This window comes from Chiloscyllium punctatum, chromosome 39 (genome assembly GCF_047496795.1).
Source record: "Chiloscyllium punctatum isolate Juve2018m chromosome 39, sChiPun1.3, whole genome shotgun sequence".
Lineage (NCBI taxonomy): Eukaryota > Metazoa > Chordata > Chondrichthyes > Orectolobiformes > Hemiscylliidae > Chiloscyllium > Chiloscyllium punctatum.
The window spans coordinates 58,012,088-58,084,176 of record NC_092777.1 but is presented as its reverse complement, the minus strand read 5'-3'; the positions used below and the strand labels follow the sequence as shown (position 1 = coordinate 58,084,176).

Here is a 72,089-nt window from a genome sequence, read left to right as displayed (position 1 = left end):
CACAAAAGAAGTTGCATCAAGACACTATTCAAAAAGGCCACAACACACTGCAGCACACCAGAACTGCAAAAAGAGGAAGAAGAACACCTCTGCAATGTATTCGCCAAAAACCAATACCCCCACAATTTCATCAACAGATGCCGAAGGGAAAGACAACGGAATGAGGACATGCCACAACCCAAAGGACTAGCCACGTTACCATACATCAAGAACATTTCTGAACTGACAGCCAGACTACTACGACCACTAGGACTCATAACAACACACTAACCAACAGCCACTCTCAGACAACAACTCACCAGGACAAAGGACCCAATACCCAGCATGAGCAAAACCAACGTAGTGTACAAAATCCCATGCAAGGACTGCACAAAACACTACATAGACAAACAAGAAGACAGCTAACGATCCGTATCCATGAACACCAACTAGCCATGAAACGACACGACCAGCTATCCTTAGTAGCCACACACACAGATGACAAGCAACATGAGTTTGACTGGGACAACACTACTATTATAGGACAAGCCAAACAGAGAATAGCCAGGGAATTCCTAGAGGCATGGCACTCATCCACAGATTCTATCAACAAACACATTGACCTGGATCCAATATACCGGCCACTGCAGCGGACAGCTGGAACTGACAACCAGAAGCGGCAGAGACAAACCACTATAAATGCCAGAGGAAACATCACAGATGCACTTCACAGGAGGCTCCCAAGTACTGAGGATGTCACCTAGACAGGGGACAAAACGTCTACAACACAAATTCCCAGCTCGGCGAACACAACCACAACAACGAGCACCCGAGCTACAAATCTTCTCACAAACTTTAAACTCTAAATTATTTATTTACTGGTTTTCCAAAACAATCAGAATTTGATTCATATTGGACAGTTTCTGCATCAAAATAAGTGAATGGGAGGAGATCACAACTGCAGATTCTGTCAGGTTTGTGTCAGCAGAGATAAAAGTTTCTCTGAAGTGACTGATAATGATGCCTCAGCCGTGACTCACAGGGTAGCACTGTGTCCCTGAGCTGAAAGGTGGGGAGTTCAAGTCCCGTTCCAGAGATTTGAGTATCTAACCCAGGCTGCCACTTCAGTGTTTACAGAAAGGTACGATAACAATGCGAGTCTTTTTTTGTACCATGTAGCTCCTGTGCTCAAAAATCAGATCTTGCTTTTTAAAACTCTGGAACATTAATAGTTTTGAGAGACATTGAGGCCCACCGTCACTACCAACAACAAAATCTTCGAAAAACAGCTAACTGTGATGTAGAGGATGAGGGATTCCCTCTGGCAAGCAGCTGGTGTGATGCTGGGGCGGCAGAGTTAGAAGAGGGAGGTCAATAAGTCATTATACCTCACTATCCAAACAGGAGGATCCATGGCTCAGGGCTCAGCATCCCGTTTATACAATCCATTCACTGTGGCTGGAGGTTATTTGATATAACTAGCTAGTCCCTTGTGTAATACCTCACATTCTGGCAGAGGATACTCAGATGGATATTGTCAGGCGTATTAGACTAGGTAACATGCAATTCAACACAAGATCATAAGATATAGAAGCAGGCCATTCGGTCCATCGAGTCTGCTCCACGATTCAATGAGATCATGACTGACCTGTAATCCTGTATTCCATGGAGGCCTTTTCCACGAAACACTTGACTTCCTTAAAGATTAAAAATCTATCTCAGCCTTGAATATACATAAAGCTTTTTAATAATAAGCATCTATGGGATGACGAGTGTGTTGGTTGATCAAGAGGTCCACATAATCAATACAAAAACACACACTAATGTAACGTAATGCAGGGGGTATACACATCACTTATACTTTATTTAAAGCATAAATCACAGATAATAATGCAACTTTGGCTTAAATAAAACTTTCTGGCAAAGAGCCTTCTTACTTGCACTCTCAGCTGATTCCTTGGACATTGCAGAAACCGTGATAAAATGCAGTAAACCTCCGATATATTTCACAAATATCATTTTTGCTGGTTTATCGAGAGTGCCACTTCGAACACAATTTGCTTTAGTTAATAGCTCAGTCTCCACAGCCTTCCGTGGTAGGGACTTTCACACATAGACCACTTGCTGAGAGAAGAAATTACTCCACTGTCTTAAATCTGACCCGCAATTCTGAGATTATATCTTCTGGTTCTGAAAGGTAAAGACCACAATAGAGCTGCACTCTCTTTAGAGAGGGAACACTGATGGTGGTAGTTTAACCTGAGGGTCACCACACTGTTTCTCAGGTTGAGAAGGAGAGTCCTTCATGGTGACCTGAGCAGGTGTGGGAATTGAACCCACGCTGTTGGCATCAAAAGCCAGTCATCCAGCCAACTGAGGTAACAGAACTCCTTGTTTGTCCTAGAAACAACCTCTCCACTTCCACCCTAACAAGTCCTGGTGTGTTTCAATAAGCTCACAGCTCATTCCTCTAACCTCCGACAGGCTCGGGCCTAATCTAGTCAATCTGTCCTCATAAATCACTCCCTGTATACCCAGAATCTTCTCGGGACTGCCGCCAATGCCTGTATATCTATCCTTATATTAGGCACAGATTGTTCATATTTTGCAGGCTGATCCTGCCAAAAAAGTATTGTATTTCTTTCCTGAAGGTTTCTCATTTATTGCCTCTCACTGACTGATTCTCTCTCGCATTCTCTTCATTTTAACAGATGAGAGATCATTACGAAAGAACTTTACAGTCAATGGAGTACAGAACATTGTTAGTGTAGGAAGCACAGCTTTGTGAAGACTCGTCACTGTTGTAATCTAGGACACCTGGCAGACACTCTGCGCACCACAAGATTCCAAAAACAAGAATGGTGATGTGGAGATAGGGTATTGTTGATGGGACGTTAGTTGAGCAATAAATATGGGCCAGGTCTTTGAGGATAACTCCTCTGCTCTGCAAGAATGTAGCAGGAGATTGGTAGCACTCGCACCTGAGACGGGCTGGGCTCCTCCCTTCAACGTGACATCATAAAGACAGCACCTCAGTCAGTGCATCATAAAGACAGCACCTCAGTCAGTGCATCACAAAGACAGCACCTCAGTCAGTGCATCACAAAGACAGCACCTCAGTCAGTGCATCATAAAGACAGCACCTCAGTCAGTGCATCATAAAGACAGCACCTCAGTCAGTGCATCACAAAGACAGCACCTCAGTCAGTGCATCATAAAGACAGCACCTCAGTCAGTACATCACAAAGACAGCACCTCAGTCAGTGCATCATAAAGACAGCACCTCAGTCAGTGCATCATAAAGACAGCACCTCAGTCAGTGCATCACAAAGACAGCACCTCAGTCAGTGCATCACAAAGACAGCACCTCAGTCAGTGCATCACAAAGACAGCACCTCAGTCAGTACATCACAAAGACAGCACCTCAGTCAGTGCATCACAAAGACAGCACCTCAGTCAGTGCATCACAAAGACAGCACCTCAGTCAGTGCATCACAAAGACAGCACCTCAGTCAGTGCATCATAAAGACAGCACCTCAGTCAGTGCATCACAAAGACAGCACCTCAGTCAGTGCATCACAAAGACAGCACCTCAGTCAGTACATCACAAAGACAGCACCTCAGTCAGTGCATCATAAAGACAGCACCTCAGTCAGTGCATCACAAACACAGCACCTCAGTCAGTGCATCACAAACACAGCACCTCAGTCAGTACATCACAAACACAGCACCTCAGTCTGTGCATCACAAAGACAGCACCTCAGTCAGTGCATCATGAACACAGCACCTCAGTCAGTGCATCACAAAGACAGCACCTCAGTCAGTGCATCATAAAGACAGCACCTCAGTCAGTGCATCATGAACACAGCACCTCAGTCAGTACATGACAAAGACAGCACCTCAGTCAGTGCATCACAAACACAGCACCTCAGTCAGTGCATCACAAACACAGCACCTCAGTCAGTGCATCACAAAGACAGCACCTCAGTCAGTGCATCATAAAGACAGCACCTCAGTGAGTGCATCATAAACACAGCATCTCAGTCAGTGCATCAGAAACACAGCACCTCAGTCAGTGCATCAGAAACACAGCACCTCAGTCAGTGCATCACAAACACAGCACCTCAGTCAGTGCATCACAAACACAGCACCTCAGTCAGTGCATCACAAACACAGCACCTCAGTCAGTGCGTCACATACACAGCACCTCAGTCAGTGCGTCACAAACACAGCACCTCAGTCAAGAAGGGCTTATGCCCAAAACGTCGATTCTCCTTCTCCTTTGATGCTGCCTGACCCGCTGCGCTTTTCCAGCAACACATTTTTAAGCTCTGATCCCCAGCATCTGCAGTCCTCACCTTCACCTATTACTATACATAGCCACAGGTCAGGAAAGGGAATGGCTTATTTGGAATTCCTGCACCTGATCACAATGTACAGTAGTGACCGGCTGAAAATGTTTGCATTCATAGGAAAAGGAGTAGGCCATTCAGCCCATTGAACCTGTACAATCCTTCACAGGAAAAAGGTTTAGGCCGTTCAAACCTGTACAATCATTCACAGGAAGAACAGTAAGCCATTCAGCCCACTGAATCCATGTAATCATTCTCAGGAACAGGAATAGGCCATTCAGTGCATCAAGCCTGTTCCACTGTAGCTGATTTGTACATTGAGGCCATTTACCCACCTTGTTTATTGTAACTTTTCATAATCTCCTCGGATACTGCCTGAACTGCTGTGCTTTTCCAGCACCACTCTAATCTAGAATCTGGTTTCCAGAATCTGCAGTCATTGTTTTTACCTTAATGTCAGCAGCTTCTTGATTGGGGTGGGGGGGGGGGGGGGGACGAATTCCAGATTTTCCCTCCCCCCTTGTATGAAGAAATGCTTCCTGGCATCACTCCTGTATGGGCCATGTCAAATTTAGACTTACCAGCCAGAGAAAATGGCTTCTCTGTGTCGAAAGCAAATTGATGGAAGATCCATCTTCCACAATGTGAGCTCATACATGGTGGTGCCAGAGAACTGCTGAACACACAGACAGCCGACAAAATAAAACCCAGAGCACAAACAAATTGCTCAGTGCGCCATATCTGAGTCTGGAGCGTCCTTCATTTATCCCTCTCTTTCCCTACATTGGAGCCAGGAAAATGGGGAGAAAGTGAAGGAAGAAGGAAGGAACGATCAAAGAAGGAGGGAAGAGAGAAGAGTGGGGATAAGGGAACAAAAGAAAATAAGTGTCTCGTGTTCCCACTCGGCTTTCCGGTTGTTTGCTGGTTTACAAATTTAGCAGCTTGTTATTTTTATTTTTGTATTTGTGGCAATCAGATGTATCACATCCTAAATACACTAAACCTGTTTGAAACTATGTAAAACTAATGTACAAGTGAAATCTGGAGTTTTTTCTTAATTCTTTGTGGGATGTGGGCATCGCTGGCTGGCCAGTATTTATTGCCTGCCCCTAGTTCCCCTTGATGTCAGGCAATGTCCTAACGGGGGATATGACTTATATACTTTCCTCTCAAGATGAACAATATTCCTGAGGGTAAAACAAAATTCCTGTCTTAAATTCCCACCACATCTAAAGCAGTTTGGCAATTCTCTCTATTCTTTCTCTGAAGACTCCTTGCCGAAGACCATAAGAAAGAGGAACAGGAGTAGGTCGAGCCATTCAGTGGGTACACTGCCCACGTTTGCTCAGACACAGCTCCATACACGCTGCCCTTTTGCTGTTGCTTTGCCCATTTTTGCCAAGTCAGTCAGCAGAGGAGTCACAGTCCAGTGTGATCACATTCTTGGCAATTGTCTCAGATAGAGAATCGGGGGAACTGGCGGTGGAAACCTGCATAATTTCACATCTTTCTGATGTTGGAGGCACAGAGGTTTATTCCAGCGGTTACTCTATCAGGCAATTCAGCGTTGACCGAGGGCCAAACCTGGGAAACTAGATTTGTGTGCCTTCGTAGCTACACCCTGGATAAAGTTGTTCACACCTTGAGTTAACAGCTGCACAGTACAAGAATTTAGCAGTGATTGTTCTGAAGAAACATTGTGGTGGATTGTGCCCCCTAGTGATGCCCTTGATACCAGCTGATAGGGTTCAATACAAATAAACATGAAACTTTACATGCATTTAAAAAAAACAGAACATATCATCCACAATCTGCCCACGTCCCGTCCCGTCCCTTTCTGTTTCCCGTGGTTTTCACTGCCCTTAGCTACAGCACAATGCTGAGGTGGGAGGGCGAGAAGCCAGTCACCGTGTACCACACAGATAGCAACAACACAGGAAGAACAGTGGTTAGCACTGCTGCCTCACAGCACCAGGTTCCCAAGTTCTATTCCAGCCTCGGGTGACTGTCTGTGTGGAGTTTGCACATTCTCCCTTTGTCTACGTGGGTTTCCTCCGGGTGCTCCAGTTTCCTCCCACTGTCCAAAGATGTGCAGGTCAGGTGGATTGGTCATGCTAAATTGCCCATAGGTGCATTAGTCAGAGGGAAATGGGTCTGAGTGGGTTACTCTTCGGAGGGTCGGTGTGGACTTGTTGGGCCAAAGGGCCTGTTTCCACACTGTAGGGAATCTAATCTAAACAAGGATTCTCAGAGAGCTAAGACTGAAATTAAAATGCACAATGTTCAGATTGTTGTCTGATCCGATTGCCTCTGGGTCAAGTAGAGAATTAAACTGGAGTGGGACATGCAACCCCTTGAGCATGTTCTGCCATTCAATGAGATCATGGCTAATCTGTGACCTTACTCCTTCGGCCCCTATCCCTTAATAGTTTTGCTTAACAAAAATTTATCTATCTCAGATTTAAAATTAACAACTGATTAAGCATCCATTGCTATTTGTAGAACCCTTTGTGTGTAAAAGTTCTTCCTAACGTCTCTCCTGAATGGTCTAGCCTCTATTTCTCATACTATGCCGCCTAGAATGCTCAACCAGTGGAAGTAGACAATTTTGTAAAGCAATAGAGGAACCAGATTTCACATTCTTTTAAATAAAAGTAGTTCTTGTGCTACTTTTGGATAGAAGTTGGCAGAAACAGTTTCTCACCTGGTAACTCTGCAATAGCAAGATGATGGGAGAGGGGGATATCAATCCATCCAAAGATAAAAATCACAAAACACCAGGTTATTGTCCAACAGGTTTATTTGGAAGCATCAGCTTTCAGAGCGCTGCTCCTTCATCAGGTGGTTGTGGGTGCAGGAGCAGAGCTCCAAAAGCTAGTGCTTCCAAATAAACCTGTTGGATGATAACCTGGTGTTGTGTGATTTTTAACTTTGTCCACCCCAGTCCAACACCTGCAGCTCCAAATCAATCCTTCCAAAATGTTACTTGTGTAAACCCCTTACTTTACAGTTAATAGTACAGTCAGGAAATAGCTTATCTTTATCTACCCTAGTTTTTTTCTTGTTAATATCTTGTATACTTCAATCAGACCTGTTGTTCTGGTTTTGATTCTGGGGCCTCAGCTATTTACAATTCGTAGAAGTGACTTTAACAGAGAAACCAGAAGTTATATATCCTATTTTGACGTTATAAAGTAAGCTGCGAGAAGAATCCTGAGGGGCTGCAAAGAGATATTGACAGGTTAAAGGAGTACCAGAGACAGATGCGTATATTTTAAATAAATATGAGATTATTCAATTTAGTTATATGATTAAAAAAGTGAAATATTTTTTAAAAAGCAAGACACAAAGTTTTTATGTTCAGCGAGTCTTGGGTGAACTTGTATAAGAAACAGTGAAGGTTACAACATACATTCAGCAGGTTTTGAGGAAAACAAATAGCCTTTATTGTGTGTGGTGTGCGCACACACGCGTGTGGAATACAGGAACAGGGAAGCACTGAAATAGTCATAGCAGGAGAGACCTACATACTCATGTAAAAGTCGAGTTTCTAAGACTGGACTCTTAGCCATAAGGTAATGGGTTGGCTTTTACATGAGTAACATTTTGAAGGATTGAAATCCCACTCTCCCATTGTCTCATTTTCGCAGAATGGCCGGGTCAGAAGTTGTTTCTGCCATCTCCTATCCAAAAGTAACACATTCAAAATAATCTAGGTTCTCTGTTGCTGTACAAAACTGTCTATCTTCATTAAACATGATACATCATCTAGGGCTGCTTTTGATATCTGCCATAACGTTACCTTCTTTTTGGTTCAGTGTAAAGAATCCTCATCTGAATCCTCAAGTAACAGAGACCTTATTCCAGTGATTTCCATTAATGTATTTGGCAAATTCATTTTCCAACTCTGGTCACATGCTATGGATCTCTCTGTGTGCTGGTTAGATTAGATTACTTAGTGTGGAAACAGGCCCTTCGGCCCAACAAGTCCACACCGACCCGCCGAAGAGCAACCCACCCAGACCCATTCCCCTACATGTACCCCTTCACCTAATACTATAGGCAATTTAGCACGGCCAATTCACCTAACCTGCACATTTTTGGACTGTGGGAGGAAACCAGAGCACCCAGAGGAAACCCACGCAGACACGGGGAGAATGTGCAAACTCCACACAGACAGTCACCTGAGGCGGGAATTGAACCAGTGTCTCTGGCACTGTGAGGCAGCAGTGCTAATCACCGCCACTGCGCCGTACACATTTATTTTCAGGTATCTGCCTTAACTGGGTTCATGTTAATTACCTAATATTGTTCTCCAATATCCTGAATTCTCTCACTGGTACTTAATTACTAATGTATTCTGCAATCTCAATGACATTAAACTTGAACTAGCCTTGAACTGCCATTCCTTATTCCACTTGAGGACAGATCACCAGTTAGGCCGTAACCTTGACATGAAAACCTGGTGAAAGCAGGTTCAATCGAGTCATTATTTTTGGATATTAATAATATGCAGAGATATGGGGAAAAGATGGAAGCTGGCAGTAGATAGTACAGCTAGTAAAGGCATGATGGGCTGAATGGACTCATTCTACACTGTAATAATTTTGTGACATCATTAATTGATGTTATAGTCATACAGATGTACAGCACAGAAACAGATCCTTTAGTTCAACTTGTCCATGCCGACCAGATATTCTAACCTAATCTAGTTCCATTTTCTAGCACCTGGCCCAAATCCCTCTAAACCCTTCCTATTCATATATCCATCAAGATGCCTTTTAAATGTTGTAATTGTACCAGCCTCCACCACTTCCTCAAGCAGCTCATTCTATACACGCACCACCCTCTGTGTGAAAAAGTTGCTCCTTACGTCCCATCTAAATGTTTCCCCTCTCATCCGAAACCTATGCCGTCTAGTTCTGGACTCTCCACGCCCAGGGAAAAGACCTTGTCTATTTACCCTATCTCTGCCTCTCGTGATTTTATAAACCTCTATAAGGTCACCCCTCAGTCTCCGACACTCCAGGGAAAACAGCCACAGCCTGTTCAATCTCTCCCTATATCTCAAATCCTCCAACCCTGGTAACATCCTTGTAAATCTTTTCTGAACCCTTTCAAGTTTCACAACATCCTTCCAATAGGAGTGAGACCAGAATTGCACACAATATTCCAAAAATGGCCTAACCAATGCCCTGTACAGCCGCAATATGACCTCCTTACTCCTATAGTCAATGCTCTGCCCAATAAAGGAAAGCATACCAAACGTCTTCTTCACCATCCTACCGGCAACTCCACTTTCAAGGAACTATGAACCTGCACACCAAAGTCTCTTTGTTCAGCAACACTCCCTAGGACCTAACCATTAAGTGTAAATATCCTGTTCTGATTTGCCTTTCCAAAATGCAGCACCTCACATTTATCTAAGTGAAACTCCATCTGCCACTCTTCAGCCTATTGGCCCATCTGATCAAGATCCCATTGTAATCGGAGGTAACCTTCTTCACTCTACACTACACTGCCAATTTTGGTGTCATCTGCAAATTTACTAACCATACCTCCTATGTTCACGTCCAAATCATTTACATAAATGATGAAAAGCAGTGGAACCAGCACCAATCCTTGTGGCACTCCACAGGTCACAGACCTCCAGTCTGAAAAGCAACCCTCCACCACCATCCTCTGTCTTCTACCTTCAACCCAGTTCTGTATCCAAATGGCTAGTTCTCCCTGTATTTCATGAGATCTAACCTTGCTAACCAGTCTACTATGAGGAACCTTGTCAAACGCCTTACTCAAATCCATATTGATCATGTCCACCACTCTGCTCTCATCAATCCTCTTTGTTACTTCTTCAAAAGACTTAATCAAGTTCATAAGACATTATTTCCCATGCACAAAGCCATGCTGACTATTCCTAATCAGTCCTTGTCTTTCTAAATACATGTACATCTAGTCCCTCAGGATTCCCTCGAACAACTTGCCCACCACCAATGTCAGGTTCACCGGTCTATAGTTCCCTGAATTTTCCTTACCACCCTTCTTAAACAGTGGTACTATGTTAGCCAACCTCCAGTCTTTCAGCACCTCACCCATGACTGTCAATGATACAAATATCTCAGCAAGGTGCCCAACAATCACTTCCCTAGCTTCCCACTGAGTTCCAGGATACACTGATCAGGTCCTGGGGACTTATCCACTTTTATGTGTTTTAAGACATCCAGCACCTCCTCCTCTGTAAAATTGATATTTTTCAAGATGTCACCATCTATTTCCCCGCATTTTATATCTTCCATTTCCTTCTCCACAGTAAACACATAGGCTGCCTCGCTGATCATTGTGGGGCCCTATTCTCTCCTTAGTAACCCTCTTGTCCTTAATATATTTGTAACAAGAGGAATCAAGTATAGAAGCAAAGAGGTCCTTCTGCAGCTGTACAGGGCCCTGGTGAGACCGCACCTGGAATATTGTGCGGAGTTTTGGTCTCCAAATTTGAGAAAAGACATTCTGGCTATTGAGGTTCATGAGGTCAATTCCTGGAATGGTGGGACTATCTAACGCTGAAAGATTGGAGCGACTGGGCTTGTATACCCTTGAGTTTAGAAGGCTGAGGGGGGATCTGATTGAGACGTACAAGATTATTAAAGGATTTGACACTCTGGAGGCAGAAAGCATGTTTCCGCTGATGGGTGAGTCCCGAACCAGAGGACAGTTTAAAAATAAGGGGTAGGCCACTTAGAACAGAGTTGAGGAGAAACTTCTTCTCCCAGAGAGTGGTGGGTGTGTGTGGAATGCTCTGCCCGAAGGCTGTGGAGGCCAAGTCTCTGGATACTTTCAAGAAAGAGTTGGATAGAGCTCTTAAGGACAGTGGAATCAGGGGTTATGGGGATAAGGCAGGAACAGGATACTGACTGAGGATGATCAACCATAATCATAATGAATGGTGGTGCTGGCTCAAAGGGCAGAATGGCCTACTCCTGCACCTATTGTCTACTGTAAGTTCCCTTTGGATTCTCCTTAACCCTATGTGCCAAAGCTTTCTTATGCCCACTTTTTGCCCTCCTGATTTCTCTCTTAAGTATACTCCTACTGCATTTATACTCTTCTAAGGATTCACTCAATCTCTGCTATCTATACCTGACATATGCTTCCTTTACTCAATCAAAACTTCAATTTCTCTCATCATTCAGCATTCCCTACACCTACCAGCCTTTCCTTTCACCTGAACAGGAATATACTTTCTCTGGACTCTGTCTCATTTCTGAAGGCTTCCCATTTTCCAGCCATCACTTTACCTGCGAATATCTGCCCCCAATCAGCTTTTAAAAGATCTTGCCTAATATCGTCAAAATTGGCCTTCCTCCAATTTAGAATTCCAACTTTTAGATCTGGTCTATCCTTCTCCATCACGATTTTAAAACGAATAGAATAATGGTCACTGGTCCCAAGGTGCTCCCCCACTGACACCTCAGTCACCTGCCCTGCCTTATATTCCAAGAATAGATCAAGTTTTGCAGCTTCTCCATTAAGTGCATCCACATCTTGAATCAGAAAATTTTCTTGTACAGACTTAAATTCCTCTCCATCTAAACCCTTAACACTATGGCAGTTCCATTCTATGTTTGGAAAGTTAAAATCCCCCACCATAATCACTCTATTATTCTTACAGATGACTGAGATCTCCTTACAAATTTGTTTCTCAATTTCCTGCTGACTATTGGGGGGTCTATAATACAATCCCAATAAGGTGATCACCCTTGCCTATTTCTCAGTTCCACCCAAGTAACTTCCCTGGATGTATTTCCAGGAATATCCTCCCTAAGTCCAGCAGTATTGCTATCCCTGATCAAAATGCCACTCCCCCACCGCCCCCTTGCTATCCTTCCTGTAGCATTTGTATCCGGGAACATTACGTTGCCAGTCCTGTCCATCCCTGAGCCACGACTCTGCAATTGCTATGATATCCCAGTCCTATGTTCCTAACCGTGCCCTGAATTCAAATGCCTTCCCTGTTAGACCCTTTGCATCGAAATAAATGCACTTTATCAGTCCTACCTCGTTCTCTGGTTTGTCCCTGCCTGTTTGACTTGTTCCTTTCCCAACTGTACCAGTCTCAGATTGAGCTCTTTCTTCACTATCTCCCTGGGTCCTATTCCCCCACCTTACTAGCTTAAATCCTCCCAAGCAGCTCCAGCAAATTTCCCTGCCAGTATATTAGTCCCCTTCCAATTCAGGTGCAATCCGTCCTTGTACACATCACTTCTACCCCAGAAGAGATTTCAATGATCCAAAAATTTGAACCTTTCTCCCCTGCATGAGCTCCTCGGCCACACATTCATCTGCTCTATCCTCCTATTTCTACCCAAATTAGCTCGTAGCACCGGATGTAATCCAGATGTTACTACCCTCGAGGACCTCCTAACTTTCTATATTCTCCTTTCAGAACCTCATCCTTTTCCCTTCAAATGTCATTGGTTCCAATGTGTACAACGACCTCCTACTAGTCCCTCTCTCCTTTAAGAACATTCTGCACCCTCTCCAAGATGTCCCTGACCCTAGCACCAGGGAGGCAACACACCATTTTGATTTCTTGTTGCCAGCCGCAGAAACGTCGAACTGTGCCTCTGACTTGAGCGTGTACAGACACAAGGAGTTGAACAGCCACCTTCAATGGTGTGGTATCCTAATAGGTTAGGTTTGTACCAGGGCAGGTTTGACTTCAGCACAGTGGGCAATAAGTATAAAAGGAAAGTACGATGTTGTTTTCAAAATCATGGACGGGCTGGATCTGGTAAATGGGGAGAAACTGTTTTGTAAAAGAAACAAAAATGACAGGGCACAGTGTAAAAGTGATTTGCAAAAGTGATAATTTTCACTCAGAGTAGCTGGGGTTGGGAATGCCTGACTGACATATTAATAAGCAAGAGTAGATCACTCAGCATTCTGAGCCTCCTCCAACATTCAGAAAGATCATGACTGATCTGTATTTAACTCTACATTCCTGCATATCTCTGATGGATTCGTGATTAGCAAGAGGATGAAAAATTATTTGCATTCACTGCCTTTTGAGGAAGGGAATTCCAAAGACACTTAACACTCAGAAAAAATGTTGCCGTATCTCTGTCTTAAATGGGTGACCCTTCATTTTTAACTATGACTCCTAGTTCTAGATTTTCCCACAATAGGAAAATCCTCTCCAAATCCACCTGATCTAGCCTCCTCAGGATCTTACATGTTCTAATTAAGTCACTTCTGACTTGGTCTAAACTCCAGATGATACAGGCTTGGCTTATCTAACCTTTCCTCAGAATGCAATCCAGTCATACCAGGTTTTAGTCTAGAAAAACACCCATTTATTCCTAATCTCTACATCCTGTTAATTTCCTGTTCTGTCTATGCCAATACTTTAATCCCCTACATATTAAGCTTTTATTTTCCACACTAACCTTTGGTGTGGCACCTTATGAAACATTGGGCGGCACGGTGGCACAGTGGTTAGCACTGCTGCCTCACAGCGCCAGAGACCCAGGTTCAATTCCCGCCTCAGGCGACTGACTGTGTGGAGTTTGCATGTTCGCCCCGTGTCTGTGTGGGTTTCCTCCGGGTGCTCCGGTTTCCTCCCACAGTCCAAAAGATGTGCAGGTCAGGTGAATTGGCCATGCTAAATTGCCCATAGTGTTAGGAAAGGGGTAGATGTAGATGTAGGGGTATGGGTGGGTTACGCTTCGGCGGGGTGGTGTGGACTTGTTGGGCCGAAGGGCCTGTTTCCACACTGTAAGTAATCTAATCTAATCTAAACCTCTGGAAATGTAAGTACATTATATTTACTGGCTTCTCCTTTATCCATAGCACCAGTTACTTCTTTAAAGAACTCAAATAAATTAGACAGACCTGATGTCTGTGTAACATTAGCTCTGCCTGATTTCCAGTCTTTTGATAGGGGGCTAATTCTCTTCCCACAGCATTACCCCCTCCTCTTTACCTCACCCTCTTTTTCACTCCTGAAGCATCTTTCCTGTCCCTTCTCTCTCAAAACCCCTCTCCCTGTCTCTCCCCTCAACATCGTTCTCTCTACCACTGCGTCTTCCCACCCCCATCGTTCTCTGTCCCCTCACCATCGCTCTCTACCTCTGCGTCTTCCCATCCCCATCGATCTCTCTGCTCCCCTGCCGCTTTCCCCACCCATCACTCTCCCCCTCACCATGCCCGTCCCCTTTCTCTGTCCCATTTGCCCCCTCAATTCTCTTACTCTCCCTTCCCACCATTTCTTTCACCCCCCACTGAGCTCCCTCTCCCCAACAACAGTGTCTCTCTATGCACTGCCCACCCACATGTTTTTCTTTCCCTCCCTCTCTCACTCTCTCCCTCCCTCTCTCTGTCTCTCACCCCCACCCCATTCTTGATCCACCCACCTACTCTCCAATTAAACCTGTTGGACTATAACCTGGTGCTGTGTGATTTTTAACCTTATTCACCCCAGTCCAAACCATGCTATTCCCACACACTCCCTTTCCATCTCTTCTCACCCTCCCCTCCTTTTTTCTTTTGTTTATCTATCTTCTTCTTCTTCTTCTTCCTTTGCTTTCCTTTACCCTTCTTCTCTCCCTCACACCAACCCCCAACCCCCTCCTTCCGGCCGGTGACGGTTAAACCGGAAGTTGTATCGGGGGGCGGGGCTTCCCTGTGGTGACGTCGGCGGGGGGGGCGGGGCTGATCGGCGCCAGGCTGAAACCGGGAGAGAGCGAGAGACATGAGCAGGTGAGAGGGGGAGGGGGGAGTATATACCGAGAGGGAGAGCCCCCCCCCCGATCACAGACCGCGGGGGGGGGGGGGTAACGGACAGGGTAAATAAATCACCCACGGTGGGGGGAGGGGGTAAACCGGGATAGGGGCCACCACATCATCACAGCTCGGGGCAGGGGCTGGGTAAACCCCTCCCCCTCCCCCTCCCCCACCCCCACGGGATACAGATCTCTCCCCACACTGGGGGATCAACCGAGATTAGAGACACCCCCCCCCCTCCCCCCACTACATCACACCACACTCTTGGGGGGGGGGGGGGAATAAATGAGGATAGAGGTCCCCCCCCCCCAACACTCAGTGGGATAATGGGGATAGAGTTTTGCCCCCCAACACTCAGGGGATCAATGAGGATAGAGTCCCCCCCCCCCCCCCCACCACACACTAGGGGGATAAATGAGCATAGAGTTCCCCCACCCAACACTCGGGTATAATGGGGATAGAGTTTCCCCCCCCCCATCCCACCACCACTCTGGGGATAGAGTCCCCCCCATCACTCGGGGGATAAATGGGGATAGAGTTCCCCCCCCCCCCAAACACTCAGGGTGATAATGGGGATAGAGTTCCCCCCATCCCACCACCACTCTGGGGATAAATGAGGATAGAGTTCCCCCCCCCCCCAACAAACACTCAGGGTGATAATGGGGATAGAGCTCCCCCCATCCCACCACCACTCTGGGGATAGAGTTTCTCCCCCCCCCCCCCCACCAATACTCAGGATAAATGGGGATAGAGTTCCCACCACCACTCGGGGATAAATGAGGATAGAGTTCCCCCCCCCCAACAAACACTCAGGGTGATAATGGGGATAGAGCTCCCCCCATCCCACCACCACTCTGGGGATAGAGTTTCTCCCCCCCCCCACCAATACTCGGGATAAATGGGGATAGAGTTCCCACCACCACTCGGGGATAAATGGGGATAGAGTTCCCCCCCCATCCCACAACCACTCAGGGAATAAATGCGGACAGAGTTTACCCTCCAAGGTGGGAGATAAACCTGTATAAGGGCCCTCTCCTGGTGAGTGATAAACCAGGTTATGGACACATTCCTGAGGGGAATTAAGCCAACGTAAGGACCCCACTGGGGAGGGGATGACTGTGGTGTGGGATAGACCAGCGTGGTGGTTGATGAGAGTATGAGGGGACACCATGGGGGCTGAGATAACTGAGAGGAAAGGGATGGGGATACTGGGAGAATAGGTCAGGGGCAAAGACTGGAAGACAGTGGGGCAGGGAAATGGGGAATTGGGAGAAGTGGGTGAGTAGGGAGGAATAGAAATAATAGGGGACAGATGGGATGTGGAGTCAAAGAAGAGGGAAGTGACTGGTGGTGTTTTGAGGGGGTTGACTGAGACTGGGGAAAAGAATGAGGTGGGGGCGCGGGAGGTTGAGAGAGTGTCCATTCAGACTCTCGCTCTGACGATTTTGGAAACGGGAGAATGGGATGAGTACCTGTGCAGTGGGAGACCTTTGGGGGGGGGGTGGGGTCAGAGATGGGGACTAACTGAGGTAGGAGACCTTGGGGGTGGGGTGGGGTGGCAAGTTGGGAGAGTGAAGGGCCCATGCAGGATATTGACTGAGGGGATCAGGGCTGAGGGGTTGGCAGGGTGCATGGGTCTGCGATGGGTAAGGGAGCAACGTCAACCCTGAGTTGGCCCAGGAGCATCACCCTCCAAGGTTTGGTGAGAATATCACTTGACTGGAAACTGGCAGCTCTAGACCCGTCTGTCACTCCGTTACATCCTTCATAACCTTTGCTGCATGTTCTCCACATGCTGTATACATGCCCTCCTTTTCCCCTGTTCCAATAGTTTTTGTTTGAGTTAGAGGAAGCTCAGTAACTGTCTTCCTTGTGCTAGTATCCACTGTGTCGTTTTCTTGAAACATTCTTTCCACTTTGCAAAGTGCCTGACACAAGGTGACGTAAATGCAAGTCTTGTGCTGTGATGGTTGATGAGTAGGATGCTTTTGAATCTGAGTTGGTCCGAGGTTTGCTTGTGGTTTAACCTCCCTGTTACAATTTTAATTTAAAATACTATTTTGAAGGTGAGCTTTCCAAATAATGTCTGCTTTCTACTTTTTGCATTTATGGTGTTTGTAAGTCTTGAATACAAGTGTGTGTTTGCTCAAAATGCTTTTGGTTTTAACCATCCTATTCAAGTATGTCACTGCAAACTCATAACTATTCTTTTACATTAATTGTTTCTTAAGACTAGTTGAAGTACGCACCATCTGAAATTGCCCGGTGACTTGTTTCTATGGCTGTAGTTGGCTGCCAAGATTTGAGTACCTGATCCAATGGTGATTTTTACCATCTGTCTTCAATTTAATGGGAGGACTAGCTGATCTCATAAGTATGGTGATTACAGGTTGCTCGACCACATGTGGCAGCTGAAGACATTGAGAGCACTTAAGAGGCGTCATGCACGCAAAGGTAAAGTTTGAAGCATATGGAGAAAAAGAAGGGAATTGGAATTATTCTGGATAATCTAGAATTAGTCACATGCTGGGCTGAATGTTTCACTGCTTTTGGCACTGACTTAAGCTTTCAGGTAGCAGTGTTTCAATGTATCAGTGAGCATTGTTTTTTCTAAATGTTAGAGATTTTGTGTGTGTGTGTGTTTGGACAGTGCCGAAGGAGTCTTGGTGAGTTGCTGCAGTGCATTGGAGGGATGGTACACACTGCTGTCACTGTGCGTCAGTAGTGTTAGGAATGTGTGTCATGAAGGTGGTTCCATGTGGTGCGAATCAATCGGGCTGCTGTATCCTGTTTGGCATCGAGCTTCTCAAGTGTGGTTGAAGCTGTGCTCATCCGAGCAAGGGGGCAGCATTTCATTGGACTTGTGGATGTTGGCTTGGAGAGTTTGGGAGGTGAGGGATGTGCTGCAGAACTCCCAGCTTCTCACCTACTCTTGTAGCCACCATATTTATGTGGCACGTTGAGTTAAATTTCTTGTAAAGGTGGAGACTTTAGCAATTGCAATGACAAAGAATATCACGGGGACACTCATATTGTGGATGGTCATTTGATGGCATTTGTATTTCTTATTGGTTTTGATGAATACAGGGCAGAAGTGGGTATATGGTGTTAGGACACCCTTAACTAATGGTGGATTGGTTTGGGGAGAGGGGAGTTGCTCTTATAAATCAGAGTACAAAGGAATATGTCCTTGGTGCATCATGCATTAGTTCCTGAACCTTTTCTGATCACTAATACTGTTGGAGACTGCTGAGCTCTGCTCTGTTATGGTTTCTCCTCTAGTGGTCTCCCACCCAGTGAGGAAGCAGTTTGCATTGTGTCAGCAGCACTTCATGGCAAACATTTGTGCAAAAGAAAATTGATCTGGATTATTTGTCACTAGGATTCCAGTGAAGCATAATGTGTGTGAAATGTACATAATTTGTCCACTTGATCTGAGACAGTAACCAAGAAGTTTAATTCAAAATGTATTTGTATTGAAACCATTTTTGAGTTGTGTTGCACTAGTGCAGTGGGGTGCACTTTAGGGTGGTGTGTTAAGTTACACAAAAAGTATTGATTTAACTTTTCCCTTCCAGCATGTGTTAAGTAATGTGATTATAGCTCCAGTTCTACGGAAAAAGAACTACAAAAACATATGTTAGTGTTTAATAAAAGATCGAAAACTGACGATCATGTGATATAGTTGGTTTAATCAGTTCAGGCTTGCACTTTATTCTGCACTCTTCCTTGTGCACTTCCAGTGGTTAACAGATCTACTTGTGTACAAGCAGCAAGTGCTGGAGAAACTCAGCAGGTCCGACAGGGTCTGTGGAGAGAGAAACAATGTTAACGTTTAAAGTCTAATAGGATTATTCTTCAGAGCATTCTGAAAAATGAAGGACTTGAAATTTCAACAACTCTATTCCCCTCTCCCAAGATGCTGCAGACCTGAGTGTCTGTAGCCTCTGCATATTTTTTAAAATTTCAGATCTCCAGCATCTGTTGTAGTACTTCGCTTTTATTTGATGAATTTCTTTGTCCTTCTCCACCTTCCCAGTGCCACTGGTAAATCTTTTGCAATCTTTTCGTTTTGAAATGTTTTATAATGACCCTTTCCATTTTAGGCTATATTATGTTCATTTTCCCTCTGGATTATCTACGTTATAGGACTCAGAAACTGATCATTCGGCCTAGCTAGTCCAAGCAAGTGTTTATGCTCCATTTGAACCTTAAACCCAACTTTTCTTACCTACATATAGCATCAAAATCTTTTGTTCTCTTGTCCTTGAATACTTGCCTGGCTTTCCCTAAGTGCATCTCTACTGTTCACATCAACCATTCCTTCTTGTAGCAATTACCCACATTCTTTAGGTGAAGTTTTTTTTCTGGGAGGAATGCGAAGGCGCTGTTTAATGATTATTCTCCCGATCTTGTTCCATTCTCGTTTATTTCTGAATTTGATTTGCCGTTTCCCAGTAATGCATTCCTTGACTTTGCATTGTTGGCTTTTTTAAAAAAAAAAGTTGCAGTAAACTGCGTTGGCCCGATCATGGAATGTGGGCACCAGTAGCAAGACCAGCACGTGTTGCCTATTCCAGTTACCCTTCAACTCTGACATGCTAGGTCTATTTCAGAGAGCATTTTGTGTAAACCATGTGGCATTCAGGAGTCTGTTTAGCTTGGTTGACTGGATTGTTGTTTTGCAGAGCAGTGTGGTGCCGACAGTTGTGGGTTCAATTCCCATCACCGGTTTGAGGTTACCATTAAGGACTCTCCGTCTCAACCTCTTCTCTCACCTGAGGTCTGGTGACCCTCAGGTTAAATCACCATCAGTCGCTTCTCTCTCTAATAAGAGAGCACCCCCCTATGGTCTGGTAAGACTATGGTGACTCAGCGTGGAGCATTCAGGTACATTTAGGGCAGATGGAGGAGGGGAGGCAGGTTTCTTTCACCAGTGGAGATTAGTGAACAAGATGGGTTGTTTCAACAATTGGTAGTTTCATTGTCATCAACTACCTTACATCCCAGATTTATTAGTTGCATCTAGATTCCACCATCTGCTGTGATGGTATTTGAACTTGTGTGCCCACAGCCAATAGCCTGGTCTTTTCGATTACTAGTTCAATGGCATTGCAGCTACCACTACCAACTTTCCATAGGCCTCAGCTTGATAACTGTTTTCAATTTTGAACACCACACGCTAATGAGGATGTCAGGGCATTGCAGAGGATATTATCAATGAGCAATTATCATGCTTTGTTTAAACCTTATTTGCTACAAAATTGCCACTGTCCAGGAATTTACTCAAAATGTCATCAAGGATGAGAGACATCAGGAGAGACCAAAAAAGTTGGGAGTTATAGTAAGGTGTTCACCCTTGCAATGGGTTTTGTTAGACCAGCTAAGAGGAAACAATTTACACTGGTTGGAGGGTCTACAACAAGTGAACCCAGGTTTAAGGTGACTGCCAAAAGAACAATAAGGGAGGTGAGAATTGCTTTTCATTCAGTGAGGTCTCACCTAGAATGCACTGCTCGTGAAGTCTTTATTACTGTTAACCAACCTGTCTGGCTCTGAAAATTAAGTTTTGAGATGCTGGATTCTCATTTCCTCAGCTTTTAATTACTGTAGGAGATTCGAAAAGACAAAATATTTTTTAAAGTTTTCATTTATTATTTCTATATTTTGCTTCTGTCTACTTTAAGCATTCATCGTTTCCCCAGTTTATTCGACAACTTGTGCAGCGTATTCGATTTATTGAATTCTAGTTTACACTTCTTGGTTTGTTGTTCTGCTGCTTATTAATTGTCCTTCAGTGTAATTGGCTAAAGTGATGCACAATTACTTGTCCTGTAACACAGGCACTAAATGCCCTGTGCAAAACGTTCTACATTTGTGTAGAGGACTGACTGACTATGTGGGCAAATGTAAGTTTAAAGAGTGCCTGGCCTAGGTTGTGCGTTGTTCAGCAAATCCAGTGCCTTATTGCTCAGCTGCAAGTATGTGGATCAGATTAGTAGAAAATAAAATAAATCATGTTTTGGGGCTTAACAAGTGATCCTTCCTGATTAATTAACTGTTTCCTAATTGAGATAGCAAAGGTAGATAAATAAGGGCATGTCCATATCCTCAGCAAGCTGATCTCCAAATTTGCTGGTACAATTACAGCATTTAAACGGCATCTGGATGGGTATATGAACAGGAAGAGTTCTGGGGGATGTGGGCCAAGTGCTGGCAAATGGGGACTAGTTTGGGTTGGGATATCTAGTCAGCATGGACGAGTTAGACCAAAGAGTCTGTTTCCATTCTACATGTCTCCATGACTCTATATTAGGAAATCAAATTTTGATCCATAGTTATTTGAATTAAAGACTTGCTCTTTCAGTTTGAAGGCCAAAAGAAGTGCCAAGCTAGCAAGTTGTGCTTTTCTTTTAATTGAGCTAATACCTACATACATTACCATCACTCAGTCTCGGAGTTCGTGAATCTAAGCAAGATTGTAAGTAGATTAATGCAATTCTGCAACTATGCCCTTCACCTCGTTGTGGTTTTTGTTGTCGGCAAGTGTTGTGTTGGTTTGGCTGATTAGGTTTCTTTCCACGTCATGCATCCGGTATATAACCAGCACATTTTCGGGTCAATGCTGTAAGATCAGTTGGTGAGCGGTGAAAATGGTAGTTGAACGTTGATTCTCTCACAGCAATCTCTTTCCATGGAATCCTGCTTTCTGCACTCTGGTTGTTGTTGCTATGGTGATGGGGAACAAGTTACGGGGCTGCCTGTTTTCATTGTGAAGTTGAAAGGCGAACGCTTCAAGCATTTAATGATCATATCTGCTGTGAATTTCTGGCTAGGAAAGAGCACTTTTTATTTGGCAATAGGCCTTTGCTGCCTATTCACTATCTGCATTAACTTAAAGTGAACAAATCTGGAGGAAAGAATACACCACTGAAACATGAAGAACCATTCAGAGTGTTGAAGGTTAATTAATTACAAATTACATCTCCATCCCCCATCTCATTTGATTTGGAATGCCGAAATGTTTAAAGATTATGCAAATAAGGCTCCATTTTAGAATTGCAAACTAAGATTTTGACCTCAAATGTTTGAATTGTTTTAGATGTGGAGTCTTTGGATAGTGGAGCTAATTGCAATACTGTTTTTTTTAAAATAAACTTAGTGATGACCAGTGAGTTTGACCAGTCTAGCAGAGAACACATTTTCATGCTGGCTGCTGTTTTTCCTCCTTGTGGACCAGAGTCTTGCTGCATATAATCAGACAGCACTCCCTCCATGCAGTACCGTGTTACTCCTGTGTGTGCAGAGCAGCTGTGCCATTTTGGAAAGAAATGTGACTTTGTTCTGAAAATGGCCATTTTGTATAAAGGAAGGTTTCAATTGTTTCAACCTGTCACAGATTTTCTGTTTCCTTTCTTGTGCTCTTAGTCCAGGCGTTTCTCAACGTACAGAACACAGCATCTTTACTAAGGGCCTTGTATTTCTGCCAAATTCCAGTATGCAGTGCAGGAAACTGAACAAATTCCTGATCTTAAAAAATAAACAGCTCTGTAATTTAAAACAGATGGGTTTTGATTCATTTTCTTTTGCAACAGCAATTTATATTTACATTGCACCTTTCACAAAATAAAACACCCCAGAGCGATTCACAGGAGGCTTCCCAAACCGAATCAACTCTGAGCCACGTCGGACAATGTTTGGTCAGGTGGTCGCAAGTTTGGCCAAAGAAGTAGGTTTTAAGGAGTGTGTTAAAGGACCGGTGTGATATATCAAAGCAGGGAGGTGTGGGTAGATGTCCCAGAGCCTGGGGCCTCAGCAACTGATGACGTGGCCACTAATGGTGGAGCAGTTAAAATGGGGGATGCTGAAAAGGCCCAACTTAGATGAGGCAAAATTTCTGGGAGCACTTTGTCTGGAGGTTAAAATGGAGATAGGGCAAGGCCGTAGAAGTATTTGCAAATTTTTAAAATCAATTTGTATCTTGACCAGGAGTTGACGTTGGTCAGTAGAGACTGTTAATAGATGGATGGGACTTGGGGCAAGTTATGTCATACACGCAGTAATACTAGAGGGTGCAGTTCCACCCAATCAACCTGGGATTTATTTACATCAAAGATCTCGAGAATTTAACTTTTTAATTATTACCTGAATGTAATCTTATCCCCTCTCTTCCAGCTCACCTGCACCAAGGATTGTTTATAATGGGAAGCGAAACAATGGACCTCGCTCTCCGACTAACACTGCCCCACCGGAGATTTATACTCCAGCACATGAAGAAAATGTCAGATTTATACATGAAGGTACATTGAGATTGATGTGAAGCAAAAAGACATCCCAAAGTGCTTTACAACCAATAAAGTACTTTTGAAGTGTAGTTGATGTTGTAATGTAGGAAACAGCAGCCAATATGCGCACACATTCCCACAAACAACAAAAATAATATCATCTGTGTGACGTTGATTGAAGGATGCATTTTCTTAAAATAATGCAGTGAGATCTGCCATCCTTACCGGTGAGAGTTAAGAATGGTCTCAATTTAATGCTTTATTTGAAAGATTGCACCTCCCCCAGTTCCTCAGTACTGACACTGGAGTGTTAGCTTTGAGATTTGCAGTTATATCCTGGGCTGGGTCTGGAGCTCTCAACCTCCTGATTCAGAGGCTTGTATGCTACCAACTGAGTCTCAGACCCTGGCATTGAATGTTCATTTACGAATGAGAGGATCGCTATCTCAACATGAAGTTGTGATTTTGTTTTCCTTGTCTCTCCCTTCCTATTTGACCTATATGCTGCCCCTTGACAACATAATACAAAAGCACAGCCTAGCTCTACCACACCAATATCCCTATCAACTCTTCCATTGTATTGGATGAGCAGACGTTCCCTCTAATTAAATAATGGGAAGATCAAAGCCTTCAGTCTTCACTATAAACTCTGATCCCAACTCCATTGTTTAATTTTCCTTGGCAACCGCCTCAGGCTGAACCAGGTTTTTTGCAACTCTAGTGACATATTTGACCCTGAAGTGAATACATAACCATATATTTGCATCACAACTAAGATTGCTTACTTTCACCTCCGTAACACTGTCTATCTGCCTTAGACTTGCTCCTCCTTCAGTTCTCCTGTTGAAACCCTCATGCATTTCTTAGTTACCTCTCGACTTGACTGTTCCAATGCTGTCAAGCGTGCGGTGCTGGAAAAGCCCTTCATCAACCCGGAACGTCAATTTTCCAGCTTCTCGGATGTTGCCTGACCTGCTGTGCTTTTCCAGCAGCACACTCTCGACTCTTATCTCCAGCATCTGCCGTCATGCTGAGGTCATCCAAAGCTCTGCTGCCTGTTTCTTCACTTTCACCAAGTCCTGTTAACCTGCCACCCTGTGCTTGCTGCCCACATTGGTTTCCGTTTAAGCAACGCCTCCATTTTAAAATATTCATCCTTGATTACAGTTCCCTTTGTGACACTGCCCATCCTGTCACATCCTGCAGCTTCAGTCCTAAATCTATGAGCTCTCTAATTCTCCTGTGGAGGTGCTGGTGTTGGACTGGGGTGGACAATATCAGAAGTTACACTGCACCAGGTTATGGTCCAACAGGTTTATTTAAAATCACAAGCTTTCGGACCATTGCTCCTCAATCAGGTGAAGTCGGCGAAGGAGCAGCGCTTTGAAAGCCTGTGATTTCAAATAAACCTGTTGGACTGTAGCCTGGTGTCATGTGACTTCTGACTGACTAATACTGATCTCTTGAAAACCCCCAATTTTAACTACTCCACCATTGGTGGCAGTGCCTTCAGTTGCAAAGTCCCTAAATTCTGAAATTATTTCCCTAAAGCCCTCTGTTTCTGTACCACCCTTTGCCTTTTTAAGATGCTCTGAAAAATGTCCTTATTTTCTGTAGCTGTTGGTCAACTGCCCTAATAGATTCAGTGACAGGTTTTGCCTTGGGGCATTTTATTATGTTAAAGGCCTATCTTCTGCACCACGGGGTTGTTACCATATCTTTAAAAGGAAAGTGCCCTGTACATTCATCTCAAATTGTCAAATATCATAAGATACTTCAAAACTCAACATTATTAAGAGGGTGCCAGTGATTCTTCACGCTTGTTGTCACGTTGTTGCAGTCTTGATGTTGGATGCATGGTATAATTCAGTTCTTTCCCTGAATCATGTCTTTTGTAATTCCTTCTAAGTTAATGAGCAACAAAATCTAAGTTTAACTTTACCATAGTAACTAGCACTTGGATTCTCAACTCATGTGAATATTTAAGTATTGTATTTATAAACAAAATTTGGGCTTCAGCTTGTGAGAGGAATAGTATTCCTGTCTTGGCATGAGGTGGTGCTAAACTGCAGATTGGAAAGATCTTTTTGTGGGGGTGCAGCAAAGTCATAAACTCATTATTTCCAAAAAGCAGCTTTGAACAGTACCTACACACTGGAGATAAAAAGGAGAGCAGGGTGTGTGTAGGGTTATCCCACAAGAGTAAATGAATATTGGATCCAGTTATTAAGGGCATAATAGTTGTCTGCACTCCCCTTTTCTCTCAGCTGTTGTATAGTCTAGTTAAAAGGACTAGAAGGGAGTTTTCCTCATTATCTCCTAAACTAAAGAGTTTAGGACACAACTCCCTAGATCAAGTAGATAGTCTTGTTCACTTCAGTATTATAAGTGGAAGTGAATAGTTCAACACTAGAGATGATTTTTGTTAAAGTGTATATTTTGTCCGATATGTTTTAGAATTTGTTCTCAGCCATCTGGTAATGACAGTAGTCCCCTGCTGACAAATTGGCTGGAGCCTAAACTCCTCCAATGTCAATATGCACACCATTTTCCCAATGGGATGTGGTGTTCTTTTGTTCTTGGATATTTGGATTGGAAATTAAAGACATTTGAGTAAAACATATTCGTGTGTTCTTACTGGCGAGAGAACTGCTATTAATTTATTGCTGAGATCCTGCATTAGTAGAATCCTTATTTTAAACCATGCTGTGGTTTCTTCAACAATTAACAATAAGAACTAACAGCTGGCACCTATGCTTTAGCCTGCTAATGTCATCTTATGTTCCAAGCTTAATGTAAAAGATTTGGCAACTTGCATATGAAATCATGTAACATATCAAGTTATGTATTGATGTATGAATGCTGAGAAAAGAGTTTCATATACAGAACTGTTTTTATCTGGAGAATTCAAACCAAATATGCTTTGTGACACTTATTTACATTATCTACTATTCATCAGCTATTGTGTTCCAAGGGGTCTGCTTGAACTTTGAATACCTTCTGAGTTTGTAATGCACTGTCACAGCTTTATAATCTTACAGGGAACCTATGAACTTACATTGCCTGTACTTGTCTAAAGTCCTGAGGGCTTTGATCACTTGTAAGCTTTGATGTTTTCTCGATAAAGCATCTTTGTTGGCTTTGGAGCATCTTGTGCAAGTACAGCTAGTGCATTATAGCTTGACAGATGTACGGCTCGATTTCTCTATTTTGTTTGTATGTGCTATTGGATAAAGCTTAGTTATTAATGGATTTGAAGCATGGAGCTGGGCCCTAGCCCTGGCCACACTGCTTCCCAACAGTGAGATTGTTTCACTTTGGGTAGCAGCTAGCAGTAGTGGCTTCTTTGTTCAGATAGTATGGTTTCAGTGATTACCCAGTGCAGAAAGTTAAACTTTACCAGCAGAACAGCTTCCCTGTTTGAAATTGTAGGCTCAGTATTGAGATGTTGCAGGAACCTAACTGGACTGCCCCATTAAAATGAAAGCCCTACATTTGTGATTTCATAATTTGCATCTTGACTCCCTTTTTAGCTAGGGCAATCTTTCAGTGACATCTTTAGTTTTTAACCGTTGGATGAAGTAAGGCCACAAATCATTTTCATTCAGATTTGAGACAAAAACAGTTGTAAGTGCTGTTCTGTGGTTAGGTCTCCATTTAGAAACAAAAACAAATCACTGTTCTTGTAGTTAGTAATGATTTAAATCGACAGAGTTTTGTATGGTTAAGTAGTGAGTGCAGAAAGGCAAAAGTTCAAGATTTTCTGCTGCGTTTAAAGTTACTTTGGAAATTACTATGTTGCTGTGAATTTAACCTGAATGCTGTTATTCATCTTTTTAACGCGGGGACAATCGGGGCTGAAGGGAGGGAGGGTGAACACAGTTTTTTTTACCTACAGCTCTTTTCTATCTTACCCCAGCCTGATGTCTGATTGTGGTTTGCAGCTTGGCAGTGTGTGGAACAGGAACTGAGGAGCCAGCTGACAGGAAATGAGCGAGGCCCTGTCCAGTACGTAGAGAAGAATCCAAATCCAAATCTGAACAGTGAGTAATGAAATGGTTGAGAGGGGTGTGGGAGGTCTGAGGGTAAATTTGACCATGTAATTTGGAAGTTTTTTTTGTAAAAGGTATTTTTGAATTAAAACAGTTTTCAGAAAATGTTTGATACCTCCCCTATCTAGTGTAATAAGTTTTAAAGAAGATCTTTCAGTAATGTTTTGTATTACAGTGCAGCTAAAATTGTTATGAAAAGTAATTCCAAACTAGGGATCATAACTATAAGACATTGTGGAGAAATGTCTTTACCCAGAACCATAGGGGGCAGATAAGTTGAATCGTATAAATGTGTTTTGAGGGAAAGCTAGAAAAACACATAAAGTATCAAGAAATAAAAAGATAATCTTCCACAATTAGATGAAACCAAGTGAGAGAAGGCTCTTGTGGGACATAAACACTGTTATGGATTAATTGGGCAGAATGGCCTCTGTAGTAAATGGTCTGTAATGTTGATACCTGGATTCAGAATTCCTACTCCTTATCTCAGATCCTTTTGGAAAACAAGGTAATCAATTTTGGCCCTTCACGATTATCCAAAGTTCTGGTACTGGATATGAAGAGAATGTTTCCTCTCGCTGGGAAGAGCATAACTAGATGTCAATAATATCAGATAGTCACCAGGCAATCTAATTGGAATTCCAAAGGAACCCCTCGATCCAAAACATGGTGAGGATGTGGAACTCACTTCCACAGCAAGTGATTGATGTGAATAGGGTACATGGATTGAGGGGAGTACCGGGTTCTGATAGTGAAAGATGGGATGAGGTTCAAATGGACCACAAACACCAGCACAATGGCCTAGTTCTGTGACACATCCAATGCAAAGCCACCTGAGACGCTGCAGCACAGTGCAGTGAAAGAATGCTATTGGCTTCAAGCTGTGCTATTTCTTCTAATAAGAGATACTTGTTTAAATACACCTGACTGAAGTTTATTCGAGAGAAACTTTGGTTCCACATAAAACTCTCAGATCATAAACTATAATCTCTATTTTCAGTATTCAGTGATCCCTGTGTATTAGCTACAGGGAGTGGAAGTCGATCCAAGGTAACACACCTGGCAATGACATTTGAATTGAGTTGGATTTGTTTTGCCAGGCAAAGATATTGTTGACCAACCACCTTGGAACGTGAGGGATGGATGACATTTGGGGCTGGAATTCATCATCTTTGACTTCACACAGCCCTGCAAATGAATTCTCTGAAGAGTGGAGTGGTCCTAGCTGTAAGCTGTTACTCTTCTTCTACCAAGGCGCTGAGAGTTTGTGCTAGTTCAGCCTAACACTGGGTCCATGTGTTCGCTGGGAGTCAGTGAATTTCTCAAAAGTTTGGTTTAGAGTCTTTTAAGATGACTTCTAAAATCAAAAGGAAGAATTGTGGATCGAACTGTGTGCTGAAATTAGACTGTAGGTTTCTGAGAGTAAGGGCAGGTTATGATGAGCAGTGCACACCTGAAGGATTTATATAACATGTTCTTGATATTTTTACAGTTACTGGGTGACCTACATAGTTCTAGCTTCTTTCTGTGCTTTATTTCCACTGGTGTCACACTCATGTGGCTTAGAGAAACATAGATTATGAAATCCTATTTTTCAGGTTGTCTGAACTGTCTAGTCCATCAAAGGTTCGACTTGTTGCTGCAAGTTTTAGCATTTTACTTGCAAATAATTCGACTGCTATGCAGATAGGTTGCGATGGAATTTTAGCACTGACTGTGTGCAATTGGATTCTATTGGTATTGTTCAAAATCTCTGTTCTCACAATAACAATCTCCTTGTTTTTATGCAATTAGCCTTTATGTTTACAAATGGTATTCAACACTGTGACATCATCACTTGCACTGCTTTTGGTTACGTTCCCCAAATTTAGTGAACGGTTGGTTTTTGACTGCTGCCATCCAGCCATTTAACAAAAACAAAGCAGTTTTTAAAGTAACACTGTGTGCTATCATCATTCAATTGGTGAATTGCTGTAGGACCTTATATTCACATCCAATTTCATCTTCCCCTAGGTTAGATACAGAGTAGAGAGTGATGATGAGGCTGACAGCACATAATTGATTTTTTCCTTTGGCCCGCCTTAAATGAGCATCTTGAACAACCTACATGACAGCAGAGATGTTGAGGAAACCATGACCCTTGAAAGATCTAAATTAGAAACTAAAAGCCCTGGCCCCCAAATCTTCCAATAGGATTGAAGGCCTCTGGCCTAACTTGCTTCACTATGATACACCTCCAGACCCAGAACAAATCCTGTCAGGCGCACACTCTTGGTATTTTAGAGGGAAGTTTAATTTTCTAATTTCAGGCTTTACGCTGATCCGATTATTGTGTGTATATCGTGGTTTTTATACTGAAAGCTTTCCCAAGCAGATGTAAAGCCTGTTCAGGAGCAAGCGAGCTGGAGTTTCACAGCATTGCAGCACTCAGCCCTGGGCCAGGAGCTCTCAACCCCTCTGGCCCTGGCCCCACTTCCAACACTGCTCAGTAACCCTCTACACCAAACCCCACAACACCCAAAGCTCATCCTCTCCATGAATACTGTTGGGGTAAGTTGAACACTGTCAGGAGTGGTTGGTGAACTCTCAGGGAATGAACATAGAACATAGAAAAGTACAGCGCAGATCAGGCCCTTCCGCCCACCATGTTATGCTGAGGATTAATCCTAATGTAAAGTAAAATAAAATAACCTAACCTATGCACCCCTCAATTTACTGCTGTCCATGTGCATGTCCAGCAGTCGCTTAAATGTCCCTAATGACTCTGCTTCCACCATCACCACTGGCAACGCATTCCATGCATTCACAACTCTCTGCAAAAGGAACCTTCCTCTGACGTCTACTGTATACCCTTCTCCTAATATCTTAAAACTATGACCCCTCGTACCAGTCAATCCTGCCCTGGGGAAAAGTCTCTGGCTATTGACTGTATCCATGCTTCTCCTTACCTTGTATACCTCGATTAGGTCACCTCTCTTGCTTCTCTCCAGAGAGAAAAGTCCGAGCTTAGTCAACCTCTCTTTGTAAGACAAGCCCTCCAGTCCAGGCAGCATCCTGGCAAACCTTCTTTGCACCCTCTTCAAAGCCTCTGTATCTTTCCTAGAGTAGGTTGACCAGATATTGACACAATACTCCAAGTGTGGTCTTACCAGGGACTTGTAGAGCTGCAGCAAAACCTCACAGCTCTTAAACTCAATCTCCCTGTTAGTGAAAGCCAAAACACCATATGCTTTCTTAACAACCCTATCCACTTGGGTGGCAACTTTGAGGGATCTATGCACTTGAACACCAAGATCCTTCTCTTCCTCCATGTTGCCAAGTATCCTGTCTTTAATCCAAATTCAGCATTCAAGTTTGACCTTCCAAAATGCATCACTTTGCATTTATCCAGGTTGAACTCCATCTGCCATTTCTCAGCCCAGCTCTGCATCCTGTCTATGTCACGCTGCAGCCTGCAATAGCCCTCGATACTATCAACGGCACCTCCAACCTTTGTGTCATATGTAAATTTACTAATCCACTCCTCAGCCTCCTCATCCAAGTCATTTATAAAAACTACAAAGCGCAGAGGCCCAAGAGTAGAGCCCTGCGGGACACCACTCAACACTGACCTCCAGGCAGAATACTTTCCATCTACAACCACTCTCTGCCTTCTGTCAGCCAACCAATTCTGAATCCAGATAGCCAAATCTTACTGTATCCCATACCTCCTGACTTTATGAATGAGCCTACCATGGGGAACCTTGTGAAATGCCTTGTACACCACACCCACTGCTCGACCTTGGTCGACCTTTCTTGTCACCTCCCCAAAGAACTCAATAAGATTAGTGAGATATGACCTGCCCCCTCAAAGCCATGCTGACTGCCTTTAATCATGTTAGGCTTTTCCAAATAATCATAAATCCTATCCCTTAGAATTCTTTGCAAAACCTTGCTGACCGCAGACATAAGACTGACTGGTCTGTAATTGCCAGGGATTTCCCTACTCCCCTTGTTGAAAAGAGGAACAACATTCACCTCCTTCCAATCCTCCGGTACCACTCCCGTGGAGAGTGAGGAAGCAAAGATCTTCACCAGCAGCTTAGCAACCTCCTTTCTCGCTTCCGGAGCAGCCTGGGATAAATCTGGTCTGACCCTGGGGACTTACAATCTTACTGTTTACCAAAATTTCCAGTACATCAACTTCCTCAATCTTGATCTGTTCAAGCCTGTTTCCCGGCTCCTCAAAGTTCTCATTCAGAACAAGGTCCCTTTCCTTAGTGAAAACTGAAGCAAAAAACTCAATTACTGCTTCCCCTATCTGCTCTTACTGCATGCACAAGTTCCCTATGCTATCCCTGATCGGCTCTACCTTCTCCCTGATCATTCTCTTATTCCTCACATGTGAGTAAAATGCCTTTGGGTTCTCCCTAATCCTTCTTGCCAAGCCTTTTTCGTGCCCCCTCCTGGATCTCCTCAGTCCATTTCTGAGCTCCTTTCTAGCAAGCCTTTAATCCTGTAAAGCTGTGCCTGATCCTTGTTTCCTCCACCTTATGTAAGCTGCCTTCTTCCTTTTGACAAGAAGCTCCTCAGTTCTCATCCTCCAAGGCTCCTTAATCTTACCCCTTCTAACCTGTCTCAGAGGGCCAAATTCATACAACAGTCACAACAACTGCTCCTTAATCGGTCTCCACATATCTGCTGTGCCCTTCCTGTGGAACACTTGCTCCCAGTCTGTATTTCCCAACTCCTGTCTGATAGCGTTATAGTTTCCTTTTGCCCAGTTAAATATCTTCCCTTAGTAACTGTTCTTTTCCCTCTCCAAGGCTATGGTAAATGTGAGGCAGTTGTGGTCACTATCACCAAAGTGTTCTCCCACTGTGAGATCTGACACCTGTCCTGGCTTATTGCTGAACACCAAATCCAAAATGGCCTCTCCCTTGTTGGCCTGTCTACATACTGAGTAAGGAAACCCTCCTGAACACACCTGACAGAAACTCTCCATCCAAGCTATCTGCACTGAGGAGGTTCCAGTCGATATTGGAAAAGTTGAAGTCACCCATAATAACAACCCTGCTACATCTGCATTTTTCCAAAATCTGCCAGCCTATGAGTTCTTCAGTCTCCCTACTGCTATTAGGGGGTCTGTAGAAACCCCAATGAGGTGGCTGCTCCTTTGCTGTTCCTAACCTCCACCCATACTGACTCAGTAGAGAAACGTTCCTTCGTTTCTGTAGCTGTGATGCACTTTCTGATTAGCAATGCTACACCCCCTCCTTTTTTTCCACCCTCGCTGTTCTTTTTAAGTGTTCTAAACCCTGGAACATCTAGCAACCATTCCTGCCCCTGTGAAACCCACATCTCCGTTATGCTACAACATCATAGCCCCAAGTACTGATCCATGCTCCAAGTTCATCACTGTTATTTCTGACACTCCTTGCGTTAAAGCAGACACACTTTAACCGATCCCTTTGTTTCATCACATGAGAAACCTTCCCGGTAGATTCACTACATCCTGTCACTGTCCATCTACAACTAGCCCCCCCCCCCCCAGATATGTAGCTCTGGTTCCCACCCCCTTGCCAAACTAGTTTAAACCCTCCCGAACCACACGAACAAATCTCCCACCCAGGACGTTTGTTCTCCTCCAGTTCAGCTGTGACCCGTCCTTCATATCCAGGTCCCACCTTCCCCAGGAGGCGTCCCAATGGTTTAAGTACCTGAAGCCCTCTCTCCTGCACCAGACTTGCAACCATGTGTTGAGCTGCAGTCGCTACCTATTCCTCACCTCACTGTCTCATTGGCACTGGTAGCATACCCAAGATCACTATTCTACTTGTCCTACTCTTCAGCTTCACACCTAGCTCTCTGTAGTCACTTTTCAGATCCTCCATCCCTTTCCTGGCTATATCGTTGGTGCCAATATGGACCATGATTTCTGGCTTCTGGATTAGTGGTGCTGGAAGAGCACAGCAGTTCAGGCAGCATCCAAGGAGCAGTGAAATCGATGTTTCGGGCAAAAGCCCTTCATCAGGAATAAAGGCAGTGAGCTTGAAGCGTGGAGAGATAAGCTAGAGGAGGGTGGGGGTGGGGAGAAAGTAGCATAGAGTACAATGGGTGAGTGGGGGAGGGGATGAAGGTGATAGGTCAGGGAGGAGATGGTGGAGTGGATAGGTGGAAAAGGAGATAGGCAGGTAGGACAAGTCCGGACAAGTCATGGGGACAGTGCTGAGCTGGAAGTTTGGAACTAGGGTGAGGTGGGGGAAGAGGAAATGAGGAAACTGTTGAAGTCCACATTGATGCCCTGGGGTTGAAGTGTTCCGAGGTGGAAGATGAGGCGTTCTTCCTCCAGGCGTCTGGTGGTGAGGGAGCGGCGGTGAAGGAGGCCCAGGACCTCCATGTCCTCGGCAGAGTGGGAGGGGGAGTTGAAATGTTGGGACACGGGGCGGTGTGATGGATTGGTGCGGGTGTCCTGGAGATGTTCCCTAAAGCGCTCTGCTAGGAGGCGTCCAGTCTCCCCAATGTAGAGGAGACCACATCGGGAGCAACGGATACAATAAATGATATTAGTGGATGTGCAGGTAAAACTTTGATGGATGTGGAAAGCTCCTTTAGGGCCTTGGATAGAGGTGAGGGAGGAGGTGTGGGCACAGGTTTTGCAGTTCCTGCGGTGGCAGGGGAAAGTGCCAGGATGGGAGGGTGGGTCGTAGGGGGGCGTGGACCTGACCAGGTAGTCACGGAGGGAATGGTCTTTGCGGAAGGCGGAAAGGGGTGGGGAGGGAAATATATCCCTGGTGGTGGGGTCTGTTTGGAGGTGGCGGAAATGTTGGCGGATGATTTGGTTTATGCGAAGATTGGTAGGGTGGAAGGTGAGCACCAGGGGCGTTCTGTCCTTGTTACGGTTGGAGGAGAATTCATGCTTTCTGGCTGCTCCCCCTTCCCCTTCAGAGTCCTGCAAACCCGATCAGCGACATCCCGAATCCCAGCACTGGGGAGGCAACAAACCTTCCAAGAGTCCCGTTCCTGACCACAAACTCTCCTGTCAATCTGTCTAACTATTGAGTCCCCTACCACTAGTGCTTTTCTATTCTCCCCCTTCCCTTCTGAGCCTCAGTGCCAGAGACCTGACAACTCTGGCTTCCCCCGGTAGGCCATCCCTACCAGCAGTATCCAAAACGGTATACTTATTGCTGGGGGGAGCGGCCACAGGGGATCCCTGTTCTATCTGTTGGTTCCCTTTCCTACCCCTGACTGTAACCCAGCTGTCCTTATCCTCAGTCTGAGGAGTGACCACCTCCTTGTACATCTTCTCAATTTCTCTCTCAGCCTCCCGGATGATCTGCAGTTCATCCAGCTCCAGTTCCCTAGCTCTGTTTTCGAGGAGCTGGAGTTGGGTGCACTTCCCGCAGATGTGGTCAGCAGAGATGTGTCGTGTCTCTCAGCTGCCGCATTCTGCAGGAGGAGCATGCAAGTGCCCTATCAGCCATACCCTGCTAATCTGAAAGCCCACACAGGACTAAACAAGGAAGAGAAGAAACGGAAAGAAAATGAGAAAACCTGAAAACTACTGAGTTTATAGACCCTTAGTGAGGTTCAAGGGGATGGGTGGGAGGGAAACGCTACTATGTAGGGTCTCTGGTTTAGATCTTGCCCACTTAAAAACTTCCCAGCAGCCCTCGTTTCTCTCCACCCTCTCTCCTCATTGCTCTGTTCAAAACTATTTGTTTTTTTCTCACCTTCCCAGCAGTCCTCTGCTCCTCCCTCGCACCTCTTGATAAATGGAGGCTCCGACCCCTGAGGTAAGTATTTTAAACTGTTATACTCACCTTCCCAGCAGTCCTCTGCTCCTCTCTCACAGTCTCGACAAATGAAGGAGGGGGTGATCGTGGCGGGGCTGGGGGAGGGGTCGATGATTAGTTCTGGGGGTTGAGGGAGCTGTTAGAATTGTCAGGGTGAAGCTGTGCAACTTTGGAGATCAACTGCTCCATTTAAAACCATGCTGACCCGTGAACTGAAGATGACCTTAAGGGCATGTCATTAGTTACTGGGGCGATTGTGGTGTTGTAGTGTTGTTAGAGGACCAATAATCCAAAGACTCCAGTAACGTTCTGGCCACAAAAGTTTGAATCCTACCATAGCAGATAGTGGCATTTCAAGTTTTTTTAAAAATCTGGAATTGAGGGTCCAATGATAACCAATGAGCCATTGTCTTTCCTCAAAATAATTCATCTGATCCACTAATGTTCATTACAGAAGGAAATCTGCCATTCTTACCTGTCTGGCCCAAGCATGACTTCAGACCCACAATAATCTGACTCTTCACCACTCTCTCTGAATGATCTAGCAAACCAGTAAAACATAAAGGAATGGAACTAAAGAGACCACCTGCCTCTGATCGAGGCACAGAAATTGTCAAAAGCAACCCTGCACTGTTCTTCCTTACTAACATCTGGTGGCTGGTGGTAAAATTGGGAGAGCTATCTGAGTGTTTGAGCAACAGCCTAATGTGGTCGATATTCCTGTGCCCCAGATGGTGACAACACCAATCTGCTGACAGGGCAGACCCAGGAGAGGTGACTGAACAGTGGTATACAGTTGGGGAGGATTGTACACCAACACAATCTGCAACTCATGGCTTGCATATCCCCGAGTCTCCCATTACCGTCATGCCAGGGGATTAACCCTGGTTCAATAAAGAGTGCCGACAGCAGCATCAGGTATACCTAAAAACTGAGGTGACAATGTCTATGCGAAACAGCATAAGCAGCAAGTGATAGACTGAGCTGAGGGATTCCACAGCAAGTAATTTGATCTCAGCTCTGCAGTCCTGCCACACCCAATAATAGTGAGCAAGTAAACAGTTCACGGGAGGAAAACACTCCACCAATGTCCACTTCTTCAATGATGGAGGAAGCTCAGCACAAGTGCAAAACATTAGGCTGAACCAGTCCCAGTAATCTTCAGCCTGTAGTACCAAGTAGATAATCCATCTTGGCATCCTCCAGAGACCCCCAACATCACACAAACCAGTCTTCAACCAATTTAATTCACTCCATGGAATGTCCATGAAATGGCTGAATGCACTGAATACTGCAAAGGCTAAGGGCCCTGATGACATTCTGATAATGGTGCTTCAGGACATGCTGCTCCCCTAGCCAAACTGTCCCAACACTGGCATCGACTTGACCATATAAAAAATTGCCCAGGTATGTCCTGCAAACTAAAAGCAGGACCAATCCAACTTGGCCAGTTAGTACGCCATCAGTCTACTCTCGATCATCAGTAAAGCAATGGAAGCTGTCATCGGTGTTATCTAGCAGCACTTCTGAGCAATAACCTGCTCAGTGACGCCCAGTTTGGGTTCCACTGGGGATACCTGAGTTATGACCTCTTAGTTGGCTTGGTTCTAGCAAGGACAAAGGAGCGAAATTCCAGGGGTGAGTTGGGAGTGACGGCCCTGGGCATCAAGACCCTGAAACATCAAGGATCCCAGGCAAAAGGTCAATGGGAATCAGGGACAAAATCCTCTGCTCAAATGGTTGTGGTCCGTCAGCTCCAGAACATCTCTGCAGGAGTTCCTCAGAATACTCTCCTCAGCACAACCACCTGCATCTGCTTCACCCTCTATAAGGACAGATGTGGGGTTGTTCATCAATAAGGCCACAATGTTTGGTACCTCAGATACTGAAACAATTCTTGTCCAAATGCAGCAGGACTTGGAAAATATCTAGGCTTGGGCTGAAAAGTTGCAAGTTAAACTTGCACCACACAAGTATCATTCAGTGATTATCTCCAACAAGAGAGAATCTAATCCTCCCTTGATATTCAGTGGTATTAACATTGCTGAACCCTTCACTTTCAACATTCAGTATGTTACCACTGACCAGAAACTGAACTGGACTAGCCATATAAATTCCATTGCTACAAGAGCAGATCAGGGGTGAGGAATCTTGCAATGAGTAACTCACCACCTGACTTCCCAGAACCTGTCCGTGATCACGGTGTAAGTCAGGAGTGTGATGGAGTAGCCCCCAGTTGCTTGGATGAGTAGAACTCCCAACAACACTCAAGAAGTTTGACAGCATTGGGAGAAAGTGGTCTGCTTGTTTGGCACCACATCCACAAGCGTGCACTCCTTCCATTACCAGTGCAAGGTAGCAGCAGTATTGGCCATCTACAGGATGCACTGCAGCAGCACACTAAGACTCCCAAACCTACAACCAGTGCTATCTAGAAGGACAAGGGCCGCACCACTGTTTACTGATTCCCTTTGAAGCTGCTGATCATCCTTACCTGGAAATCTATTGCTCGTCCTTCATTGTCAAAATGCTGGAACTCCCTCCCCAAGAGCATGTGGATGTTCTTGCATGAAATGGATTGCAGTGGTTCAAGGATTCAGAATCATAGAATCTGTGCAGTGTGGAAACAGACCCTTCGGCCCTACAAGTCCACATCTGCTCCCTGAAGAGTAACCCACCTGATCCATTCACCTACGACTCTACGTTTACCCCTAAATAATACACCTAACCTACACATCTCTGGATGTAGGTTTGCTCGCTGAGCTGGAAGGTTCATTTCCAGATGTTTTGTCACCCTACTAGGTAACATCTTCAGTGGGCCTCTGGGCAAAGCACTGTAGATAATTCCTGCTTCCTATTTGTATGTTTGAGTTTCTTTGGGTTGGTGATGTCATTTCCTGTTCTTTTTCTCGGGGTGGTAGATGGGGTCTAACTTGATGTGTTTATTGATAGAGTTCAGTTTGGAATGCCATGCTTCTAGGAGTTATCGTGCATGTCTCTGTTTGGCTCGTCCTAGGACGGATGCGTTATCCCAGTCGAAGTGGTGTCCTTCCTTATCTGCATGTAAGGATACTCGTGAGAGTGGGTCACGTCGTTTTGTGGCTAGTTGGTGTTCATGTATCCTAGTGGCTAGTTTCCTGGAGACTCTAACAAACAGTTCTGTTAGTCATCCAACCCAAACTTTGGGTCTGTTACGTGGATGACACCTTTGTCATCACTAAACAAAACAAATTAGAGGAAACGTTCAAGACCATCGATAATATCCTTACTGGAATCAAATTCACTAAAGAGGGGGAAAATAACAACAAACTGCCATTCCTCGATGCTGCATTAGAGCGAACAGCCAATGGGGAACTTCAAACCAACATCTACAGGAAGACAACACATACGGACCAAATATTGAATGACAGAAGCAATCACCCCAATATCCACCATCTTAGCTGCATCCGAACATTATTGCCATAACCCACCACACACTGCAGCACAGAGGAACCAAACAGCAGAGGAAAATTACCTATACAGTGTATCCAAAAAGAACGGGTACCCAAAGAACACAGTCTGCAGATTTCTCAGCAACAAATCCAAAAAAGCAGGCAACACGTGTCCAGAAACCTTAGCCACCCCCCCCCCCCCCCCCACTACATCAAAGACATCTCTCACATGACTGCCAGACTACGGAGACCCCTTGGCATCACGGTAACCCATCCACACACTAAAACAGCAGCTAATGAACTTGAAAGGTTCTTATACAGTAAACAAGCAAAACTAATGTTACTTACAAAATACCTTGCAAGGACTGTAACAAACACTACATTGGACAAACAGACAGAAAACTAACCAACTAGCCACAAAAGAACATAACCCACTCTCACTAGTATCCTTACATACGGATGAGGAAGGACACCACTTCGACTGGGACAAGCCAAACAAAGACATGCACGAGAATTCCTAGAATCATGGCATTCTAACCGAAACACTATCAACAAACACATCGAGTTAGACCCCATCTACCACACCCTGCGAAAAAGAACAGGAAATGACATCACCACTGGATATGATGTCACCACTGGAAATGACGTTACCAACCCAAACATATAAATAAAAAGTAGGAATTATCAACAGTGTTTCGCCTGGAGGGTGATGGAACGTCTGGAAATGAACTTTCCTGCTCAGCGAGCAAACTTACATCCAGAAATCTTCTCAACTCACTACACATCCCTGAACACTACGGGCAATTTAGCATGGCCAGTTAACCAAAGCTGCCCATTTTTGGATTGTGGGAGGAAACCGGAGCACGCGGAGGAAACCCATGCAGACGTGGGGAGAATGTGCAAACTCTACACAGACAGCCGCCCGAGGCTAGAATCGAACCTGGATCCCTGGTGTTGTGAGGCAGCAGTGCTAACCACTGAGCCACCCAAAGCAATGGCAAATGCACAACCTGCAAGTGCGAACCCACAAGTTTCAAACCCCAACCATGTGCCTGGTCAGTGTGGGGATTGAATTCATGACTTTGGCGTTATTAGCACCATGCTCTAACCATCTGAGCTAACTGACCCACACAGCTCACCACTGTGAGTGCATACAGGAGTGAGCAGTGAAAACTGGCCCAGCCCAGTGGAGCCCACGCTCCCATGAATGATATTTTAAAAAAAAAGGTCTGACACCTTGTCTCCTCAATTTGTCCAGCATTGGAAGCTTCACATGGTTAAATTGCAAATTAAATGTTGGACACACCCTTTCCCAATAATGACCAGATCTGTGCCTTTATTTGGGGTTTATGGTGTAACGTCCATGATGCATCTGCCTGTAATTGTGTACCTGATCGCGAAGCTTGAGCACTGGAAATCAAGCCTCACTATTCCTGGAGCCATGGCAAGTGTGAAAAAAGTTAACCGAACTCTCCAAAGTTCCCAGACTGACAAACGCAGGTTAACTGGAAACACTGACCAGCATTCTGGTTTCTTGGGAAGTGTGTATTGGCCTTGGGGAGTACAACATGGGTTTACACAAATGAAAAGGATTTAAGGGGTTAATTTATGAGGAGAGATACAAATTAGACGTGTTTTCTCTCAAATTTATACGGTTGAAGGGTCGTCTGATTGAAGTCTTCAAGATAAAAACAGAAAAATGCAGGATAGGTGAAGATAAATATTTCCTCTGGTTGGGCAATTCTAGAACTAAAGGGCACAGTCTGAGAATTAAATCCTGGATGTAGGTTTGCTTACTGAGCTGGAAGGTTCACTTTCAGACGTTTTGTCACCATACCAGGTAACCTCTTCAGTGGGCCTCTGAATGAAGCAGCAGTGGTGTAGCCCACTTTCTATTTATATGTTTGAGTTTCCTTGGGTTGGTGATGTCATTTCCTGTTCTTTTTCTCAGGGGGTGGTAAATGGGATCCAAGTCACTGTGTTTGTTGATAGAGTTCTGGTTGGAATGCCATGCTTCTAGGAATTCTTGTGCATGTCTCTGTTTGGTTTGTCCTTGAACAAACAGCTCTGTCAACCATTCAACCCAAACTTTGGGTCCACTACGTGGATGACACCTTTATCATCACTAAATGAAACAAATTAGAGGAAACCTTCAAGACCATCAATAATACCCTTACTGGAATCAAATTCACTGAAGAGGAGAAAAACAACACCAAACTGCTATTCCTAGATGTCACAGAACAGCGAACAGCCAATGGGGAACTTCAAACCAGCATCTACAGGAAAATAACACATACGGACCAAATACTGAGCTACAGAAGCAAACATCCCAACATCCACAAACAAAGCCGCATTATAGCATTATTTCAACGAGCCACCATACACTGCAGAGCAGAAGAAAATCACCTATACAATGTATTCAAAAAGAACGGGTACCCAATGAACACAGATTTCTCAGCAACAAACCCAAACAAGCAGACAACATGCGTCCAGAAACCCTAGCCACTCTCCCCTTCATCAAAGACATCTCGGAAATGACTGCCAGGCTACTCTGACCCCTTGGCATCATGGTAGCCCAAAAACCCACCAACACACTAAAACAGCAGCCAATGAACTTGAAAAACCCTATACAGACAACAAGCAAAACTAATGTCATTTACAAAATACCATGCAAGGACTGTAACAAACATTACATTGGACAAACAGGCAGAAAACTAGCCACCAGAATACATGAACACCAACTAACCATGGAACCTTTCACTAGTATCCTTACATACAGATAAGGAAGAATGCCACTTCAAATGGGACAACACATCCATCCAAGGGCAGTTCAAATAGAGAGACACACGAGAATTCCTAGAAGCATGGCGTTCCAACCGGAACTCTATCAACAAACACGTTGACTTGGATCCCATTTACTATCCCTGACAAAAAGAACAGGAAATGGCATCACCATAGGAAATGATGTCACCATGGGAAATGATGTCACCAACCCAAGGCAACTCAAACAGATAAATAGAAAGCAGGCTACACCACTGGCGCTTCATTCAGAGGCTCACTGAAGATGTTACCTAGTATGGTGACAAAACGTCTGAAAATGAACCTTCCAGCTCAGCGAGCAAACCTACATCCAGGACCTCAACCTGAGCTTCAGATGTTCTCAAAACTCGCTGATTAGAGCCAGCCTGTTCAGGAGAGATGCTCAGAAGCACTTAAGCGCACTCATGGTGGGAGATATTTGGATCTCTTCTACAAACAGCAGGCATTGCAGGATCAGTTAATTTTAATCTGAGACAGATCTTTATTAAGCAAAGATATTAAGGGATATGGGCCAAAAGGCATATCCATGGAATCCCTACAGTGTGGAAACAGGCCATTCAGCCCAAAGTGTCCACACCAACTCTCCAAAGAGCACCCCACCCAGACCCACCCCCCTGCATTTTCGTTGGCCAACACTATGGATAATTTAGCTTGGCCAATCCACCTAATCTGTGCATCTTTGAACTGTGGGAGGAAACCCACGCAGACACAGAGCACGTGGAAACTCTACACAGACAGTTGTGCAAGGGTGGAATCGAACATGGGTCCCTGGTGCTGTGAGGCAGCAGTGCTAACCACTGAGCCACAGTGCGGGCACAGTGGAGTTCGGCCACAGATGAGCCATGATCCCATTGAATGGTGGACAGACTCGAGGTCTGCTCCTGCTTTTCTGTTCCCATACATATTTAGTCAGCCTACTGAGGCATGTAATGGCACATTTCTAGAGAAGTTGGGACTTGAAAACACAGGCTAGCTGGCTCAGAGGTAGGGACTGCTATATTTGCTCTTCCCAGGCAATCTCTAATCCACATACTAACCAGGCCTCAGTCTTTAAGCTTAGTGTCTAAGATCAGACAAAAGCAGATTTTTACAGGCCAGTATGGCCATTCCTATGTTCCTATGCACTTAATAAGAAAATAACTGTTTATTACGAACAAATTGTCTTCAATCAATGGCAATTAGAAAGTTTGAATTGCTAACTCCAAATTCTCTATAACCTAAACTGTACCCTTTTAAATTCGCCTTTCTCTCTCACACAGACGCATGAGGAACATTAAGATGGAAGTAAATCAGGGAAAACCAGTTTGATAGCACCAGGCCAGACGACAGAATGTTTCTCTTTCCCTTTCAGTTCTCTGCTGATAGGTCAAGGTTATTTGCACACCAGAGTTTTCTTTCAGTTATTGGATAGAATTTGTCCTTTCACTGTCTTTAAAGGCTTTTTATTCATCCCTCAAGAGGGGGATTGCAAGGAAAATTGAGTGGAAGATAGCTTGCTGTTACTGGAAACCTTTTGTACCTTCATATGCAGGAGAGAGAGAGAATGACGTTTTGATGCTTTCTGTTTGCAGGCTACATGGTTCTCACTGCATTGGCCCTATATAAGTCACATGGTCAGGAACCAATCAGAACACTGTTGTCAACCCTTGGCCCTTAATTCTATGGTGGCTGTTTGTACTCTCACTGTTCCAGTAAAACCACAACATGACATGCACCTCGCAACGTGCTCCTACAAACATGATTATTAAAAGTGCAGCCATCTCTTTGCAGTACTCTTGATTTAAATCAATGTCTTCTTTTTATAGTCCACAATCCTAAAAACAAGGGAATTAAAAAGATGTGGTCCTTTTACGCCATAAAATCACACTGTGACTGTCCGTTAGACAGACCAGGCACTAAGTCAATGTATTTGTTTTTCAGATTTCACACCCGTGGACTTGAGTGATTTAAAGAAGAGGGGCATGTCAGATGCTAAAAAGTCTTAAGGGCTCTGTGTTGGCTGGATTTGATCTTTCCTTCAACATCCTCAGGAGCTTCCTTTTGAAGTTTGTTTTCTTTGATCTCTGGCTTGGAGAGGGAATCCAGAGCCCACCCACTTTCTTCCACCAGAATGGATGTCTTGTCAGTTACCTTTAACTGACCTGAGGATGCATGCAGTTGGCATGTGTTTAAAAAAAAAACTTGAGTTTGTAGATGGTGCTAATTTTAACTGATTTATTTTCCATCTGTTTCTTCTCCATTTCTGTCGAGAGCTGTGCTCCATTTGACACGTTATGGCCACAATTCAGACTCGGTGGTGCCCTGAGGAGTAGGAGATGCCCTCAGGTGGCATTGTTTAGAAACCCTTCACACTCTGCACTGATTGTAAGTTTTCTCCATAACTTGTTTGGCATTGATGCCCAGAAAGATTGTGATTGGGTTGGGGGCTGGAGGCTGTGGGACAGGAAATAGCCTAGCGAGTGAAGCAGTATCCTCTGTGACTAAGATTTATTTGTTTAACAATGCCATTGCCGCAGCCAGAGGTTGAGAATGGATTTGATGGAACATTCTGTTTGACTCGCACTGAATGGAGCCAGTTACTAATGTGGGAAAACGAACAGCCCATGTTAAACAGCTGGGCTTAAAGCAGTGAACTGTGTGATGGGATCATAAACTGTTTTCTGCAGACAGACTATAAGTTTGAGTCATTTTAGGTTTGTATTCCAGAGGTTACTTTCAAATGAGTCTTTAACTATTTTTAAAATGAAAAGTGGGGGTAGAGGGCATGTGGGGTGGGGTGGGGGGGGATTTAAGAATAACTTTGTTTTATTTTTTAAATTTTGTATTTTCCACATTCCTGTTTTCTCCACAATATATGATAAACATTGTCAGGTCTGGGTGAGTGAGAATGCAGGCTGGTCTGCAGATTTTATTGTCTGAACTCTGCCTCCCCACTCTCACCTGGTGCGCTTTATGCTCTCCAGTCAATAAAGTGGCAGACCTCGTACTGAATACGACAGGGGAATTTGATTATCCTTTACCCTGGGACCATGAATCTGTCACTCTTTCTGATGGGCGGTTGGCACTTGACTGGTTAGAAACCCAGGATCCCCCCCCAGGAGTCATCCAGCTTTCTAAACAGTGGCTCTCTCTCATTCAGACGGTGCCAGAATCTAAGCTTCCAAATAGATTTGCCCAAGCCTTTCCTTCACCAGCTCCCTTCTGGGCGTGAAAGGGTTAAGCATAGTAACCCTCCCTGTGAGACCGGAATTATTACTGATGTTGGCAACTGATCTAATTGATGGAAAAGTATGTATCAGAGTCAGTACTCCATTACAGTATAGATACATCACATTCGAGAGCTGGAAGGACAGTGTTCATGAGAGGAACTGTACAATTTCATGAACTTCCCGATGCATAAGTGGGGAAGTGTTGTAAATAAAACTTGCCTTCCATTTATGAGTCCAGTGTTTGTGTCTGTTGTTCGATTCCGATTCATGTGAACGGCCCAGGCAACACAGGAAAGGTTTCTTACAAATTCGAAGGCTGGATGTACAGCAAATCGAACGGTGTCAGAAGTTGACAGAAATTACCACAGACGGTTACAACCGGGAAAGTAGGCAGGCATGACACTCTGCCAACCGGATTCCTTCCTCCCATCGACCAACCAAGTTGTCCCCTCTACCTGTGTTCACCACCCCACCCCTCTCCCCATCCAAACCTCCCCCCTTACCCCCCCCCCCCTATCCCCTGGTCCTAAAGAAGAGTTACACCCGAAACATAGACTTCTCCACCTCCTGATGCTGCCTGGCTTGCTGTGCCCTCCCAACCTCCTGCTTGTCTGCCTTGGATTCCAGCATCTGCAGTTTCTTTGTCTCTATTCTATCCGTGTCAGTTGGTAAGTAGCCATGGAGCCTAATCCCACTTTCCAGCTCCTAGTCTACAATCTTAAAAGTTACAGAACTCAAACATAGAACATCGAACAGTCCAGTACAGGAACAGGCCCATCGGCCCACTGTGTTGTGCTGAACATGACGCCAAATTAAACTCATCCCTTCTGCCTGCCCTTGGTCCATATCCCTGCATTCCCTCCTTATTCATGTGTTAATCTAAAAGCCCCTTAAACACCCCTATCGTATCTGCTTCCTCTGCTACCCCTGGCAGCACGTTCCACACTCCCACCACTCTGTGTTAAAAAAGAACTTGCCCGTCTCCTTTGAACTTTCCCCTCTCGCCTTTAGTTCATGCTCCCCTCTGGGGAGAAAGATTCTGACCATAAACCCTTTCTATGGATCCCATAATTTTACAGCCTTCTATTAAGTGTCCCCTCAGCTTCCACTGCTCCAGAGAAAACAACATGAGGTTTTCTAGCCACTCCTTATAGCTCGCACCCTCTAATCCAGGGCAGCATCCTGGGAAACCTCTTCTGCACCCTCTCTAAAACCCTCCACATCCTTCCTGTCATGTGGTGATCAGAATTGAACACAATACTCAAGTGTGGCCTCATCAAAGTCTTATAAAGCTGCAACATGACATCCTGACTCTTGTACTCAATTCCCCGACCAATAAAAGCAAGCGTGGCCTTCTTTACAACAAAGTGGATAGGCAAATTTTAAAAAAAATGTTGAGGGTTTCTGTCTTCCATCACCCACTATCCTCTGGGTGAAATGAATTTGCTCTCCAAGCCGCCTACCTCTTACCCCCCCAGTCTTTGCCACTGGGTACATGCTCCTCAGTAAAGGACCATGAGGCTTTCTCACCCCTTATGTTTCTTTTACGTGTCAGTGAGGTGTCTCATCATCACCTTTATACAGGAGGGCTTATAACCACTGTTTTACAGTCAGGTGGCTAGGGCAATAGTCAAAATAACAGAATCTGTAGGCAATGGTCTCCTCGTCCACGTTCAGTTACTTTCGCGATAGTGGAAGGAGGACGAGAAAAAACCTGGAGACACAGTGGAATGGGTGAGGGTCTGGCAAGGAAAGTGAGCCTCAATAATTTTGAGAACTACCTAATTTTTTTTTTAGAAAATGCATAACATCTCTTTCTAGAGCAAAAGCTGTCACGTAACACTTGTTCTTTGTGCTACTTATGGATGTTGGGGTGTTTTGGCACTATGTGTGAATGCTCTGTTGTATTAGAGGGTGTGTGCAATGTATAAAGGCTAATGTGCTTTGCTACATGGCTGATGAGAGAGAGACCTCCAGTGGTCATTCAGGAAGGTGCAGGTTTACTCCAACAATGCAGGAAGCTTAACTATTTGAGACAATACATCCATTTCCCTACTTCATACCACCCAATCTAATTCTTCTTTCTTCCTTGTCCTTATCTCGTTTTCCTTTCAATCCGTACATTTGGGGTCAGTTGGCTGGACGGTTAGATTGTGACACAGACAACGGCACGGGTTTGATTCCCACACTGGCTGAGGTCATCACAAAGGACTCACCTTCTCAACTTTGCCCCTCAACTGAGGTACAGTGGCCCTCAGGTTAATCCCATCACTGTTGTCTGTCTCTCTCTATGTCCTCTGGGACTATGATAACTCCACCTTTTATTTTATCAACTATTCCTTGCGGGAATGAGTTCCATTTCCTCGTCCTTCTTTTGGTGAAGGAAACTCACCTCAGTTCCCTGTTGGATTGATTGGTGGTGATTTTTGTAAAGTAAAATGTCACAGTTTCTAATCTTGTGCTGATATTCATTGATACTTCACCTGTGTAGTGTTAACATCTGATGCACATCTTCTATTGATCCTTTCAACCAGATTCTGACTTGATTATTCCAATTCCCTTCTGGTTACCCTGGCCCCCCACCTTCTCCAGCGCACCCAGGATCCTGTAGTCAGCACCCTACCCTCACCAAGTCCCTGTCCTCCATCATCCCCCTGAACTACATTGACTCCCAGTTCTCCCATGCTTGAAAATCAAAAACGATCCCACTGTGGTTAAAGTACTCCATGGCCTAACCCCTCCCTGTCTGTCACCACCTCCAGCTTCCATTCCCACTCACCGTGAACCCACAGTTCTCATGGTCCTGTCTCGAAGCCACCCCCCCCCCACCTCACCCCCCACATCTTCCTCAGCAGCTGGGCAGTGAGCTGCCTACCTGTGTGCAAATCCCTCCAGGATTGCACATCACCCACACTCCCCTTGGAGATCTGCCTTCGTCCAAATCTGGATTCTCACATTCCTCACCTCTTTACCATCACACCCCTCCCCCGCCCTAAAGGAAAATCCCTCTTTAAAATGGACGCGCTTTGAAGGCGCCTGACTTAAGAACTCCCTCTTTTGGCTCTGTCATGTGCCTTGTGTCATTCCAAAGGTGTTATATAAATGCAAGTTGTTGTTCTGTGGCAACATGTTGTCAGGCCTCAGCGTTTCATCACACCGCACACCACCCGCCCCACACACCCTGCCCCCCACACGTACCACCCCACCCCCCCCCGCACACTCCCTCACACACACCCCTCACACCCACCCCCACTCACACCCCCCCTCACTCACACCCCCCCTCACTCACACCCCCCCTCACTCACACCCCCCCTCACTCACACCCCCCCTCACTCACACCCCCCCTCACTCACACCCCCCCTCACACACACCCCCCCTCACACACACCCCCCCTCACACACACTCCCCCTCACACACACCCCCCCTCACACACACTCCCCCTCACACACACCCCCCCTCACACACACCCCCCCTCACACACACCCCCCCTCACACACACCCCCCCTCACACACACCCCCCCTCACACACACCCCCCCTCACACACACCCCCCCTCACACACACCCCCCCTCACACACACCCCCCCTCACACACACCCCCCCTCACACACACCCCCCCTCACACACACCCCCCCTCACACACACCCCCCCTCACACACACCCCCCCTCACACAACCCCCCCACACACCCCTCCCCCTCCACCCACCCCGCCCCCCACACATACCCCCCCGCACACTCCCCCACACACACCCCTCTCACACACACCCCACACACCTCCCACCCTCCCCACACACCCCCCTCACACACCTCCCCCACATCCCCCTCACACACACCCCCAACACACCCCCCCAGTCACACCCCCCCCAGTCACACCCCCCCCAGTCACACCCCCCCCAGTCACACCCCCCCCAGTCACACCCCCCCCCTCACACCCCCCCTCACACCCCCCCCCTCACACCCCCCCCCTCACACCCCCCCCTCACACCCCCCCCTCACCCCCCCGCTCACACCCCCCCACTCACACCCCCCCACTCACACCCCCCCACTCACACCCCCCCACTCACACCCCCCCACTCACACCCCCCCACTCACACCCCCCCACTCACACCCCCCCACTCACACCCCCCCACTCACACCCCCCACTCACACCCCCCCACTCACACCCCCCCACTCACACCCCCCCCACTCACACACCCCCACTCACACACACACACCCCGCACCCCTCCCCGCACCCCTCCCCCCCACACTCCTCACACACCCCCCCTCACACACCCCCCCCTCACACCCCCCCCCTCACGCGTCCCCCTCACGCGTCCCCCTCACACACACCCCCTCACGCACCCCCCCCTCACACACACCCCCCTCACACAACCCCCCCACACACCCCGCCCCCTCCACCCACACCGCCCCCCCACACATACCCCCCCACATCGCCCCCGCACACTCCCCCACACACACCCCTCTCACACCCTCCCCACACACCCCCTACCCTCCCCACACACCCCCTACCCTCCCCCCCACACCCCCCTCACACACACCCCCAACTCACATCCCCCCCACTCACCCCCCCCACTCACACACACACACACACACACCCCCGCACCCCTCCCCCGCACCCCTCCACCCCCACACCCCTCACACACCCCCACACCCCCCTCACATCCCCTCACACACACACCCCCCACCTCCCCCCCCACCCCCCCACCTCCCCTCCCCCACCCCCCCACCTCCCCTCCCCCCCACGCACCCCCCCCACGCACCCCCCCCCACGCACCCCCCCCACACACTCCTCACACACACCCCCCACACACCCCTCACACACCCCCTTAACACCCTCCCACACTCCCCCCCCCCCCCCCCACACACACTTCCCCCTCCCCTCACACACACACTTCCCACACATTCCTCCCCCCACACACTCCCTCCCCCCACACACTCCCTCCCCCCACACACTCCCTCCCCCACACAACCCCCCCCACACACTCCCCCCCCCCCTCCACCACACACTCCCCCCACCACACTCTCCCCCCACCACACACTCCCCCCACCACACACACTCCCCCCACCACACACTTCCCCCCCACACACTCCCCACTCACACACACCCCTACATACACCGCCCGCCCACACACACGCCCCTCACACGCTCTTCACACACACACACCCCCCCCACTCACACCCCCCCACTCACACCCCCCCACTCACACCCCCCCACTCACACCCCCCCACTCACACCCCCCCACTCACACACACACACCCCCACACACACACACCCCACACACACACACCCCACACACACACACCCCACACACACACACCCCACACCCCCTCCCCCGCACCCCTCCCCCCCACACTCCTCACACACCCCCCCTCACACACCCCCCCTCACACACCCCCCTCACACATCCCCCTCACACAACCCCCCTCACACCCCCCCCCTCACACACCCCCCCTCACACACACCCCCTCACACACCCCCCCTCACACACCCCCCCTCACACACACCCCCCTCACACACCCCCCTCACACACCCCCCTCACACACCCCCCTCACTCACCCCCCCCTCACGCGTCCCCCTCACACGCCCCCCCCCTCACGCACCCCCCCTCACACACACCCCCCTCACACAACCCCCCCACACACCCCGCCCCCTCCACCCACACCGCCCCCCCACACATACCCCCCCACATCCCCCCCCACATCCCCCCCGCACACTCCCCCACACACACCCCTCTCACACCCTCCCCACACACACCCTACCCTCCCCACACACCCCCTACCCTCCCCCCACACCCCCCTCACACACACCCCCAACTCACATCCCCCCCCACTCACCCCCCCCACTCACACACACACACACACACACCCCGCACCCCTCCCCCGCACCCCTCTACCCCCACACCCCCTCACACACCCCCACACCCCTCTCACATCCCCTCACACACACACACCCCCCACCTCACCCCCCCACCTCCCCTCCCCCACCCCCCCCACCTCCCCTCCCCCCCACTCACCCCCCCACTCACCCCCCCACTCACCCCCCCACGCACCCCCCCACGCACCCCCCCCACGCACCCCCCCCCACGCACCCCCCCCCACGCACCCCCCCCCACGCACCCCCCCCACGCACCCCCCCCACGCACCCCCCCCACGCACCCCCCCCACGCACCCCCCCCACGCACCCCCCCACACACTCCTCACACACACTCCTCACACACCCCCTTAACACCCCCCACACTCCCCCCCCCCCCCACACACACTTCCCCTTCCCCCCACACACACACTTCCCCCCCCCCACACACACACTTCCCCCCCTCACACACACTTCCCCCCCCCCACACACACACTCCCCCCCCCCCCACACTCCCCCCCCCCCCCCACACTCCCCCCCCCACACACTCCCCCCCCTCACACACTCCCCCCCTCACACACTCCCCCCCTCACACACTCCCCCCCCCTCACACACTTGCCCCTCACACACTCGCCCCGCACACGCCCTACATACACACACACTCCCACGCACACGCCCCTCACACATTCCCCCCCCACACACGCCCCCACACATACCCCCCCACACTCCCCCTGCACACTCCCCCACACACACCCCTCACACCCCCCACAACCCCCCTCGCACCCCCTCACACACCCCCCACATCCCCCCACAAACCACCCCCCCACACCCCCCACACACGCACCCTACGCACCGCCACACACTCCCCCCCCCCACACACTCCCCCCCCCCACACACTCCCCCCCCCCCCCCCCACACACTCCCCCCCCCCCACACACACACATTCCCCCCTCACACACGCCCCCCTCTCACACACCCATACATACACCGCCCGCCCACACACACGCCCCTCACACGCTCTTCACACACCCCCACCCCCACACCCCACCCACACACCCCCACCCACACACCCCCACCCACACACCCCCACCCACATCTCCCCCCACATACCTCCCCCCCCCACACACTCTCCCCCCACACCCCCCCCCCCACACACCCCCCCCCACACACCCCCCCCCACACACCCCCCCCCCACACACCCCCCCCCCCACACACCCCCCCCACACACACCCCCCCCACACACACCCCCCCCACACACACCCCCCCCACACACAACCCCCCCCACACACACCCCCCCCACACACACCCCCCCCACACACACCCCCCCCCACACACACCCCCCCCCCACACCCCCCCACACACACCCCCCCCACACACACCCCCCCACACACACCCCCCCACACACACCCCCCCACACACACCCCCCCACACACACCCCCCCCACACACACACCCCCCCACACACACCCCCCCCACACACACCCCCCCCACACACACCCCCCCCACACACACCCCCCCCACACACACCCCCCCCACACACACCCCCCCCACACACACCCCCCCCACACACACCCCCCCCACACACACCCCCCCACACACTCCCCCCCCACACACTCCCCCCCCCCCCCCCACACACTCCCCCCCCCCCCACACACTCCCCCCCCCACACACCCCCCCCCACACTCCCCCCCCACACACTCCCCCCCCCACACACTCCCCCCCCACACACTCCCCCCCCACACACACACCCCCCCACACACACCCCCCCCACACACACCCCCCCCCACACACACCCCCCCACACACTCCCCCCCCACACACCCCCCCCCCCACACACTCCCCCCCCCCACACACACCCCCCCCACACTCCCCCCCCACACACTCCCCCCCCCACACACTCCCCCCCCACACACTCCCCCCCCCACACACTCCCCCCCCACACACTCCCCCCCCACACACTCCCCCCCCCACACACTCCCCCCCCCACACACTCCCCCCCCACACACTCCCCCCCCACACACTTCCCCCCCCACACACTTCCCCCCCCCACACACATCCCCCCCCCCACACACTTCCCCCCCCACACACTTCCCCCCCCACACACTTCCCCCCCCACACACTTCCCCCCCCACACACTTCCCCCCCCACACACTTCCCCCCCCACACACTTCCCCCCCCACACACTTCCCCCCCACACACTTCCCCCCCCACACACTCCCTCTCCCCACACACTCCCTCTCCCCACACACTCCCTCTCCCCACACACTCCCTCTCCCCACACACTCCCTCTCCCCACACACTCCCTCTCCCCACACACTCCCTCTCCCCACACACTCCCTCTCCCCACACACTCCCTCTCCCCACACACTCCCTCTCCCCACACACTCCCTCTCCCCACACACTCCCTCTCCCCACACACTCCCCCCCCCACACACTCCCCACACACTCCCTCTCCCCACACACTCCCTCTCCCCACACACTCCCTCTCCCCACACACTCCCTCTCCCCACACACTCCCTCTCCCCACACACTCCCTCTCCCCACACACTCCCTCCCCCCACACACTCCCTCCCCCCACACACTCCCTCCCCCCACACACTCCCTCCCCCCACACACTCCCTCCCCCCACACACTCCCTCCCCCCACACACTCCCTCCCCCCACACACTCCCTCCCCCCACACACTCCCTCCCCCCACACACTCCCTCCCCCCACACACTCCCTCTCCCCACACACTCCCTCTCCCCACACACTCCCTCTCCCCACACACTCCCTCTCCCCACACACTCCCTCTCCCCACACACTCCCTCTCCCCACACACTCCCTCTCCCCACACACTCCCTCTCCCCACACACTCCCTCTCCCCACACACTCCCTCCCCCCACACACTCCCTCCCCCCACACACTCCCTCCCCCCACACACTCCCTCCCCCCACACACTCCCTCCCCCCACACACTCCCTCCCCCCACACACTCCCTCCCCCCACACACTCCCTCCCCCCACACACTCCCTCCCCCCACACACTCCCTCCCCCCACACACTCCCTCCCCCCACACACTCCCTCCCCCCACAACCCCCCACACACACTCCCCCCCCCCCCCCACCACACACTCCCCCCACCACACACTCCCCCCACCACACACTCCCCCCACCACACACTCCCCCCACCACACACACTCCCCCCACCACACACACTCCCCCCACCACACACACTCCCCCCACCACACACACTCCCCCCACCACACACACTCCCCCCACCACACACACTCCCCCCACCACACACACTCCCCCCACCACACACACTCCCCCCACCACACACACTCCCCCCACCACACACACTCCCCCCACCACACACTTCCCCCCTCCCCACACTCCACCCCCTCACACACTCCCCACTCACACACACCCCTACATACACCGCCCGCCCACACACACGCCCCTCACACGCTCTTCACACACACACACACACCCCCACCCACACACCCGTCTCCACACACCCCCCACACACCTCCCCCCACACACCTCCCCCCACACCCCCCACCACACCCACCCACACGCCCCTCCTACCTCCCCCGCCCCTACCTCCCCCGCCCCTACCTCCCCCCCCGCCCCTACCTCCCCCCCCGCCCCTACCTCCCCCCCCGCCCCTACCTCCCCCCCCGCCCCTACCCCCCTACCCCCCCACACACCCCCAACTCCCCACCACCCGTACCCCTCACCACCACTCCCCCGACACCCCCCCGCACACAGCCCCCTACACATACACCCCCCCTCACACACCTCTCACACACCCCCCAACAATCAAACCCTCCATGTGCGTGCACACACGCACGCAATCCACACACAGACACACCCCCACACGCGTGCACACACCCCACACACACATCCCATGCGCACACGCACACACAGCCCCCCCACACACACTCTCACACATACACACGCCCCCCACGTGTGCAAGCACACACCCCCCAAACACACACCACACACACACCCCACACACACATACCCCCCCACACACACACCCACGCACACCTCTCACGCGCACACCCCCACAATCAAACCCCCATGCGCGTGCACACACGCATGCGCCCCACATACAGACACCCCCCCACACGCGTGCACACACCCCGCACGCGCGCACACACCCCATGTGTGTACACACAGCCACACCCCACACGCAGACACACCCCACACACACACCCCACATGCCCCATACACACACATAACCCCCACGCACACATACACACTCACACTCGCATGCATACCCCACACGCAGCCACCCCCCACACACACACCCCACGTGTGTGCGGGCACGCACACCCCCCACACACACACCCCACGTGCGCGCATACACACCCCACGTGCGCGCATACACACCCCACACACATGCACACCCCCCACCCACACGCACACGCTCCCACCCCACATGCACACCCCCATGCTCTCGCTCTCGCTCTCACACCAGGAATTATAAAACACATAACTATGTATTTTGGTGCTGCCCTGAACTGATAGCAATAACCCACTGAGATTTGTTTCTCCTTCCTCCAACCCAACTAAACACACGGGATGGTTCTGCAGAGCTCTTTATGATGAGGGTGTAACTGAATTAATTACCCCAGTGACTAATTTGGATCTGTTTATTAAATTGCTGCTAAATGTGTAATTTCCCCCGTACTGTATAATTACTCCTTTGCACCTAATTGGAACCACCAGATCCTCTCCTGTCAAGTTTAGCCTCCAACTATTTAATAGGGCTGGTTTCGAGCTGACACCAGCTATTAACATGCCTCCTGGCTTAAAGATTTTAATTTAAGCTGATTTTAGTCCAGGTACCAATGCAAGATATTCAAAATACATGTACTTTCTTCTGCCACTTTAGCACGACAGTCCTTCACAAGCAAGTGACTTTCAGTTGAAAACAAAACAATGCTGTAAGTATTCAGCACACCACACAGAGCCTGTGGAGAAAAATGAGGGTTACACTTTTGGGACAATCCTGCTGTGTTCGCCACCTCCAGCCCCAACAGAACCGAAGAAAGGTATCAACAAATATTGAGCTTTTGAATTTGAGCAAGACGGAGAGGCCGGGACTGCAAAAGAGACATGTTGGGATAGGATGGTTTCCAGGCGACTTTACATTTTTGTTAATTCTCTTCTGGGGTACAGGCCTCACTGGTTAGACCAGCATTTATTGCCTATCTGTAATTGCCCAGAGTGCAGTTAAGTGTCAAACACATTGTTGTGGGCCTGGAGTCCCATGTAGGCCAGACCAGGCAAGGATAGTAGTTTCTTTCCCAAAAGGGCACTAGTGAGCCAGATGGGCTTCTCTGACAATTGACAATGAATTCTTGGTTACCACTAGATTCCTAATTAGAGTCATAGGGATGTACCGCATGGAAACAGACCATTCGGTCCATGCCAACCAGATATCCCAACCCAATCTAATCCCACCTGCCAGCACCCGGCCCATATCCCTTCAAATCCTTCCTATTCATATACTCATCCAAATGCCTTTTAAATGTTGCAATTGTACCAGCCTCCACCACATCCTCTGGCAGCTCATTCCATACATGCACCACCCTCTGTGTGAAAAAGTTGCCCTTTGGGTCCCTTTTATATCTTTCCCCTCTCATCCTAAACCTATGCCCTCTAGTTCTGGACTCCCCAACCCCAGGGAAAAGACTTTATCCTATCCATGTCCCTCATGATTTTGTAAACCTCTATAAGGTCACCCCTCAGCCCCCGACGCTCCAGGGAAAACAGCCCCAGCCTGTTCAGCCTCTCCCTGTTGCTCAAATCCTCCAACCCTGGCAACATCCTTGTAAATCTTTTCTGAACCCTTTCAAGTTTCACAACATCTTTCCGATAGGAAGGAGACCAGAATTGCACGCAATATTCCAACAGTGGCCTAAGCAATGCCCCGCAATGACCTCCCAACTCCTGTCTTCTATACTCTGACCAATAAAGGAAATCACACCAAATGCCTTCTTCACTATCCTATCTACCTGCGACTCCTCTTTCGAGGAGCTATATTCTAGACTTTTGTTGAATTCAAATTCCATCATCTGCCGTGGCAGGATTCAAACCCTGGTCTCTGGATGAACAGTCCAGTGATAATACCACTAGACCATTGCCTCCCTGAGCTCATCCCTAGTTGCCCTTGAGAAGAATAACAAAATAATTCATGATACAACAGCCAGACAACATTAAAAAAAAGCAAAGATTATGTCTGAATGTTTGGCACCATAAAAGAAAACCTGATGGAAAGGATCAAGAAAGAAATTTGCAAAACGCAATGACAAAACAGTGGGCTGCGTTTATGACCAAGGCTGGATGGTGCAATAAATACAGGTTTCATTCATCTTGCTTCGAATGAAATTCTGGGAATATTTAGAAAGTTTGTTAATTTTACACTGTGTTCAGTTATTTTGTTATTAACTGTATTCTCCATTTGAGTTTGCAAACCTGAAAACTGCACCCTTCCTCCTGCGTTCATAATGTTTTCTGTGCACAGCGCTGGTCTCGACTCTGCTCCCTGAGGACCATCAGTTCACACTGCCCCCCCCCCCCCCCCCCCCCTCCCCCCTGCCCACAGTCTGGGTGTAATTACCTTGATGCCTCATTCTCTGTTCCCTGCTTTTGGATCTCCTGTGATGTGGTTTCCTAGCTGTCTGTTCCCCAGCATCAGGAGCTGAAGACACTGGCTGTGGAGCACTGTGTGGGTGATACTGAAGGTGTGTGAGCTGTTGGATCACTTTTTGCGTTGGGAACAAACCTCCTCCGCAAAACAAAGATCGCACAAAGTACAGGATGGAGGCGGAGGTTCTGATCCAAAGTTGTTGAGCTCCAAACCGAGTCCAGAAGGCTGTAGAGAGTTGAGCTGAAAGATGAGGAGCTGTTCCCAGAGCTTGTCTTCATTGGAACATTGACGAGCGTGTGGTGCTGGAAAAGCACAGCAGGTCAGGCAGCATCTGAGGAGCAGGGGAATCGATGTTTCGGGCAAAGGCCCTTCATCAATGTCAGGCTTTCATTGGAGCGTGGGCAGCAGGTATAACATTCAAAGTATGAGCAAGATGCAGACTTCAAATGACCTGCTTTTGCTCTTCCTCGGTGAGTGTACCTGCTGGCAGTTTGCAGCACTCATAGCAATTCCTACAGAGTGGAAGCAGGCCATTCAGCCCATCGAATCCACAGCAACCCTACCCAACCCCCACATTTCCCACGGCCAATCTGCCTCACCTGCACATCTTTGGACTATGGGAGGGAACCAAAGCATCCAGAGGAAACGCACGCAGCCAAAGGGAGAATGTGCAAACTCCACACACACAGTGGTTTCAAACATGGGTCCCTGGCACTGTGAGGCAGCAGTGCTCGCCACTGAACCACCCTGTCTCTGTTTTTGTTTCACATTTGCACGCACAGCAGTACTCAGTGAGCCGTTGGAATTCACTCCTGGGCCTCCTTCACCGTCGCTCCCTCACCACCAGACGCCTGGAGGAAGAACGCCTCATCTTCCGCCTCGGAACACTTCAACCCCAGGGCATCAATGTGGACTTCAACAGTTTCCTCATTTCCCCTTCCCCCACCTCACCCTAGTTCCAAACTTCCAGCTCAGCACTGTCCCCATGACTTGTCCGGACTTGTCCTACCTGCCTATCTTCTTTTCCACCTATCCACTCCACCCTCTCCTCCTTGACCTATCATCTTCATCCCCTCCCCCACTCACCCATTGTACTCTATGCTACTCTCTCCCCACCCCCACCCGCCTCTAGCTTATCTCTCCATGCTTCAGGCTCACTGCCTTTATTCCTGATGAAGGGCTTTTGGCCGAAACGTCGATTTCGAAGCACTTTGGATGCTGCCTGAACTGCTGTGCTCTTCCAGCACCACTAATCCAGAATCTAGTTTCCAGCATCTGCAGTCATTGTTTTTACAACAGAAACTGGCTGAGCCCAAGACAGTATATGTTTTCAAGCAGGAGGGAGACTTAGCTCTTGTGGCTAAAGTGATATGGGGGGAGGGGGAGGGTGGGATTTGAATACTGAGCTCGATGATCAGTCATGATCATGTTGAATGGGGGGAAGCAGACGCGAGGTTTTGAGTGGCTATTGTCTAAGTCTCTTTGTAAATCCCACAGTGGGAAGGTACAGGGCTGTCTGTGATTGTGGCAGAGGTGAGGGCTGCAGACGCTGGAGATTAGAGTCTAGATCAGAGTGGTGCTGGAAAAGCACAGCAGGTCAGGCAGCATCTGAGGAGCAGGAAAATCAACGGTTCGGGCAAAGGCCCTTCATCAGGAATATGATGAAGGGCTTTTGCCTGAAACGTCAATTTTCCTCAGATTCTGCCTGACCTGCTGTGCTTTTCCAGCACCACTCTGATCCTGTCTGTGAATGTGTTCTTTAGGGAATGAAATTGGAGACCCTCCCCTGATTTGGCTGAGGTATAATTGACAATACCTGCTCTCTGAAATGATCTGGCAGTTGACTCAGTTCAGTTTGGATGGGTAACAAGTGCTGGCCTTACCAGTAATGCCCACATGCCCTGTAAGAATTAAGAAAGAAAAGTGCAACGTGCCAGACGTACAATTTTGTTGAACAGATACGTTTGTTTAATCAAGGAAGAGATTAGATTTATTAAACTTCAACTGCTCTAAGTAAAACAACAAAGGGCGATCCAACTTCTGCACACATACTCTACATTCACCCCAGTTCGAAGACTATCTCACAGCCAGAAAGTGCTGTCAGGGGGATGAGGAGCTCCTAAAAATGGGAAACGAGAGTCCAGCGACAGTATATTAGGGTGAAGGGCAAGGCTGGTAGGTGGAGTGAATGTAGGATGACTAGAAAAATAGAGACTCTGATCAAGATAAAAAGGAAGCATATGTCAGGTATGGACAGCAGGGATTGAGTGAATCCCTGGAGGAGTATAAGGGCAATAGGAGTATACACAAGAGGGAAACCAGGAGGGCAACAACGGGGCATGAGATAACTTTTGCAAACAGGGTTAAGGTGAATCCAAATGGATTCTACGAGTCGATTAAGGACCAAAAGGTAACTAAGGAGAGAATAGGGCACCTCAAAGATTAACAAGGCCATCTATGTGTGGAACCACAGGAAATGGGTGAGATACTAAATGAGTATTTGCTGGGGAGAAGGGTATGGAAGCTGGAGAACATTGGGGAATAAATAGTGATATCTTGAAAAGGTTCCATATTATAGACGAGGTGGTGCTGAAGTTCTTAAAACGCATAATGATTGATAAATCCCCAAGTCCTGATCAGGTGTACCTGAGAACTCCGTGGGAAGCTAGAGAAATGATTGTTGGGCCTCTTGCTAAGATATTTATATCATCGATAGTCACAGGTGAGGTGCCGGAAGACTGGAGGTTGGCAAACGTGGTGCCACTGTTTAAGAAGGGTGGTAAGGACAAACCAGGGAACTATAGACCAGTGAGCCTGACGTCAGTGAGGGCAAGTTGTTGGAGGGAACCTTAAGGGACAGGATGTACATGTATTTGGAAAGGCAAGGACTGATTCGGGACAGTCAACATGGCTTTGTGCGTGGGAAATCATATCTCGCAAACTTGATTGAGTTTTTTGAGGAAGTAACAAAGAAGATTGATGAGGGCAGAGCAGTAGATGTGATCTATATGGACTTCAGTTAGGCATTCGACAAGGTTCCCCATGGGAGACTGATTAGCAAGGTTAGATCTCAAGGAATACAGGGAGAACTAGCCATTTGGACAGAACTGGCTCAAAGGTAGAAGACAGAGAGTGGTGGTGGAGGGTTGTTTTTCAGACTGGAGGCCTGTGATCAGTGGAGTGCCACAAGGATCGGTGCTGGGCCCTCTACTCTTTGTCATTTATATAAATGATTTGGATGTGAACATAGGAGGTATGGTTAGTAAGTTTGCAGATGACACCAAAATTGGAGGTGTGGTGGACAGCAAAGAAAATTACCTCAGGGTACAATGGGATCTTGATCAGATGGGCCAATGGGCTGAGGAGTGGCAGATGGAGTTTAGATAAATGTGAGATGCTGCATTTAGGAAAAGCAAATCATATAAGGACTTATAAACGTCACGGCAAGGTCCTGGGGGATGTTGCTGAACAAAGAGACCTTGGAGTGCAGATTCATAGTTCCTTGAAATTAGAGTCAAAGGTAGATAGGAGTTGGGGTGCTTTCCTTTATTGGACAGAGTTGTGAGCATAGGAGTTGGGAACGTTATGTTGCGGGTGGTGGTTAGGCCACTGTTGGAATACTGTGTGCAATTCTGGTTTCCCTGCTACAGGAAAAATATTGTGAAACTTAAAAGAGTTCATAAAGGATTTACAAGGATGTTGCTGGGATGAGAGGGCTTGAGCTATAGGGAGGGGCTGAACAGGTTGGGGCTATTTTCCCTGGAGCGTCGGAGGCTGAGGGGTGACCTTGTAGAGGTTTACAAAATCATGAGGGGCATGGATAGAGTAAATGGCAAAGGTGTTTTTTTCCAATGAAGGGGGCAAACAAGAGGGCATTAGTTTAAAATGAGAGGGGAAAGATTTAAAAAGGACCTGAGGGGCAATGTTTTTACACAGAGGGTGGTGCATGTATGGGATGAGCTGCCGGAGGAAGTGGAGGAGGCTGGTACAATTGCAACATTTAAAAGGCATCTGGATGGGAATATTGATAGGAAGGGTTTAGAAGCCACAAATGTAGGCAAATGGGACTCGACCAAAGGGCATGTGTCTGTGCTGGAGAACTCGTTGGCTCTACGGAGATTTCCAGAGAGATTCCCTCAGTGCCAGGACCTGGTGGTTGGTACTGCTCAGACTGAAGTCTGCGGTTATCGATTCAGGAAATTCCGGGGGCTTTGGTCATTCTCTTTTCCTACAATTCCAGAAGGCAGGTGGGTTTTCACAAATGAGGAAGTGGGGAAGCTAACTTCCTGGGGGTGGGCAGTGGGAGTGATATGCTCCCCCTGGCTGGGAAGGGGCACCTTCCAATATTATCCCCCCCCATCTTTCCTGGCGGTTCACAAAAGGACTTGGTGAATCACATTTCCATCCACCTGCCCATGCCAACTGTGTGAAACCATCGGTGAAAGTGAGGACTGCAGATGCTGGAGAGTCAAGAGTCGAAAAGTGTGGAAAGCTGGAAAAGCGCAGCAAGTCAGGCAGCATCCAAGGAGCAGGAGAGTCATCGGTTCGGGCAGGAGCCCTTCATCGGGAAACTGCCTGCTTCCTGATGAAGGGCTAATGTCCGAAACATCAATGCTCCTGCTCCTCGGATGCCGCCTGACCTGCTGTGCTTTTCCAGCGCCACACGTTTCGGTGCGAAACCGTTGCCACGGTAACACTGAGTTCATTTGAGCTTTTTGACTGGGCCTGTGTCCAGCAGAGTTTAGAAGGGTGGGGGCGCAGAGGGATGGGATGGTGGGGGATCTGATGGGAATGTGTAAAATCCTAAGAGGACGGACCAGATGCAGGGAGGGGGCTTCCCCTGGTTGCGGAGTCTGGAACTCATTGGGTAGAAAGCAGCGACAGAGGATGAGCCAGGATGGTCATACTGAGGGGTGGAGCAGACCTGAAGGGAATACTCCACATAGCAGGTGGATTACCACTTTCAGCAACATCCCTCCCTGTATCATGGGAAGTGGTAGACACCAGTGCGGAGATGATGGCTAGTTGTCCAACCAGCCTATACATACCCCAAAAACACCCATCCCCACCCCCTGGCAAAACCCCACCTGGTCTGACCAGGGATGATGGAGAACAATTTACAGAAAGGTGCGACTATAAGACAGGTCTCAATATGGGGGAAGCTACCATTAATTTCTGAAAAGAAAAAGACCCACTGGGAAGGAAATCTGCCTACATATAGTTAACTCTTACCTGCCCAATGAAATGTTTTTTTAGATTAGATTCCCTACAGTAGTGAAACAGGCCCTTCGGCCCAACAAGTCTGTACTGACCCTCCGAAGAATAACCCACCCAGACCCATTCCCCTAGCCTATATTTATCCCTGACTAATGTATCTATTACTATGAGGTAAAAACAATGACTGCAGATGCTGGAAAGCAAATACTGGATTAGTGGTGCTGGAAGAGCACAGCAGTTCAGGCAGCATCCAACGAGCTGCCTGAACTGCTGTGTTCTTCCAGCACCACTAATCCAGTATCTATTACTATGGGCAATTTAGCATGGCCAATTTTCCTGATCTGCACATCTTTGGATTGTGGGAGGAAACCCTCATAGACACAGGGAGAATGTGCAAACTCCACACAAACAGTCACCCGAGGCAGGAATCGAACCTGGGTCCCTGGTGCTGTGAGGCAGCAGGGCTAACCACTCAGCCACCGTGCCACCCAATGGTCTGGCAAGCCATTCAACTTAAGGATGACTAGGAATGGGCAACAGTGGCTGGTCCTGCCAACGATGCCCACACCTCTGAAAGAGTTAAAAAAGAAACGTGTGTGGCAATGTGCCAGATGTACCATTTTGTTAAAAAGGATATGTTTTGTTTATTAAATAAAGAGATTAGATTTATTAATCTTCAACAGCTTTAAGTAAAATAACAAAGTGTCATCCAATTCCTGCACAGCGATTCTACATTCAAATGACAGAATGGCGTGCTGTGCAGAGCACAAAGCAATGAAAAGAATCTCCACCTTCCAGTTAGGTGACTTGTTTGAGCTCAGGGAAGTACCCAATAGCGTCCACACTCCCACCTTCAGGGAGTGATCGACATGGACTTCAGTAAGATATTTGACAAGGTTCCCCATGGGAGATTGATTAGCAAGGTTAGATCTCATGGAATACAGGGAGAACCAGCCACTTGAATACAGAACTGGCTCAAAGGTAGAAGACAGAGGGTGGTGGTGGAGGGTTGTTTTTCAGACTGGACCAGTGGAGTGCCACAAGGATCGGTGCTGGGTCCTCTACTTTTTGTCATTTATACAAATGATTTGGATGCGAGCATAAGAGGTACAGTTAGTAAGTTTGCAGATGACACCAAAATTGGAGGTGTAGTGGACAGCGAAGAAGGTTACCTCAGATTACAACAGGATCTGGACCAGATGGGCCAATGGGCTGAGAAGTGGCAGATGGAGTTTAATTCAGATAAATGCGAGGTGCTGCATTTTGGGAAAGCAAATCTTAGCAGGACTTATACACTTAATGGTAAGGTCCTAGGGAGTGTTGCAGAACAAAGAGACCTTGGAGTGCAGGTTCAAAGCTCCTTGAAAGTGGAGTCGCAGGTAGATAGGATAGTGAAGAAGACATTTGGTATGCTTTCCTTTATTGGTCAGAGTATTGAGTACAGGAGTTGGGAGGTCATGTTGTGGCTATACAGAACATTGGTTAAGCCACTTTTGGTATATTGTGTGCTGTTTTGGTCTCCTTCCGATCGGAAAGATGTTGTGAAACTTGAAAGATTTACAAGGATGTTGCCAGGGTTGGAGGATTTGAGCTATAGGGAGAGGCTGAACAGGCTGGGGCTGTTTTCCCTGGAGCGTCGGAGGCTGAGGGGTGACCTTATAGAGGTTTACAAAATCATGAGGGGCATGGATAGGATAAATAGACAAAGTCTTTTCCCTGGGGTCGGGGAGTCCAGAACTAGAGGGCATAGGTTTAGGGTGAGAGGGGAAAGATATAAAAGAGACCTAAGGGGCAACTTTTTCACGCAGAGGGTGGTACGTGTATGGAATGAGCTGCCAGAGGAAGTGGTGGAGGCTGGTACAATTGCAACATTTAAGAGGCATTTGGATGTGTATATGAATAGGAAGGGTTTGGAGGGATGTGGGCCAGGTGCTGGCAGGTGGGACTAGATTGGGTTGGGATATCAGGTTGGTATGGATGGGTTGGACCGAAGGGTCTGTTTCCATGCTGTACATCTCTATGACTCTATGCTGCTTGGAATAAACATTGAGTATGACACATTTCAAGAGCCATGTTCAGAGAACCCTCTGTGGTGGTACCTACCCCTTGTGCCTATTCAGCACCAAGACACTGATGAGGGATTAGGGTTGTTGCAAAGACTACAGGATCTATTTGAGAAGTCCTGCACAGTATTGTAAAGTTGGGGAAACATCTCCAATCTCGTACGCTTCCCCCCACCCCACCCACCACCCAGAACAAGAATTGAGCTGGATCCTGAATCACATGATCATCGATACATCTCGCCCTCCCCAGGGTGCTGCAGACTGGAAGCTTACCCACACCCAACATAACAGGCCAGAGGGTGATCTTCTCCCACACAGCAGTGGGCTGGTACAGCATTGATGGGCAGAAGGGTCTCCCCCGAGCCTGCAAGCTTTCATTTGGGTGTCCAACAAGATCGCATCAGGCTAAACAAAAAAGACTACTAGGGGCAGGTGATGGCCTGGTGGTATTAACACTGAACTATTAATCCAGAGAATCCAGGCTGAGGAAGGCCTTATGACTGAAATGTCGATTCTCCTGCTCCTCGGATGCTGCCTGACCTGCTGTGCTTTTCCAGAACCACACTCTCAACTCTGATCTCCAGCATCTGCAGTCCTCACTTTCTCCTATCTCATTGTCTGTGCACCTTGGAATAATTGTCACTTTCTTTCTATTAATTTTTAATAGACAATGAAACTATTGACGATAAAACGCTTTTTTTTTCTATTAATCCAGAGACCCAGGGGAACCTGGGCTCAAATTGGCACATGGTGGAATTCAAATTCTGGATTTAAGAGTTTAATGCTGTCGATTGCCAGGAAAAAAAAAGCCCCATCTGGGCTCACTAATGTCCCCTCAGTGAAAGAAACTGCCTTCTGGCTTCTCTTGTGACAAAGACTTGGCCAGTGCCAACCTCCAAGAAAGTCAGAGATTGAGCATGGAACGCATGCATGCCAGCTGTGCCCGGGGATGTATGGCTGGTGTTAATTATGGTTGAGGTGTCTTTACCACAGTAACATTGGGTAACCGCTTTTGTGTGAGATGGGATTGTACAACCCACGGGCTGGCTTTACCAGAGGAGTGCATAGTCACCCAGGGGTTAAATTACAGCTTCTCTAAGCCACTACTATGGATCTAAACAGCGTGGAATCAGGTGTGGATCTGTCTGATACTGAGCTCTCCTCACACTGTATGATGTTGCTATGCCCTGTTTGCCTGTGCTTCTCTCTCTTTCTCTTTAACAATTTCTCAAACCCTGGCAGAAAAAAAACAAGTGTAACGTTTCAAAAACAAGTCAATTTATGACACAGGCACTTGGACCTTTTCATAATGGCCACTTACATGGGAACATTGCCATCTCTCTCCAGAGTGTTAATACCAGAGGTGTCCATTAATCACTCCAAATTGCTCAGGACGTGTGTGTTTATCTAAGCAAGCGAACACCAGCTCAATGATCTTGTGTGTTATTAGCGCTTGGATCGAATTAATTAATTGCTTCTGTAAACAATGGTTCGTAGAAGGTAAGCTGTGCCTTCAGAGTCCCAGCTCATTCCTATTCTAAATGCTGATTAGCTCCTCACACTGTGAGCAAACCATGTCCTCAAAGTAACCCAGGCAACAGATGCTGCTTTCAGTATGTTCCTGCTCTCCACAGGCTGAACGCACTCTGTGTTGCTGTTTATACAAGGAGAGCATGTCCCTGCAGCAACATGCACTTTCACCTCCATCTTCTGCCTCTGCATCATGACAATAGTGACTCCAAACATATGACTGACCAGGATTCTCCGTTGCTCTTACTGCCTGCCACTAATGTGTGCATTGGCAGCATTTGCAGATCGATAATCAATGTTTGACCCCCAGAGGCAAAGAAGGAGCCCACTGCAACAGGAGACCTCACACCCAGAAGATCAACTCTCAGTTCTTTACAGTGTGGGAACAGGCCATTTGGCCCATTGAGTCCACACCAACTCTCTGACGAGTATCCTACCCAAACCAACCACATCCCCATGACAGTGGCACGGTGATTCAGTGGTTAGCATTGTTGCCTCCCAGCGCCTGGGACCTGGGTTCGATTCCAGCCTCGGGTGACTGTCTGTGTGGAGTTTGCACGTTCTCCCCGTGTCTGCGTGGGTTTCCTCCTGGTGCTCCGGTTTCCTCCCACAGTCCAAAGATGAGCAGGTCTGGTGAATTAGCCATGCTAAATTGCCCATAGTGTTCAGGGATGTGTAGGTTAGGTGCAGTAGTCAGGGGTAAATGTAGAGCAGTAGGGAATGGGTCTGAGTGGGTTACTCTTCGAAGGGTCGGTGTGGACTTGTTGGGTCAAATGGCCTGTTTCCACACTGTAGGGGGATTCTATGAACCCCGCATTTCCCATGACTAATCCCCATCGCCTACACATCCCTGAACACCACGGGCAATTTAGCACGGCCAATTCACCTGACCTGCTCCAGGTCTGGACTGTGGGAGGAAACCGGAGCACCCGGAGGAAACCCACGCAGACACGGGGAGAATGTGCAAACTCCACACAGACAGTTACATGAGGCTGGAATCGAACCTGGGACCCTGGCGCTGTGAGGCAGCAGTGCGAACCACTCTGTGGGTGTGACGCAGATTTTTAAAATAGGAAAAGATGGCAAGAGTTGGTTTGGGCAGTGGAAGGTCATTGTGGTTATGGGAGGGGCTGGGGATGGAGGAGTTAGGGCCTGAGAGGGAGGGGAGTAAGTGGCTTGAATATGCAGCCAGCAACCACTCCCGCTGGAATCACTAGGTGAGGAGCAGCAGCTCGGACGATAACATTCCCTGCCTGAGAGATGGAGAGTGCAGCTGACCTGAAGGAAGCAGAGGTCTCAGTGGAGACTGAGGTGGACCTTGTGGCCCACACAGTCTGTTTGGCTCAGCCACCACAAACAGCAATCTGTTTATTATCATCAAATAAATATCCTGACTGCCTCTGAACTAGTAACTAGCAGGAACCTGGTAGACGATAATCAATAACAATTCCTAATGCTCCCTGTACACCCCAGTCAGAGACCAGCTTTTAACCTGCTTCCCTCAGTATTCAAGATGGTCAGTTTTGAGACATCCTCTGCCACACATTGGCTTATTCTAATCAAGTGCAGGGTCCTTTCTCATCTTATGCCTGAATCGTTGACTCCCCTGCTCCTTGGATACTGCCTGACCTGCTGTGCTTTTCCAGCACCACGCTCTCGACTCTGATCTCCAGCATCTGCAGTCCTCGCTGCCTCCTTTCTCATCTTCTGTCCACCTTTGGAATAATCAAAACGAGGAGGCCATTCGTTCCTTCTGACAGTTGCTGGCAGTGGGTGAAGTCGTGAGTCTTTCTCATGCCTGTGAGTTTGCAGTTTTAATTCAATCGCAGGCAGGTTGGCCAACATGCCCTGGGGTAGCAGTGCAGAGAGAGGTGGGGGGGGGGCTCCCAACTGCTGCAGTAAGCACAAACAGCCACCAAGTGGCAGCAGATCCCCACTCCTCTGTGTCCCCACAAACTATTCAGTTCAAGAGCAGTGACTGGGGCTGACTTTAACTGTTAAAAATCACACAACACCAGGTTATAGTCCAACAGGTTTGTGTGAAAATGCAAGCTTCGATGGAGGAGCAGCGCTCCAAAAGCTTGTGATTTCAAATAAACCTGTTAGACTGTAAGGTGGTATCGTGTGATTTTCAACTTTGAGAAATGAAGGCTGGGTCAGTGGTGATCTAAGAGAAGTCTTCGCAATGACGATCGCGAGGACACAGAGAGAAAGTTTCCTGTTGTGGGGAAGAGGAGGACTAGAGGCTAGTGATAGTCCCAAGAAATCCAACAGGGAATTTGGAATTCACCAGGAAGGAAGTCGCTATCACGGGGAATGGTTGATGGGGACAGACCAGGTGGATTGGAGAGAAGGGTTGGGCACACAGATGAGGAAGAAGGGACCAGAGGGATGTCAAGGTCGACTCAGATCAGCTGCATTCTCATCCTTCTGTGGAGGAGGCACGAGTGGTTTGGAATCTCCAGTATGGACCAGATGGGCTGAATGGCCTGCCCCTGTGCTTTATTTCTGGTGTCATTCCCCAGGAGAATGTGCCGAATCCCTGGCTGGAGGCTGTGAACACAGAGTTGAAGGACACAGCAGGAAGGAACGAGAGGCAGAATGGAGTGTCCGGGAGAACATCGCCGAGGGAGCGGAGAGAGCTCATTCCCTGATTTCCACAAACAGTGGATGTTGTGAATCTTAACACTCCTGCCACGGCAATGATAACTAGACAGTGCAGAATGAACACTCAGTGTCCCAGAGGACAGAGTGCACCAGAGCCGAGGAACAATGGAGTTCTCTGGAAGCTGAGAACCAACACCAGGCCCGGTAAACCGCTCAGAATGATGGACCAGCGACCATCCTGAGAGACCATGGTCAGCCCAGGGCTAGAGAGGTTTTCACAGAGAATGACACTCCTCACTGATAACGTCCAATGACGTTTCACCAGATTGTGTTGAGTTTCTCCAGCACAGAGTCACTAGTTACTGTCCATCAACTGTATTGGTTGGTCTGTACCCACCCCATCATACAAGATTTTCAAAGTGAGCTCTCTTACACTGAGCCCTGTCATGGCCAGAGCAAACACCTCCTGGGTCTCCTCCACACCTCACTGAGAAAACACGGTGTTCCTAATGACTCAAGAGAATCTCTTACCCTGGACTACCCAAACTCCCAGAGTGGCAAATATCTCAAACATCTGCAACACACTCAATGTAGGGCAAGGAGGAGGGGAGAGGAGAGGAGAGGGGAGAGGGGAGGCAGTGAAAATCTGAGCATCCAACCCAGCAGCCTCAGCAACCCCCAGCAGGGGGCACTCTGTACTGAACTGTAAGCATAATACTGATCAAGAATTGATGGAGTTTGGGACAAACCCATTTTGTTCACCTCCATTTTGAATTTTAATTAGTTGAACAAACACATCCTGTCAGACAATGTGATCCTTAGAGAAAGGGCCCAGCGGTTGTCTCAGTTTGGAGCTGAGAGGATTTATTGACTGTCAGACGGTATTAATGAATCTCACAGCTTCTGTTACAGCCACTCTGGTACTGCTCCCCTGACTCCTGGAGATTTATCTCTGACACCAGGATTGAGTTACTAACTCTCAGGGACACCCCAGCTTCCAAAGGTGTTTGATTCATAGACTCAACCCTGGGCAGGGACCAGTCAATACAGCAGTCGAAAGGGTGGTTCTGGAAAAGCACAGCAGGTCAGGCAGCATCTGAGGGTGCCACTGAAAAGACTATAATTTGGTGGCTATTCTTGGACACTGTGTAAATAAGTGGGGGGTGGGGGGGGGGGAGCTTTCTGATTTTCTCAGGTTCAAGAATATTTACAGAGTCTGCGAAGGTTAAGAAAACCTTACTTGAGGAACATCTTTCTCTGATTCGATCTTGCCAAAATTTTGTGAGAGAGAGAGAGAGAGAGAGAGATCAGGTGAAATTACATTACTCTGGTGATGATGTATGTTGTGTCTGATTGATATATCAAACAGAGTTAATGCCTTAGCGATTTTTGAGAAGATTTGTAGCTCAGGTTGATGATAAGTATGTAAGTTAGCTCGCTGAGCTGGAAGGTTTGTTTTCAGATGTTTCGTCACCATGACTAGGTAACATCATCAGTGAGAGTCTCTGATGAAGTGCTGGTAGCATGGCCTGTTCTCTACTTATGGCTTAAGGTGGGTGATGTCATTTCTGGTTCTTTTTGTCGAGGGAAGGTAGATAGGGTCAAAATCAATGTGTTTGTTGATGGGGTTCTGGTTAGAGTGCCATGCCTCTAAGAATTCTCGTGCGTGTCTTTGTTTTACCTGTCCTAGGATGTGTGTGTTGTCCCAGTCAAAGTGCTGTCCTTTTTTGTCTGTGCGTGTGCCTGAATGCCTTTTATACCGTGAACTATCTTCTTGAGTCTCTGTACTTGTACAAGTTTGGGTTCAAACAACAGAAGGCAGAGTTATCAATCGGGGTTTTCAACATTAATGTCCTGGTCATTTTTAAGTGTCTGGGTTAATATTAAGCCAGTGGTTTACCACAAGAAGCAAGCTTCCAGTAGTGTGCCATGCTTTAAGTGATCCCTCGGTAAGATGGAGTCCGAGACCTTCATGCCCTCAGGTCACACGCTGTGATGCGGTGATGGCCTAGTCATATCCTGACCAGAGAGATAACACTTTGTGAATCTGCACAACCTTCCCGAACCCATCGCTTGTTCAACATCTCAGTTTATCGAGCAGTAATAATCACCTTCACAGGGAAATTCCTGTCTGATTCCCATGTGGAGCAGGCCAGGGGTAAGGTGCAGTTTTATTTCAGCTGCACTCAAAGTTTCTTGTACTGACTTAGCATCGTTTAATCCTGTTTTCTTCTGGATTCTTAGTCTAGCCATTGGTCAGCGTTCTGATGGAAGAACATGGGTATGGAACGTTAACTTGGCGTCTCTCTCTCTCTCTCTCTCACTGCAGAAACCGTCAGACCTGCTGAACAGTTTCACTTTTGATTTTCTCATTTTGGTTTTCCAGCATCTGCCTTCAGACCAGCTGCAGAGTACAAAGTTCTCGACTCTGAGCTGGTTTGGATCCAATGTTTGCTCAAGGTATGACGAAACTTTACAAAGTTGGCAAATGCCATACTATCAAGGGAGTGAAGACAGTGGATTTACAGCAGGAAGCTGCAAATGGCAAACACTTTGCACTGACAGGAAATTCTAACAGCGTATACCAACTGTACACAGTGAGGATGAGCAGAGAACCCGTGGGACCTGTTACCCCAGGAAGGTGAGAACCAGCTGGTCTTGTTGTTTGACCATTCCCAGTTCACAAGGAGCCTTGGTACACACCTCCCAAGGTTATCTCCAATCCCCAACCCTACTGCTCTCATCCCTTAGCTAGCCTGGACAGTGGCTTACCTTACCCCTGGCCTGCTCCACATGGGAATCAGACAGGAATTTCCCTGTGAAGGTGATTATTACTGCTCGATAAACTGAGATGTTGAACAAGCGATGGGTTCGGGAAGGTTGTGCAGATTCACAAAGTGTTATCTCTCTGGTCAGGATATGACTAGGCCATCACTGCATCACAGCGTGTGACCTGAGGGCATGAAGGTCTCGGACTCCATCTTACCGAGGGATCACTTAAAGCATGGCACGCTACTGGAAGCTTGCTTCTTGTGGTAAACCACTGGCTTAATATTAACCCAGACACTTATGTCCCTGAGGACTATAACATTTGTATATAATAGTTAGTCGCAATAAATATCCATTGAAACCTTCAACACCATGATGTCCATGCTCCGTTTCTTATGCTACGAGAGATGAATATAAATATTGTCGTATCAGGTAAAACATGCTGGTTTGGATGAAGTTCATGAAGTTGAGGGGTGGCACGGTGGCACAGTGGTTAGCACTGCTGCCTCACAGCGCCAGAGACTCGGGTTCAATTCCTGCCTCAGGCGACTCTCTGTGTGGAGTTTGCACATTCTCCCCGTGTCTGCGTGGGTTTCCTCCAGGTGCTCCGGTTTCCTCCCACAGTCCAAAGATGTGCAGGTCAGGTGGATTGGCCATGTTAAATTGCCCGTAGTGTTAGGTAAGGGGTAGATGTAGGGGTATGGGTGGGTTGCGCTTCGGCGGG

The 72,089-nt window shown here is 47.8% G+C and overlaps 1 protein-coding gene across 1 annotated transcript; it reads left to right on the top strand.

Annotated features, from left to right (window-relative positions):
* The first annotated feature begins 15,019 nt into the window (after nt 1-15,019).
* On the top strand, nt 15,020-44,917 carry mcrip1 (MAPK regulated corepressor interacting protein 1). The gene is made up of 4 exons (XM_072558807.1): nt 15,020-15,089; nt 23,289-23,413; nt 27,343-27,441; nt 43,400-44,917. The coding sequence occupies exons 1-4, from the start codon at nt 15,082-15,084 to the stop codon at nt 43,462-43,464; spliced, it is 297 nt and encodes a 98-aa protein (XP_072414908.1). The 5' UTR covers nt 15,020-15,081; the 3' UTR covers nt 43,465-44,917.
* Nucleotides 44,918-72,089: the final 27,172 nt, after the last annotated feature.

What these genes read in the sequence shown, in the direction of transcription:
- mcrip1 (XM_072558807.1), top strand. An exon ending in TGTCAGATTTATACATGAAG is followed by an intron (nt 23,414 to 27,342) that starts GTACATTGAGAT and finishes TGTGGTTTGCAG; the next exon opens with CTTGGCAGTGTGTGGAACAG. An exon ending in TCCAAATCCAAATCTGAACA is followed by an intron (nt 27,442 to 43,399) that starts GTGAGTAATGAA and finishes TTTGTTTTTCAG; the next exon opens with ATTTCACACCCGTGGACTTG.